Here is a 71,360-nt window from a genome sequence, read left to right on the forward strand (position 1 = left end):
CATGCAGGGCATTCTGGGAAGGGGTATAAAGAAGCATGAATAAGGTTCAGCTTTGCGGGATTAGGAAAGGTGTTCGTCTGCAGAAGACGCCACGCGTCTTCTTGGGAAAGGTCGAGTTGGATATGGGCGGGAGGGTATTTACGGCGGAAGAGGCTGTGATGGGTAGTAATTGCATTGTACGTGACTAGTCGGTCCCTGGCAGATCTGGCCCCGTGGTAGGGAACGTGACTGGCCCTGGCTCGGATCGTAAGCCCTCGAGCCGCATTGTGGGCAGCCGAGGCTGTGATGGGTAGTAATTGCATTGTACGTGACTAGTCGGTCCCTGGCAGATCTGGCCCCGTGGTAGGGAACGTGACTGGCCCTGGCTCGGATCGTAAGCCCTCGAGCCGCATTGTGGGCAGCCGAGGCTGTGATGGGTAGTAATTGCATTGTACGTGACTAGTCAGTCCCTGGAAAATCTGGCCCTGTGGTATGGAACGTGACTGGCCCTGGCTCGGATCGTAAGCCCTCGAGCCGCATTGTGGGCAGCCTCATTTCCCTCGAGACCAGCGTGTGCCGGAGTCAGATAAGCTCTACAGGGGAATTGGGTGGATTTTGTTGCGGAATTTTGGAGGCCAGCGTTGATATTAGGCTACAAGCGAAATTGTGAACGGCCGCTTTAGAATCAGAGATTATGATTGATGGGGTCGGCCTCATTGAGAGTGCTAACGCAATGGCCGCCTCCCCCGCCGTGGCTGGGTGGGGAGAGTGAACGGTCAGGGAGGTGAGTGGGGGGTTATCGGGGTGGGGGGTTACAGCGAAGGCGTAGGCATTGTAGTGCCTATGTACAGCAGCATCCACATACACTACATCGGGTCGTACCGGGATACGTTTTCGTAGAGCTCGTACCCTTTGTTCTCTACGGCCCACGTTGTGAATAGGATGCATGTTGCGAGGGATTGGCCTGATGATGAGATTGGAGTGAATGTCGCTAGAGAGGGGAGATTTTGCTTCAAGGTCGTCGAGAGTGGTTATTCGATGCCCAGTGGGAGTTTTCGATAGGTGGACCACCTGATTGGATAAATGGGCTTCGATGAGCTCCTCTGCAGTGCTATGTATCCCAAGTCCCTCGAGTCTGGCAGTATACGTATTAAGAGGGAGGTGAAGGGCAGCTTTGTATGCCCGGCGGATGAGGTGATTGACTTTCTCTAATTCACTTTTACTGGGGTTTACGTACGGGAGTAAGTTATCCTACTGATAACAAATGCCTGGTTCAGACGGATCCTCTCCGCCTCCATGAGCCCCTTGCGACGGTTAGAGATACGCCTAATGATCCCAATAGTTTGGTTGACATGCTGTTCCAATTTATGGAGAAATTCTGTATTGGCTCGATTTCGCTGAATTGTTATCCCCAATATTTTAAGTACAGGGACCTCTGGGATCGGCTTGTTCGCTATCTGAATTTTGATGTCCGGAGAAACTTCACAATTTCTTTTGGGGGGTAATAGGAGCGGTTCTTACTTATTGGAGGAGCAGGAAAGCCCTAAACGTCCAGCTTCTTCTACTACGACCTGAGCACCTGCCTGCAGAATCTCCTATATGTGCGAATCACTGCCGCCCCGTGACCGATAAGGTGATGTCATCGGCGTATAGACTGAACCTGAGGTCGGGAATTTGTTCTAATCGATTGTGAATGTTTAGTATGGCCAGGTTGAATAGTAGAGGAGAGAACACCGCTCCTTGAGGGGTTCCTTAGATGGAAGTTCAACCGTGTCAGAGGTAATGCCCCCAATTTGGATAATTGCAGTTCGACCGGACAGAAAGCCACGTATGTAGTTATACGTGCAGGTTCCCGGATTAATAGACTGCAGTCCGTTCATTATGGCTTCGTGGGATACATTGTCGAATGCCTTAGTTATATCTAAGGCAAGAATATCTGTCGTGTCCAGGTTAGTTCGTGGTGTTATTTCTCGTGAAATTTGGAGGAGGACAGGCCAGCCCGGAACCCTATCATGGAGTGTGGGAGAGACTGGGAGCGTCGAAAATTGGGAGACTAGCCACGTGAGGATAATATGTTCAAAGAGCTTCCCCAAACAGGATGTAAGGGAAATTGGTCGAAGATGTTCTAATGCCAATGGTTTTCCGGGTTTGGGAATAAAAGTAATTTTAGCGTGTTTCCACGATTGCGGTAGGGAGCCTTGTTGCAAATAATCGTTAAAGAATCCTGTGAGAAAGGTGATAGATCTGTCATCTAGATTCCTGAGCATTTTATTGGTTACCTGGTCTAAGCCTGGGGCTGACCGTGGCCGAAGCTTTAGTAGGGCTCCTCTGACCTCTGCCTCGGATATATCGCCGTCCATAGTAGTGTTAGCTAATCCTGCGTATGGGGGAAGGGGAATGCAAGCGCCTCGGGGCAGGTAAATATCCTTGACTTTGTCAATAAGGTCTAAGTTCCAACCTGGAAAATTTTGGATGATGCTAGTGAGGCGATGCACCAGTTCCATTTTTGAGTGGTTCAAGTTCAAATGATGCTTCAAAAGCTGCCAGGTGCGTCTCATGCCCAGGTTACCCCGCATCTGTTCGCAGATTTGGCCCCATTGATCCTGGGAAAGTCGGTGAGTGTAATTTTCAATTTTATGCTATAGACCTGACAGTTTACGGCCTAGTTTGTGCTTGTGTTTAGCTCTCCTCCATCGTTTTTGAATGCTTTTGTATGCCTCCCACAGGTGCTGTAGGTGCGGGTCTATGACTTCCGAAGGTATCTCTGGAATTGTTTTGGTTGCGGCTCGTGTGTCTGCAAGCAGCTGTTGAACCCAAGCATCGAGATTGGATAGGATTGGCTTATCTAATGTTTCACCATGCAGTACTCGGAAATTCCTGAACTCATCCAAGTTTATGAGATGCTGTTGTCGAAGATGTGCTTTGACGGAGTGAGTGAGGGTAATGTCTGTTTGAATAATGAAGTGATCACTCCCAAGGGAGGTGTCAGTAACCGTCCATTGAGTGTCCTTGACGTGAAGCATAAATGTGAGATCCGAGATGGAATCTCTCTGAACACTGTTACCGATCCTAGTAGGTGTGTTGGGTTCTGATTCTAACGTGAGATGATGAATTTGCACCTGGTCCCAGAGGTCCCGTCCCTTTTTTGTGCAGCTGAGGTAGCCCCACGCTGTGTGAGGTGCATTGAAATCACCTACCACTAAAGCACGTGGCCGGCCTCTTTCCGAGCAAGGGAGAATAAAAGGTTGAATTTATGGTTTTGCGCTTTGGGGTTAGTATATACGTTTAGAACAAAAAAGCTTGGAGGTTCCTTTTCTCGTGGGAAAAATCGTGATTAGGTCATGGGGAATTTGTACGCTTCCGAATTGGGTCCTTTGTGCTGGGATGTTACGTTGGATTAGTACGGCTGTTTTGGGCTCAGTATCTCCCTGCAGGGTTTTTGTATCAGGGAAGCTTAACGATTGTGCCCGTTTTCTGTAAGGCTATGACATCTGGGGGAGAGACAACCGACTGAATGAGTAGCTGCAGGTTGCTACGCTTTTTTTCGAAAGCCCCTGCAGTTCCACTGCCAGACCCTGACGGTCTTGGTATACTCTTATTGATGGGCAGGCTCATAGTGAGTAGTTACTGAGGGGTTATATCCCATTGGGTTACATTTATGCAGCTGAGGACGTCTTTCATGTAAGTGTGCATTTCGGTGCGGAGTTCCTCAATGCTTGATGCCAAGCTCGATTGACGGGTCGCTAAATTTGCCTGCAGCGCTTGATAGAGTCCTAGGTATTCGTTCTTTTGTTCTACTAGAGTTTGCCTGTAGGATACCGCATTCTGCTCGAGGGCGGCGAACTGTTGTCTATCTGCTCGTCCCGTGTGCTTTTCTCAGCTGCCGTTTCGGGAGCGTCGGGGGTTGCTCTGCGTTTGGGCGGAGGAGGATTCGGAGCGGGGACTTCGCGAGTACGGTTCTTGATATGAAGTTTGAGAGACCTGTTCTCTTGCCGCAAGGAGGCATTTTCTTGCCTGAACAGGGTGATTTCAGCCCTGATATTAGCTAGTTCCTTAAGTATATCCGGGGAGATAGATAGAGGGGGTTGTTGGGTTTGAGCCGAGCAGTGTGAATTGGTGCTGGGGCCCCTCACCTTTTTTTCCACCGCTTGGCGTAGTATTCTTCGGTGGTTGCATAGGTTGCTGCTTGTTTGACATCTGCCAGCCGGGTGGGGGCTTCTTCGTTCCGCCTTCAGTCTGGGTGGGTTTTCGGATGCTGGTGCCTGGATGTGCCTCTTGGCTGGCGCCCACGGTTTGGAGAGCCTGGGTTTCACTTTGGTCTTGTCCAGAAGCAGCTACCTGGGCGTAGGTTTGATGATGTTTGCGGGGTTGAAAGCGGCGTGGACAGTCTGACGAGCCCGTGAGGTGCGGGCCATCGCACACAATGCACTTGGAATTGCAGCAATGGGGTTTAGCGGGATTAGGGGTCCCGCATTTGGAGCATCTTGGGGTCGCATCCGCGGTAGGGCAAACATCCTAGCGATGTTCGGGTTGCCAGCATGACATGCAGGCTTCGGTCTTGCGGCGAAAGGGCTTGCAACGGTACGTTGCTGCCCTATATCGGATCCAGTAGGAGACTCGTGGGCCCAGGGGTTTATGCAGAATTTCGATTTGGGGGGGGGGGGTGTATAAATCTCTAGGCACGGTGCTTGTGGTTGTGGAATCTTTTTGGGGGGGTGTCGAAGTCCTTCTGGGGGGTGTTGGGTGGGTGTTAGGGGGGGAGGGGGTGTATACATCCCTGCGTGGGCCATCGAATAAGATTTGGGCCATGTTCGAGGTGCCAAGTCGTTTCGCCGAAAGGATGCGTACATCAGGGTTGTAGTCGATAATGCTGCGGTATATTTCATCGGGTGTGTCGCCTTCAGGTATGTTAAAGATGACTCCTGTAGCAGTATTAGCTGGAGCGGAGACGTGTGTGACGACTTCGTACAGGTGACCTTTCAGAGACAGGGACTGGATGGCAGAGTATTTTCGAGCCCGTTTTTCTGAGGGGGTGCTGATGAGCAGGAAGTTGGCCACATGCTGGACCCGTATTTGATCGGTCGGGTTTTAGGGGCGAAGCTCCTAAAGCCATGGGTCTGTCCATCCCTTGTGTCTCGTGGTACGTGACCGCCGCATGCTTTCGGAGATGTCGCAAAGTGGGCCGCGTTGCACGCGCAAGAACCGGCTGCAACCGGCAGCGCAAACTCGGCACCGGGAGCGCGAGCTTGTCTGTGTTCGCCAACGGAGGCGCGAGCGCACGTGCACTGCGAGGGGGAGATCACGCAAGAGATCACGCCACGAACGCAGGCGGTCATTCTCGGAGATCGAACGAGACGCAAGGACCTTTGCTCGTTTCCTCTCGTCTTGTTCGGGCACAAATTCGCCCTAAATAAAAGTTCTTTCTTTACCGTTGTGTCCCATCCTACGTGACAAATTGTGGTGGAGGTGCGGGGTAGTCCTCGATGGCGCGGGGTCTTTCACCAGGTCTGGGCCTGGGAGCATTGACTCCAAAAATAAAAGTTGATTTGTACAATGTACGCACACAGTCTTACGTCTTTCTTAATGATGTAATGGGCGAACTTTCACGGGAGAGTTACGGTTACCGATGATCTCCCCCTCTCGAGCTTCGCCCCACTTATCATCATTCATTTCGTGGATATGGCGTGATTTTTGTTGGATGTTGGCTTGTCGAAAAACAGCGTCTGCAAGGGAGGCCTGAGCCACTGACCTGAGATCGAGTCCTCCGCGTGGTCAGAGGACGACCTTGATATATCAGCTTCATGGAGTGGCGTAGCAGGTGGGCCGCGCCTAGTGTAGTGGCTGCGCTTGATTCGCTGCAGTTGGTTGCTCGTGGCTGGCGATGCTGAGAGGTTATTTGCACCGTTGAGAAATGTACGCTGCGGGTGACGTATAGTTGCCCATTCCGGTTTGTTAAGAACGTTCTGCGGAGTCGATGCTTTCTCCGGCTATGATCTCCATAGCTGGGAGGCTCAGTTCGTCTCGTGCATTGGCAGCGATCATAGGCGCGCGCCCAGAGCGCAGTGCAGCCAAGGCTATGCGGCCTGAGCAGGCCTAGCAAAGGGACCGAAATGGCGATTACAGGTGGCGATTACTGACCGCAGGGTAGGCCAATCCCTTCGATGTTGGTGCCGGATTGAACCGCTTGGCGTAGCGAATCGTACGGTACCGGTGTAGTCAGTCTGAGGTGGTAGTAACCGGTCAACTTCGCTTCCGAGTCGGGAGCCGGTGTGCAGTGCTTGTGCATGCCGTGGCCACCTGGCGGGAGTTCCCCAGCAGAGCAGAACGCTCTTGACCGAGAAGCGCTCGAGCTGCCAGAGAGGGCCACTGATTAGATGCATTCCGGGTAGCACTCGCTGGTCGTCATTGTCTTGGCTGCGATGCCACAAATTAAAAGCCCGTTCACATGCATGTGGAGACGTGACAATACTATAAATAGAGACCATTTGCGCGCTGTCCTCCGAAGACTTCCGTGAGCAATGTGGGGCCACAGTCATGTACCGATGGAGTCCATAAAAATATCTTAAACGAAAACGCATGAACGCCTAAATTATCACCCGCTTACTGTATACACCACATAATAACCGATAATTTCAAGTAGGCTCAATTTGCCTAACCCATAATCTCCAAACCTATAAACATTAAAGTCCGCTTTTGGTTACAGAATTGGTGAGGACACTTTTTATGATCAACGCTAAACCTGAGGTGATGAATAAATAGTAGTTATGAAAGCTTATAGGCCTCCTGCGCTGCCCAGGGGGCGCTGCGCAAGCGGCTTCCGGGCAGTACTTCCGGGTAGTACAAAGCTGCGTGGGTCCCATAGGATCCCGTGTTGAGAGAAGCAAAATGAGCTCGACGCTCCCGATTATTTTTCGACTTGGTCACCAGCTCATCCCCGACGCGTCCGATATATTTCAGCGATCAAGTTGGCATTAGGGGAAAAAGCTTTGCAGCGCTAAACACGTTTACAGCGCCGACGAAAGTGCCAGGACCGTGACGGCGTCTGCTACTCGCAGGTTCACCGATCGATGGTCGTACGAAGTGAAATTTTAAGTAAAATTTCTAGTTTAAACTACTCCTCTAGGTGACAAAGACTTCTCAAAAACAGCCGATCAAAAAAGAACAGTGACGCAATCGGCGATGATCGAGCCAGCGAGTCCGGCGGACCGCAGGCTCGCCTGCTGGGGTGCGCCGCTCTTTTTCGTACCTGCACACTATGCGTGCACTTTCATTAAACAGTGCTCGTTTGCGTCGCCGTTACGAATACATGGTGCAGCGTTAGATTGCCGTTTTGTTGCGTGTCTCAGTGACAAAATGCCGCGACCGTCAGAAGCGTGAAATCTGTTTTGCGATTCCGAAATTAGTGGCCGTAAAACAAAGTGGTCGGGCGAACTAAGAGGCCGCTCGCTTTCGTTGTTTGCGCTCACTTTACTTAATTATGCTCTTGCAGCATACATTCCCAGTTCGCACTTAATAGCCTAGAATGAGGGTCAGCAACGGCCGAGTTCCATGCAGCCGATACGGCGGAGGGCTGGACGGCAAATCAAGGGGGGGGGGGGGGGGGGGGAGGCGGAGGCGGAGGGGGGCTTTGAATGCAAAGAGAAAAAATTCTGCGAATTTCGAATAATATTTGACAATAATCTGGCGATGTGTGAAAATGGGGGTGGGGGGTGGGGGGGGCAATTCAGCTGGAGGACGCCAATTCTATGTTCTTGTCTCGCTGTCTAACTCCATTTGAAGTCAAAACTGTCGTGTCGGCGTTCAGATTCGACGACCCCTGCACTAGAAAACCAACACAGTCAGTGATGATCGTATGTAAATATTCGGGGCCCCGTGCCGTGTAAGCGGCTGTTATGCTGTGTTACGTGATGTTAGAGAAGTACATCTCTGCAGGCAGCGGGCGTGTGATTTGGTGCGTGTTTTGCGTCCTTTAATAGCGCTTAATTTGTTTATTTAATTGGCGCTATTGCCCCACCTACTCGCTATTATACATGTACCATATGCCGTTCGTAAATCGTGCGGCGTAAAACGTTACGCAAGAATCATTTAGTTTGCGAAAATACGAAACACAATTTCCACTCGTTTCAAAGGCGGTGCCAGGCCAGCAGTGTCAGCTGAGTCAGCTCCGGCGCTGCGCAATTCTTGCGTTCGCTTGCATGCTCCCGATGAAGCAACCTTTTGCAGTTACCTCAGGATGTAAGATGAGCAGCGTTCCGTGTTTATGCTACTCGTGAACTTTCCTTTGTCGACCGCACGCAAGAAGAAAAAAACTGTAAATGTCGTCAAACAGTTAAACCACCCGACCTGGCGATACTGACCACCGCGACAGCTCGCTCAAAAGAAAGCCGACAAATCGGCTTCTTTTAGCGGATATTATTTTGTTTAGCCTCTGCAGCTACTTTAAGGGCTATTTCATACAGTATGCCGTCATTTAAACACGCCACAAGGCGCCACAACCAATTTTCACTTTGGCTTGTAATTGAAAACACATGGTGGGCGGCGAGGGTCGTCTGCTTTTGTACTACCCAGAGGCGTCGGCCGCTAGGGGCGCTGCATGTCGCCAAAACTCCAGCGCAGGAGGCCTATTTTACTTGTAACGATGTGTTGGCGTGTGTGTGTGCTGCTTTATTGAAACAGCAAGGTGAACATGACCCAGCCGATAGGCGTCCTTCGGTTTAAGGATGCAGTCATGGCGATAGAAAGGGAGAAGAAGAGATAATGGATTGCAATCCACGCAGCACGCAGAGCACCGGCAGCATCATAGTCGGTCCGAGAGTGCTGTGTTCTTTAAAAGTTCAGCGCGGCACAGAACGCGTTTCTTCGCGATTTGATTCATTTGAAGCATGCATAACCGTCCTTGAACAGCATGCAGGTTCGGAGAGGCGCATGAAGGCAGTTCGAGTGTCCCGTACGTGAAGATAGTTTCTACCCTGCAAATTTTGCCGACCTTCTTACAGTACAAGTGTGAGTGTCTATTGCAGGACAGTGTGGGCAGGTAGGTGAACTATCGATGCCACGCCTGTGGCTTCTTTCTGCACAGCGGTGACAGCCGATACGCAGACGAAGTAGGAGAACCCGGTCAGCCCGGTGAGCTAAAATGCCGGGTGCAACTCGGTGGTTAAGGATGCATGGTTTTGATGCCCCTTGGGATAAGGTACCGCGCCACGTTTAGGGGCCTAATCGCCTCACTCATCTAAGTGCATGGGTTACGCGCTTTTTTTTGCCAGACGATCAACCTCCTCATTTCCCTTGATGCCTAGGTTAGCTGGGCGTAACTGCACACCGCGGCTGAGGCCTTTTGTGCTGAGGCTGTGCAGCTTGAAGGCGAGAAATTTCACGGCGAGACCGCTACGGTGGGCGCACGCCTAGCTGGGGTAGGGAAGATTGTAAATCTGAAAGTATAGCTACTTGCCATTAGACGAGATTTTCCCCAAAATCTTTATCGTATCCGCAGCCAAGCCAAGGCCCAGAATTTCGCCCGTTGTGGAGCTGCTGACCACGGGCAGGCGGCATTGCCTGACTGAAGGGTAGGCAGGCGCGACGTAGTTGTAGGTTCCTGTCCCTGGTAGTACGGATCCATAGGTAAATACCAGCGCGTGTCGATAAATATTCTCCAAGCAGGCTGCTGTTTCATGCCTTATTTCACACGGTGGAGTGATGCGTTTTAATACCACGTGAGGCAGGGTGCCAGATATGGTGACCTCAATTGTCACGTGGGGTAAAAGAGGCATGATGGGATCCATCGGAGCAACTGTTCACCGTTTGGAAATAATAAATAATCTTGCCCATTCGGAAGTGAGGTAGTTGAAGCAGCCGTGAGAGGAGGGCCGCGCGCCTCTATGTGGTGCCTTATGGAGGCGTTGGATGGTATTGAGGGCTTGCTGTAGGGCGCAAAGTGCTGGGGCTAGGCTCCGGGTCTAGCAACACTGCTTGCACATTGCAGCGAGCGTGCTAAGGCAACACGGGCCCGAAGTGCATTCCTGTGCTCGGTCTCCAGTTTCCTCAGCCGTGCTGGCTTCACGGTGAGAGGTACAATACGGCGGAAAAATGCGCGTTATAAAGATGTGTTGCAAGACACACACACACACACATTGATTTATGGGGAAGGGGGGAAGGTACTGCCATTGCCGCCATTTTACTTTTCATTACCTGACATTACTGCCATCAAAACGTCTGACGTGTTAATCAAACGCTTATTGCGCTGTAATTGAGCTGTAACGTCAAGCAATAAGTTTCTACTGTCACGCGCTATTTATTCTGGAAACGATTCCCTATTGCTGTTGCCAAGTATTTCTGTGAAAGCAACTGCGTTTCTACCGTAAGCAACGAGGTTACGTGGCGCAGCCCCTAAGCATTTTTAGGGGCGAGAGACAAGCCAAGAAGACCTGATAGGAAGAAGAGGCCACCTGAAAGGTTCTTCCTCTGTGATTTAATAGCTCAACGTGCTGCGAATGTCGTAATACACCGAAGGGCTCGCCGCGGAAGTGCGCGCCTGGGGATTACAAGGCGACTACTTGTGAGCTCGCCAAGGGTTTTACCGCTCGACATTGTTGCCCGAAACTTCAGAGTCCCCAGAAACCAGGAGTCCAAACAGACAACAACGGCGACCACACGTGTCCGGAATGGCCCATCTTCCTCGTGGAAGGCATAACCGTGGTTGAAGGATACATGGTCGAGCAGAAACTAGGCTTCAAGAGACACAAGAAGCAACACGGCTATCGTCCAGAGGTCACTGGTCGCACACGGCTGTCTGAGCGGGGGGACCAGCCAAGTGCTTCTTATGGATGGCACAGTCCAGAGCCTGCAGGAGGCGGTAATCCACATTGACGCGCCCTACTTTAGTGGAGGAATAACCGCTGCCTGCATGAACAAGCCTATTTACAGTCTAGTCCTCGGCAATATCCCAGGTGTGAGTGCGCCTCGGAATCAAAATTCATGCCGGGACGAGAGCGGCACCGGATTCAACAAGCCAGGGAAAGCTAAGGCTGCCCAACTATACACGTCTAAGACAACCCTTAGTTTCGGCCGTCGCCAAAGCGAAGAGCTACCTTGCGCATTCAAGAGTAACAGCAATAGGATGCTTCGACGTCTCCAAGGATCAACTCGCAAAGAAACAGTGCAAGCATGGCACCCTGAAATGTTGTTTCAGAAATATGAACACACTTTTCCTCGTGGAACTGCAATCGCTGCACTTTCTTTCACGACGCCAACATTGTGTTCCTGCAATATGAATTCACATTCCTCAGGGAATGGCAACCACTGGACTGTCTTTCATGACGCCAACATTTTGCACCGGCAATATGAATTCACGACCGGACGAACGGTCAAACTAGTTGTCCCTAAACCTTACCAGGATGACATCCTTATTGCGGCTCGTGAGAACGTCAGACACGGTCATCAAGGTGTTCGAAGAACAAGGTACCATGTTCTGGAGAACTTCTATTGGCCCGGTCCTCGAGGTGATGCAAAACGCTTTGCCAGGCCTTGGGAGGGCAGTCCACCAGTCAGGACCGACGAGAAAACGTCAGAGAGCACTTGGAGAAGTAGGATGCAAAGACACCCTACATCATGTTGCTCACGCTAGCCCCAGTTGACCGTGAGGCTGCAAACACTGTCACTGTTAGTGAAACTGTCCAGTTTTAATGAGCTAAAGCGTGTCAGTAACTTTGCAGTGAGCTTGATTATATAATCCGATGAGTTTCCTGTGGAACAAAGGAAAGTGACTGCGCAGAGTGCTGCCAGTTAGGTTAATTGAGTTTAGCCAGCTAGCCTTTCAAAACGCCTGTGCAAGAAAATGTTTCGATTTGTGTGTTGCGTTTGTTCACCTGTTGAGTGATAGAGTTCACGAGTGTCTGCCCTGTGACTTTCTCGATTTAGAGATTTAGAGACTTCTGTGCAGGACATTACTCTTTTTGCTATTTTAGTGCTCCCTCCTCTTCGAAATCATCAAGCAACAGACATCCAAATGCAAAGTATCACAAAAACAGTGACTAACAGCAACAGTGTCTCACTTGTAAACGCGATAACTCAATGTCCAATACCTCAGCCACAACACTTGTTTATCCTGCAGAGCAAAATCCAAGACAAATTTAATCATAAGTATGACAAAAACACATTGCCGCAATCAAAAGGTTATTGTTCACACATGCTTCTGAAGCAGTCGTCCATGCAGCGCAAGCTCGTTGCACAGAATGCCATTAACAATGCGGCATTCGGCACGTGTGGTTTGCAGGTACCTCTTTCGTAGGTCTCTAGGAAAAGGACTCACTGGCACAAATTGCTGTGTGGCAAAAATACTATTTGCTGATTGAAAGCTGCCATTTGCAAATTAAACTTCGCAAAAGCTGTGGCAACCTATAGAGAGGCCACTCTATTAGATAAATAACAGTGCTTCTTAGCTGGACTTACTGCCACTGAAAACACTTGTCACATACTGCACTTCACAGATTGGATTGGGAAAGTGCATTTCGATGAGAGTTATGCGCGGTGGAGCACCGGATGCACCGTTTCCATCAGAGGGGCCGACACCTCCATGAGTTACATATGACACGGCTTTGGATGCGTCGCCTGTATCAGGCAGGCAGATGTCAGAGCTTGTTGAGCATGACACAGCATTAGATGCATCGTTTGCAGCCAAGAAGCACACATTTGTATTGGTTAAGTTTGGCGTGACTTTGTAGGCATCGCTTACATCAGGCAGGCAGACATTTGTATCGTTTGAGTTCGACACAACTTGAGGTGCATTATTTACACTAGGGAGACCGGTGTTTGTGTCCATTACATGCGACACGGCATTAGATGGATCGTTAGCATCAGAGAGCAAAGTATCAGCATCCGTTTTGCATGACACAGCAGTGGATGTGTGGTACACATCAGGAAGGCTGACGTCGGCATCTGCTGAGCGTGGCACAGCATCGGACGCACAGTTTGCACCAGAGAGGCAGATTTCAGTGTCCATAACGTGTGACACGACATCAGACACATCGTTCGCAGGATCAGAGAGAGAAACACCAGAATCCGGTAAGTGAGACACAGCACAAGACTCGTCGTTCGCGTCAGAGAAACACATTTCAGTGTCGGTCAAGTGTGACGCAGCATTAGACGCATCGCTTGCATCAGAGACGCAGGAGTTGGAATCTGTCAAGCCTGACACGGCATCGAACGCCCAAGTGCCGTCTAAGCGCTTCAGGTTGGTTCGCAGCACCCTCCTCGGCCTCTTGATGGTTGGCGCAGACCTGCGACGCTTTTCCAAGGACGACGAGGCGCCGACTCGCAGAAACAAGTTGTACGCTGCGCTGCTAGTGTCCACTCCTTTGAGATCCGCGATGATCCTGTCCAGGAGGGTCAGGTATCCTGGGCAGTTCTTGGCTAGCTCGTGGGCCTTCCTCAGACGCGACGCAAAGACCCGATACTTTTTCTCCTGTGCCTGCAAGATAGACATGTTGCTAAAGTGCCAAGCATTCACAAGCTGTTATCACCAACACATAAACGTGCAACATAGCCACAAAGACACAATACCACTTCGTTTAATATGAAAAAACTGGCCTTCAGTATCCAACTCAGCTCCTTTTTAGCCACGAAAGATGTTTTGTTAGACCAAAACACACACGAAGTGCAGCAAAATTTTCAAATTTCACAGTACAGTGATGAACTGTATTTTCTGGTGTATAAGTCGCGGTTTTTTCCTGAAATTTTTGTTGTGCGTCTTATCCACCAGTGTGATTTATGTATGGAATAAATCCGGTACGAGGTGGCCATGCATGGTTCGTGCTTGAAAAGGTGCTGCGTGATGTCGGCGCACGTGAAAAGACGCAGCTCTATGGTCTAAATGAAAGAATTATTTGTTAGCGAGTCAGAGGACGAAGGCTTTGATGGGTTTGCCTGAATGCCGTCTGCAAGTACATGCCATCTGTGTGTATCAATAAACCATTTTGAGAGTTTACTTCTGTCTAGACTTCTGACAGTAGATGCACGTGTCTCGACTGCTTACCGGGGGATGCGTTCAGAGGCGGCGGCCGCCACAACTGTGTACTTTCTGCCGCACTTTCTAACGAACTGATCCTCTATGAGTGTACCCGATTAACAAGTGTGTTTTGTACACCAGCGTGTCTTACACACCGATGCGACTTATATGCGCTTTTTTTTTCCAGAAAATCTGTCGTTTTGAGGGGGGGTGCGACTTATACAAAAGTGCGACTTATAGACTGGAAAATACGGCAGTACGGGAAGGAGTGACATACTATGGGCCCGCACTAAAAGCATAGTTATCAGTGCATCAACGCACGTTACCATTTAAGTGATACAACCACAAGAGTCGGAAGGCGCCCCTACAATCGCCGGTCGGTTTAGGTGGACGGATGCCAATTGCACAAACAAGATCCTGTGACGTCACAGAGAAACAAGCTGAAAGAGGCTGGGGCGTTGGCACTGCTTCATGCGTTTTCTTTAACACAGTCCAACCCACTTATACTGGGTATAACAATATATTGGATATAACAACTAACTTTCATGGTGCCATGAACCTAAACAAACCGCTTATTACAATGGTCATTATTTCTTATTATTGGTTATAACAACTGAGCCTGACGGTATGAGCTTACGTTAGATATAGTATTGGGAGACCTGTGTGTGACCAGGCATGACCTTAGGCATTAAATAAGTTGTGGAATCACCCATCTTTCCAACACTAAGAAAAGGTTTGTGCCTTTTATGTAGCCATGCTATACCTGAAGAAAGCGGCCTCCTGAATCTTATCTCCTGCTGTCAGATGGCCCAGAAAATGAGAGAGGCGGGGAGCAGCTCTTCACCACTGTCCAGATTAAAATAAAGCCACAGCGGGGTAGAGGGGCTCCTCTAGTCTAAAGTTGATTACCAATGCTAGAAAGGCAGAAAGCAATGCCAAGTGACATGCAATTTGTCAATTGTTTAAAAAGGAAGAAAACAACGTCACGGATTTGATGCGGAGACATCTTCCTTTGGGAAAGACGGCGGTCTTTCCTGGGAACCCTGCGGAGACGACTGGCGCACACATGGCGAAGTCTGGGTGGTCAGCCGTGCAGTTTCATTTCTGTTTAGCAAGTACTAGTATTAGGTGAAAACCACTAAATTTTCTGCCCAACCCTGCTATAACAATTACTGGTTATACCAATGCCTTTTTTGTAGCACTTCAATTTTGTTATAAGTGGGCTAGACTGTATCTCGATTATTTGTTTGAAGTTTGCGGTAAAATTAGATACCAAAAAAGCAGTCTTTTAAAACAACCAAACTTGTATTTTGTCTTCATGGCTCCTTTAAACGGGCGCCAGGGGTCACATACCTTTTTGTGTTTTTAACTAAAAGCTCACGTGTTTTGCAAAAAGATGGTGGTCTTTCCTGCGGTTGCATTAATTCTGACAGTCACCCCCGCTGTGTAGCCTGCACAACCATCCAGCTACTTACAACAGCAGAACCTCAATTATACGACTTTCTCGGGACCGTGAAAAAGTGTCGTAAAATGCGGGCGTCGTAAACTCTGAACAACAATTACACCTACAAATGCAGTTTTGTGCGACGTATTTTCAAAAAACTTCAATGTGAACTACAAACTAATACTTTTCAGGTTTCCGAAACCTAAATTACTAAAAAAAAAGGTAAATGCGAGAACAATAATGAAGTACAGGTGCCAATCACGCAGTATTAAAAAAACCCTTCAACCACAGTCCACTGCCACAATTCCCGTCAGTCAGTCAACACGAATCATGGCACACGCGATCACGACAAACACGTGCGAAAGCATCAGCCTGTCGGCGTAAGCTCGTTGGCGATTCACTGCTGAGTAGGCGAAATGAACACCTGCTGCACACTGCCCCAACGACCGCTGTGCAACAAGAGGAAGACACCAGCCAGAAGACAGGAAAAGCGATTGTGCACAGCAATGTGTGGCTGGTGGAAGGAGGAGAGACGAAAGATGACACGAAGAAGAAAGCTATGCAGGACAGAGTCAACTAATTGAACTCAAGGTCCGCGAAACAGGCCCACGGCACTTTTATCTCGTCCGCCGGTGGGTCGCACACTTCCCACGGGTCATCGGATAATGCAGGACAGGCCTAAATCACGTCAAACAACCTAGGTTTTTAACGCATTGTTTCTACGGGGACTTTACCGGGACTTGACTAGTACGTCGTAAACCCGGGGCTATCATAAAACCTGGGGACATATAACTGGGGTTCCACTGTATTTTACCAGCGGAATTGTTGTATTAGCCACAAGTTCACCGTTGCAGCAAAAAATACCAAGAAAATGCTGAGCACTCGTGAGCATGTGCTCGCGGTGACCACTGAGCATCTCCGCCACACGCAGTGGCTTCAGCAAGAAAAAAACTGGTAAAAACTCCGAGGAGCGAGAAAATGGTGAGTGCTAGTGAGCGCGTGCCGCGCAGTAACTACCGAGTCCCCGGTTCGCGCAGCGGCTTTAACAAAAAAAAAAAAAAAAAAGAAACTCCACTGGTGTTGTCAAAAGCTACCACGCATGTAAAAAAAAAAAAAAAACTACAGCGCTAATGCTTAAGGAAACGACACCCACACAACATTACTTTCTTCTTAAACGCAGCATCGTGGTGAACCCGCTGTGTCTTCGCAGTGGGAAATTCCATAGCGGAAAGAACAGAGGAACGCAAAAAAAGACTACGCAGACAATCAAAGGCAAACATGCACTGAATACGAAGCGGTGGCTACGCGATCAGTAGTCAAGTGACCTTCTTGAAACGTCAATGGCGATACGGCGTCACAGTTTTGAGTCGTACTCGATTGTAACGCGCATGTGATTTTGGGACCTGTTTTTCCGGAAAAAAGGTGCCCATTAGATTCGAGAAAATACGGTAATTCAGTATAAAAATGCCCTGAAAGGCGCACACAACGTTTTTGAGGAGGTCCTCTGCAAAAAGGAAGACGGAAGATTCCCTCACTGTCGCCTCAATAAGATGATCAATAAACATCGAAAGCCCGGCCAGCCGTACAACTGCGACTGCTTCCACTCGATGAAAGCCAGAAAAGCCCCTCACCTCAAGAACCGGGTTACCCCCTTGTAGGCGGTGGCCCGAACTCTCTTTCACCTCCGGCATCTGAGCATCACTGACACAAGAGCGACCGCCGTGGTCACCGCAATTGTCCGCATTCCCATCGGCAGCACCAGCGGCAGCAACCTTCCCCACAGCATCTGTCCTGTTGGGACTCTGTGCCACGGAGGACATCAGAAAAAACGTCGGCGGCAGAGACTTCTCCCCCAAGGCAAGCTTGGCCACAAGCTGACAGTCCCTGAGAGTGAGCTCCGGAGCTCGGGGGAAGTGGTCGCCTCCAAAGTCCTTGAGCACCGTGATCTGGTGCTGGCAAAAGGCACCCTGGCTGCCTGACCAACAGGTGCAGAAACCGAGCTCGGGATGCACCTCACACTCGGTCCTGCCGTACCTGTTCCTGAAGCTGAAGGCCCTCTCGCTCTCCAGCGGCAGAATGCTGCCCCCCCGACACAGCGCGCCACACACCTCGCCTCCCCTCAACAGCTTCTCGTAGGTGGTCTCGCACATCGCCTCGCGGGGATCGATGTGCCGCAGCAGCCTCGCCTCAAGGTACGTCTCCAACTCCGTGATGACGAAGTCGATGAGCACCACGGCATTCCACGCCACCACCTGGCCGAGGAGAATGTCCTTGAGCACTCTCACGGAAGCTTCCGAGTAGTCGATCGACGCCTGATCCAGTGTTGTCACACCAGCGTGGCATGCCAGCGACCAGTCTTCCTCAGACGTGACGAAGTCGTTGATTCGTTCCATGTACGCGTCGTGCACATCGCACTCTGCCTCTTCCGTAGCCCGTGCAAGCTCCTCCTCTCCCCTGGCCTTCAGGATCTGAAAGGAAGGAAAGAACGAGATAGAGTAGTACCTTTGCAAAGTAATCATCATCAGCAGCAGCAGCAGCGTATCTGCGTCCACTTCAGGGCAAAGACCTTTCCCACAGACCTCCAACTATCCCGGTCCTGTGCTAACTGCGACCAATTTACCCCCGCAAACTTCTTGCCCTCATCTGCCCATCTAACTTTCTGCCGCCCCCGGCCACGCTTGCCTTCTCTAGGGATCCACTCTGTTATCCTTAAGGGGACGCTGAAGTGAATTTGTCAAGCTCTAGTTTTTGCTTGGGCTGCGTAGACTGGCTCAAATGAACACACTTTTCATCGTTTATCCAGGCGATAAGGCGGTATTTATTTTATAAAGCCTGGAAGAAAAAAAGCTACCATGCGCGGTTTGTGGCGGCTGCGCCAACTAACCGCAGTGACGTCAGGTGATTGGACGATGTCCAAGATTAGCACTCAAACAAGTTTCGGTTTCAGTTCTGTGAAACAACATGCTTGGCATCCGACGTTATCATTGGATGGGCATTCTCGATATCTCAGTAATCGCCATACTACGCTTCTGTCATGTTGTCGTCTGTAAAATGCCTGAGATGAGCCTAGCAGGACGGCTTGGAATCGTAGCAATCACTAGCCGAGGCCTACGCAGTGGACGAACGCCCTTCATGTCACCACAGACGCTCACATTCCATGCGCTTTTCCCCCATCTTTGGAGCTTGCCTCACGCATGCCTGTATCGTAAGAAGCATGTTCGCAACCAGGCCAAAGGTCTGCTGATTCTGGCCTGTGTTCACTGCCTGCAAGCAGTCGGTATTTATGGCCACAGCACGCCAACGAGAACTCGCTAGTGCGCCAGGGTCAGTCTGTGCGCGTTCTGCAAACTCACTCGACCAGCAGTGAACGTTACGGCCGAAAAATGGTCAATTCAATATAGAAAACAGCAGCCGAAAACAAAGAAATCAACATACAAAAAGAAAAGTATGTACCCTCGGGGATTCGAACTTGTGACTTGCAAAATAACATACCTAGCGCTCCAGACCACTCGGCCACGAGTCAACGCTGCCGGGTGTTGGAAATATAAGGTATATAATGTATAACCAGTTTACATTTTTATTTAGTTTTAGCATTACAAGCAGGTTAGATGACTGTTTCGCACCCGTGGAGTAAGCGTCCCCCAAATTTCCAGAATGTCTTATGTCTAGCAATTGCATTTCTTAGACGGAAAAGCGTTCGCAGATGTGTGGTCGTGCTGCTGACCGCTGTGTTTGTTCACCCAGCGCAAAGAAGTGCTTCCTGCTGCCTAGTTTACGCAGTACGGTAAAATTTTCAGTTGATTTTATTTCCTTAGCACCTATATTGACTTCGCTGACTCTTCTCCCGCCTTCAAATGGCCTTAGATTTTCCTACTGGCGTACCAGTCAGCGAAGCGCCGCATGTGCGCTTGTGCAGCGCTTGTGCGGAGCGACCTTGTCTTGGCGCTTGATACAATGTACAAACTAACAAACTAAATAAAGGCCCGCTCTTCCATTCACAAACGTGTTGTAGCTTAGTTTCAACAGAGAGAACTAATTGCGACGACTCGTTGGCGGCCGGCGGACTAAACGCTGGGCCGAATGACTCTGTCGGAAGGCCGGCGAGCCGTGCAGTAAAGCAGTCAAGCCAAGTCATCTCCTGACGTCACGCAAAAATGCCACAGAAAATGGGCGAGGATTCAGAGAAGAGGACAGCATTTTCGAATTGATTTTTCTACTAAATAAATTCGCGTAAACGCGCTCAGAGTGGTTGAGACATGGCCTATGGACTCCAGAATACAATTTGCGCTAGTAATCCCGCAAATATTTGCAAATCACTTCAGTCTCCCTTAAAATGACATTACATGCCCTGCCCACATCCATTTCTTCTTCTCAATTTCTACTAATATGTCCTTAACACGCGTTTGTTCCCTGACCCACTCCGCTCTCTTCTTGTCCCTTAATGCTACACCTATCATCTTCCATTCCATTGCTCGCTGAGTCGTCCTCAATTTAAGTTGAAGCCTCTCAGTGAGCCTCCAAGTTTCTGCCCCGTAGGTGAGCACCGGTGAGATGCAGCTGTGATACACTTTCTCTTTCAGGGACAATGGTAGGCTGCCATTCATTACCTGAGAATGCCTGCCCAATGCACTCCACCCCATTCTTGGCCTTCTAATTATCTCTGCCTCATGGTTGGGATCTGGGGTCAGAGCTTGGCCCCCACAACGTGGCCTCAGCTAAACGAAACCTCAGCCAACTGAGTTCCTCTTCAGAGGTCAGCCCTGCAAGAAGTGAGCTGGTACTAGAGGGAAAATGCTTTTGGGAGATTTCCCCAACATTCCTGTTATTATACATATCTGCTTGTTATCTTTCTTTATGACGTTCACTCACAGCCATGAATTTCAAGAATGACCACACCACTTTAGGACTGTTGGGACACTCCTTGAGCTAACAAAATCACCTTGGGAGAAGGAATCTCTGCGCAGGGGTCATAAATCTCCTCCTAATTTCGCTCCACGCATCCCTGCCTCTCATACGGAGGATCACAATCCTATTCCTCAACAGTGAGGATGGTGTACCACATTGGGGAGGTGCGGGATCGCCCCAATCATTCAGCTCCTCAACCACATGACAACCACAACAATTCGCCAGCCTTTTACAAGGAGCGAGGTCGTCATTCCCCTCATCATTCTGCTACCAAAGTCAGTCGGCAGTCACCATTTTTCACTTACTAGTGCAAGGCAAGCCATGCTGATGGTGATGATACACTGTAATGTGCGTACGTACATACGAAGAGCTTTTTTTTTCTCAAAGCCAGTTGCAGGTCATGGGTTCGATTCCCGGCCGCCGCCGCCGCTTTTCTGATGGAGGCGAAAAGTTAAAACGCCCGTGTGTACGAGATTTCGGCGCAGGTTTGAGATCCCCAGGTGTTCGGAATGAATCAGGAGCCCTACACTACAGTGCACCTCATCGCCTGCGTTGCGTCGGTCGTTAGACCCCACAATCAACCAATGAAAGCCAGTTGCACATCACATTTTATGATCAAAGGCTGCCATCTGCATGGAAATTTCGCACCAGTTATCACATAGTTGCTCGCACCCGGTTAGCATGAACCTCTGTAAAAAGCTGTCCGGGCATTTTAATTGACCATAAAATGTTTCAGGATGGCTCACAATGAACACAGCACAACGAGACACCCAGTTCCTGGCATAAAGCTGTTGGACAAAAAGGAGTGCAGTGAGCGGCAACACAACAGACCAGGACAGGTGACTGAGCGTGTGACACGATGAAGCTAAAAAGGAGTGCCACAATGTGTGATGGGTACTTCTGTACCCAAAGGGTGCAACAAGGAACCCATCGACAAAAGCCCTGAAGTTCAGGCTGCACTTTCATAGGTGGCTGCTGTCAAACTCCCTATCTCAGGGTTTGCTTACAGTCCCTACACTACCTTACTGTGCTGAAGGGGAAACACTTTCAAGGCGTGTTGAAGTTCAAAGATGCAAACAAACACTTGTTTTGAAGAACCTGGACATGCAAAATTGAGCCCCATCGAAAACGCGAAATAGGCAAATTTGCAATGAGTTGGGACTTGTTCGGTTCTGGATGTGTCCCACTTTGAGCACTTGCAATCAAATGGTGCAAAAATGCACCGGCTTCCTCCCTTAGTGGCGACGCGCTTTTCTGCAATGCATTGGTGATGTGCCTCTCATCAGCATGAAGGGGCTTGTGGAGCACATCTCCTGCCCTCGGCATTCAATGGGCAAGTGCTCCTCTTCTCGCATCCTGATAACACGACTGCACTCCCCGATCACCACTATCTATATTAGACATCTTAGCTGTGCATTCATGCCGAATTTTCTAGAAAAAAAGTGGGTTCATTACGTGAGTAAATATGGCATATATAATTGCATTTTTAATGATTGTGATACAGTGTAGACCACTTATAACGTATGTCGTAGGAGCCGCAAAAATCCGCACTATAGGCGGTACCGCACTATAACCAAAACATGCGCGAATTCAACCAAATCGCCACCTACCTCTCAAGTCACCCTACATTTTTTATCACCCAAATGCACAGCACCTAAAAACAAAGGCAGGGTCTTTATTTCGTATTATTTTTAACATCAGCCGCTGCTGCAGGGTCTCACATTGCAAAAGCGCGGTCTTACAAACGGCGAGTGCGGCTTTAACTTCCGTTGTGTTTGTGTTTTGAAAGACCATGGCTGCGTTTTTTGCGTCTACGAAGATGCCGCAGGACATGATAAGAAAGGACAGCGGGATTTTTTTTTTTCACCCCACCTTGTGTTCACAATGCCGAAGGCGGCTGCTTATCAGCGCAACGTACTGGTGGTGGAAACCTTCGCGCGGCTCGCTTGTTCGGAAAGAGCGGTGGCTTATCTGCACAATGTTCTAAAGTGTGAACCGCATGGAGCGATTTCTCGCGAAAACGTGCAGTGCACGCCGCAGGCGCGGCGACGCCGGCGCGGATACAACTGGCGTAATGTGTGCGGCGCAGTAAGAGGCGGCAACATGGCGTCGGCACTGGCCGTAGAGCGGTGCAGGCAGCTCCAGCGACAACTTCTAACCGCTCGCTGAAATGCTGCACGAGGCGCAAGCGAAGATGCTCATGCAAGAAAAGAGCTGATAATGTGACCGCAAAGTGGAATATAAACTGCCATCCACGCTGCTTGTGAAAGCGCCCATCAAAAAATACCGCGGTGGTAAGCCTAAACTAAAGTCCCTTCATCTGATCGAGGGACTTTAGCCTAAACACCTCTGTCTCTGGCGCGGCTAGCCGGCTCGGGGCGCTTCGAATCTCCCGCCATTAGGTGCACGTCTTTCCATTGGTGCAAGTCGTCAGGCTCCTCCCACTGCCACGCGAAGAAGCCACCGCGTGCGCGGAATCGTAGACGCAAGCATGAAAAAAACGCACGCGCAACGCCGATGTGCACAATTCGTGTGCGAAAACGGGCCATGCGGTTCACGATTAATAGAAACAACTTGCCACGCGTGGACGGGGAGTCGGTCGCTATCTCCCGAGGTGCATCAAGCAAGGACAGCTGCGGTTATCACGTACGCGCTAAACTAAAGGGTCCCTATTTTTTTCTTCTGTGTCGAAGTTAGAGGAGAGCAAGGGGTGCACGCTGCGTCAGATGGCCGATTTCATCATTTCTTTTTTTCTTTTGCTACCCTAAAATGATGCCCCAGCTGCGCCGGTCGATCAGCAGACCCGCCGAAAAACCGCACTATAAACGGTATTGTGGTTCGGCCAACCGCATCTTAAGCGGTATGCTTATGCATTGAGTTCTATGGGAGGCAAACCGGTGGTCACAAAAACCCGCGTTATATCCGGTCCCGCACTATAAGCGGTTACGTTATAAATGGTCTACACTGTACTATTATAGTTTTCCCATCAAATAACGTACAACCGTTAACTTTTTTTCAAGCTGTAATCTTTTTCTATATTTTCTATATACGACAGAAAAAAATGACAAGCCCGTCTAGTTTCACACTACTAGACACCGAGATAAAGCTTCGTTGACATGAAGGAGCTGACACTATGGCACTGGCAAAACTAGTTTGCCCAGTGTTCATGTTTATTATCGTAAACTTGCGTTAATTTTAGTCTCAACTGCTTTAAACATTTATATCGGGCATGAAATGCCCTTTGTGGAACCTGCATTTAAAATTGTTGTTGGCATGAGGATTCCTGTGGCATAAACAGTCCCTTTTAAATAAAATTCGTTGATTTTTAGTACTGGGAAAACAACCCGCGAGCAGAAGGTTGCCGGGTGACGATGGTAACGCCAAGCCATGAGGGCATACCTGCAAAGTTTTACAAATCAGGCCACTGCTTCGTGCCTTGCGTTGCCCCACCCGACAAGTTTCCTTGATAGAACTCACATGAACATCCGCGAGACTGCCGTTAACATTTTCGTTTCCCCAAAAAAATTGTACCAACTGCAGCACGACAGAATATATAGTTGCATCCACATTACTCTAATAAGAAATCAAGATGGACTGCTACCATGAATGCCAAGAAGACTGCTACCATAATCGCCCAAACAGCGTCTGCCGACTGGCTAGCGGGAATCGCTGCAGCGGGGGCGAGATCGAGTGCAGAAACCTCCTCTTTCACCTGTCGCCACTGGACAGCAACCTCCAAAGCTTGTTCCGCTCGCCTGCCATAACCACGAGCCCCCGGTTCACTCTCCTTTTATAAATACCCCTCTCAAAGTGGCTTGTATGGCATGCGCAACAGCGGTCCACTCCCTTCCAACGCCGTGCTCAGCTGCCCTTACTCCGGGCACTCCTCTGGCCGTTCTCCGACCGTTCTCCTTTCCCGGAATGCAATCCCCATCTCCCATTCCGGTTTTCTGTACCTCACAACGCACGTGCTTGAAGCGCAGAGATGCGAGGCTCTCGCTCCAAAAGTGGGGGGGCAATGCCGCACGCACCTTCTGGAAGGCGGAGAGGCAGTGGGGGCGCCTGCCCTTGGGCACCCCGTTCTGGGCGTCCGTGAGCCAGCGCCACTCGGACTGCAGCGCCCGCACGTGGCACAGCAGCTGCCTGGCACAGGGCCACACGTGGGACAGCGCCCGCTTCTCCAGCCGTGAGGGAGACGTCACGAAGGCCGCGGGGAACTGGACAAAGGCAGGAGGAGAATCACACGTGCCTAATCACCACTTTGTTTATAAGGGCCATAAGGACACCACAACATCAGTTTGGCTTATTAGGAGGACTGCTTTGTCCTGATAACAATGATACAAATTTTTATGAAACTTCAATCAAACGATGGAGACAATAAAGGGGAGAGATGAAGCAGTGACAACTCCCCAGCCACTTTTAAGCCATTGCTCTGCGATGCCACGGAATATAATTTGTGCGACAGGAGGCCCGAGCCACCTCCAGGAAACATTACGGGGCCCCTAGTTGCGTTTGATCCACGGTGCAAGAATTGTTTAGGTGATGACACTCCGCCGTCCCGTCAGCAGCCAGCGCGACCAGAACGTGCTTGGAGGTAGTGGCCGCCTGTGCAATTGTGGAGGGTGCGGTGGCATGGGGGCCCACCCGAGCGGCGAGCACGGCTGGGCACAGCGGTTGGTGCTGTGTAGCACTGTCGTGCTGCTGTGGCCGCTGTTAGCAGCGTGACATGTTAAATTGAGCTGTGCAATCGAATAGTCTCAGCAATGGGAAAGCAGTGCATTGCTCCGAACTGAAATTGTGGCAACCGAAGCTATGAAGTGCCAGTGCCGCTCTTCACACGTTCTTCTTTTCAATACACACTCGACACACATTCAGCCCAAAGAAAGCGGCATTATTATGTAAGCATGCAATTGAGGCAGCATTGTCAGCATGCCAACATGGCTTTGAAGAAACGGTCACAGAAGGAGGAGCAAATGACGTATGCGAAGAAGTCCAGCGTAGGTCAGCACTGTGTAAGGTAGCATTCAAGGTTTAGTTATATGAGCACCACATTTTTGCAAATCCTCTCAGCACAGATTTGCAACTGCTTTTTGCTTTTTTGCTTGATGATAATAGTATTGTTTGTTGAGTTTTTCAGCAGGCGCTTGGCTGTTGCTATTTTTTTGCAAGTGCTTTGAATAAAGGTGGTGTTTGCACATACAACGTTTTACTGACATTGTAGCAGGCGCATCACAAAATATTTCGAGCCGTATACCGTATTTACTCGCATAATGAACCCACTCGCGTAATAAACCCTCCCCCACTTTTTTTCTTGACAATTTACTTTTTTGTCACATTGAATAAAAAATGCAGTGGGAATGTTTTTATCGCAGCATGGTTGCTGAAGCCATAAACGATCGCAGTAACTTGATATCACGATACAGTACATGCAGACATGCTAAAAACGCATTCCAACAAAAAGAAATCTCAACAGTAGCCGGAGACGTGAGCGTGAATCCCGTGGCTTACAATTTAAAAATTGCGCGCTTGCAGAGCGCCACCTGCTGAACGCAAAGCAAACCTTGCGCCATAGAAACGTTGCGGAGTACGAACAAAGCGCAAAACGTGCTCCACACTTTTTCCTTGCTCTTCGCTGTTCCGGCTGGTTTTGGCGGCGTGCAAACGCAGCACTAACCCTACTCCGCACTCCTCTGCTCTTGCTGTTCTGCGACGTCGCCATTACGCCCCGTGGTTTTGTTGTTCAGCTTTGTGGTGATCTTTTTTTGTGCTCCTGGTGCGCGCCGTGCGGTGGGCCAGTACATGAGCTACATAGCCGGTTTTAAACTGAAGGTGGTGGAGCATGCGTTGATGCACATGGAAACCGCGCGGCCGGGCGGCACTTCAGTGTTGACCCAGTGCAAAACGGTACGGGTGAAAACAAGAGGTTTTTGGGTGGTGAACATGGATCGCCGTGTGTTTCGTGGGCCCAAAAAAGGGAAGTTTCCAGGTTGTGGGGATCCGCTTGATCCCCTTTCCTCCTCCCGCGAGCGCGATGTTCGAACGAGCGCGCTTTCCCGCGCACGTGACGTCAACCTCGCGGGCCGACGCGCCGGCGGGCCCCGACTGTCCCGCCGCCGCTGTCGCTCCTCCTCGCCCGGGAACCTGCCTCCTCTCCTCAGCACCTTAAAACCGGACGCGCCCGTTTCGGAGCTCTCTCTCTCTGGTCTCGGTCGGATCTCTCGCGAGCTCTCTGGATGTCTCCCTGGCTCCAGGGACTCGGGAGGGAGATGGAGGATAGAGTATAGGGAACGCGAGGGGTCGCGGATCGTATCGCACCCTCGCCGCCCACGTCCAGGAGATGGGAGTCGGATACCGGGGCGCTCCTTGCCCCCGGCTGGCTCGTCTCCTCCCCGCCGCGCCGGCCGGTCGGGCGCTGTTTGGCCCAGATCGGACGCGCGTCGGTACAGTGTAGTTCTTAACCCGGCCTTGGCGTTATTATGCACTGTACAACTGGGCCAATAAACCCCCTTGGTTCGTCCCGGCCCCTTGGAGCCTGTCGTCGCCTGTGTCGGTGAGTCGAACCCGTCGCGGCGTCTCCCTTGTGGACGCCGCGTACCTCTCTGGGGCATTTTGGATGGGTCATTTCCGGGCGTCGAGCTGACATCGTCGCTCAACGTCTCTAACGAGGCTAGCCGGGGTCGTTGGTTGTCCCGTAGCCAGACCCAATAGGCCCACAAGGTGTGAGAAAAGAAGTTTTGGAGTGCCTTGACGGCACGGAAGACGGTGCGTGGTGGGCCGACTACGAATGTGAAGCCGCTAGCGATTTCAGTGAGGAGGACACCTGCATACGACTAGCACGTCTTTTTGCGAAAATGGTAATGCTCTGACAGCACTTCCCTTAGCACCTTTATTCTATGAAATTTCAACTTTTAAAAATCTCTTGCAATTTTTCCCCTCATAATGAACCCTGTCACGTTTGCCACCGTCCTCGTCTTTTTTGCGCTAAACCTTCCATTTAAGTATGTACCAACTCGCCCAACAGCACGTTCTGTTAAAAAAACCTCCCCCCAAATTCATGCCGAATTTTCTAGAAAAAAAGTGGGTTCATTACGCGAGTAAATATGGTATATAATTGCATTTTTAATGATTGTGATGCCCTAATATAGTATGCAGATAAAGATATGGCCCTAGAACACACACACACGCAATATTGTGTATCACAGTTGTATAACTACCCTCTTTCAGATTCCACAGTATACCCAGCACGTCTCTTTATGAGCTGCCCTAGTAAGCCAATATTATTTATTATTTATTGTCTCTCAGGGTAAAAAACATGTTGTGGGAGAGGCAGCAACCTCACAGAACTAAATTACACAAGCACAAAACGTGACACTATAAGTAAAGATAGTAGTAATCAGATTACCTTAAACTTAGTGCACAGATGAAACCGGAATAACAATAGCCCTAACAGCCACTTGTGTTCCTTGATGTTATACAACATACGTAAGTCAAGCACCACAAGGGAAAAAAAAAAATTTTATGAAATGTATTTCTCTCCCCCAACATGCAAAATATAATTATCGACACCCCCGAACCGCACAACATATGAGTATGCAATTCATTGAAAACTGCGACTATGAAGTGTGCTTATTTCGGACCATATTTCTGGCCTATGTTAAGTAGAATTGATTAGGCCAACATCTTTGGGGCGTACAGCTATTTGGATGTTTCGAAGCCCGCAGTACCCATGATGCCTAACCACTTCGGAATCGACCATGCCCTTGCACGACGCATGAGATGAGCCATGAGAATGTCTCCAAGGCGTCTACGAGCAGTAAATAAAGTAATAGAACGGTACAACAAAGCTATGACAGGTGACTCGCTCTTAACATCACACATCATCTATGGTAGCCCAGTGTATCATTTGGGTTAACTGCGCTTAGAGCAGCGAGTAAATTTTAAACGGACCGGCAAGATTTTTACACTTAAGCCAATAAAGCTGTGTGCTGCGATTAAGACGCCCGTAGGCTCCCCCTACATGTTCAGACAAACCATGCGCAAGCTGGCACAACTTCTGCAGCAGCGTGGTAGGGCTGCTGTACACTAGCGCCATCTACCGGCGTGAGCGAAATATGCCGGAGCACCGAACAAGACGTAGTCGCCTTGTCGGGCGCAGTGTCAACACCTAAACTATTTCTTACACTGTGGTTTGATCGAATCGCATGAATGCTAACATGCAGTTAACACACCGATATCCATTTTCAAGTCCTGGCTTATATCACACCGCTCCTTCCCATATTAATTAAGTCAATCAAGTGCGAAATGTAAAAGTTTTTCAATATTTCTTGTTTTTTCGGTTAAAATAAACATCGTCCGTGGCTGGAATGGAGCTGAGTCAGTTGCCAAGGGCTAGTTCTGTCAAATTGAGCAAAGTTGTATTTTTTTTGTCTTGGCTTCTATAAAGATCCCAAACTGGTGCTGCAAGATTTCCAGATTTCGCTACATTTACAATTTATTTTTAAAGACGACAGGGGGCCTATCACACAAAAATCCTACCTCCAATGCAAACAGTCCAACTCAAATCACTTCAGTATTTACCGAACGCTTCTGCGTTACATTTTGCAGCAAATCAGCAAATTCAGGTTCTTCCCTACAACAGGCAACAACCATCGACACAAAATTACCATCACGCCTAGTGTCATAGGCGGCACTGAAATAGGGCATTTCACAGCACAGCCCACTTTGCTAAAGTCGCGGGCTTGATGGAAACCAGTCTCATTTGGATGAAACACATTGCAATAGAAATGACAGACACCGGCCAAAAGAAACTGCTAAAACTTTAAAAGCAAACAATGAAAAAAGCCATTGTGAACAAGGCTTCCGTAATGAAGCCGGAACCTCTCCTGCTTGTTTGCTTGTTAAAGTTCTAGAAGTTTCTTTTGGTCCGTGTCCGTCATTTGCAAAAAGTCACTTTGCTAGCATGCAGGAAAAGCATTCGCACCTCGCGGCCTCCGAAGCACAGTGGATGGCTGCTCCTGAGCAGGTCAAAGGCCATCTGATAACCCTCCGAGCTTTGCTCGTTGTGGATGAGAACAGCGATGGGCACAGCGCCAGCCCTGGAGGGTGCCAGCAGGCATGTGACCGTGCTCTTGGTCTCGTCGCAGGACAACACGGAGTCCACAAAGACGAGCTCCCGGGCCGACTGGAGCTGCTGGGCACGTCGCATGATGGACGTCACCACCAGCACCGCCCACCTGTCCCCCGTGCCACACGTGTGGACGTCCGTTCCTATGGGCGATAACAACACAAGACTTGCATCAGGGGAACTCGACTAAAAGCCCGTCGGAATGGCACCACCCTCCTGGAATAGTGGGCAACATAGATAAAAAGCACAGCACCAAAGCCTTATCACAGCAACGAATGCACATCTGTACAAATAAGGACAAAATGTGCTAGTGCTTCCGCAGCACCCCCAGTTAAGTGCTCACCTCGTCCACTTTTTCTCATAAAGCTGACTTCACAGACATAACCCGGCTTGTGCACTTCGAACAGACTACCCCTTGCCCCCATAACTGTGACCATCGCGCACACGGCACACGAAAGTTGGAGGAGTAGCCCACAAACATTTCAAGTTAAAAAAAATGAAGGAAGTGCCCACTAGCACATGACTTTAAGGTAGTGAAACTGTATGCAACCTTCACAACCATCACGATGGTTTAGGTCCACGATTGCAGTCGAGTTGCTTCTTCATTGCTGCCGCAATGACCTTTATTCCATCATTGCTGATATAAGTGTGAGCTTCTTTGAAGTCTTTCTCGTTCCAAGCAGGTGTTGCCACGATTACAGGAAACACTAGAGGGCTTTTGTTTTTTGCTTTTGCCACTCTTTTTTCGGCCAATCCCCCTAAGCGGGTAGCTTGTCTTGACAAACGTCCGCCGGTTATGCTGGGTGATCCTCGCAAGGCACGCACACACGAGCACTTGGCATTTTCTTGTTTCTTTCTTAATTTTTTTTTTATTGCTGGCCGGTCACTGCAAGGCACGCACTCGCGCGCTCGACATTTTCTTGGTATTTTTAACTGCGGACACCAAACTTAACCGATTTGCTGGAAGCTTCAACGTTAAAAATACGATCATGCGGATCTCACAGCGTGTTTTCTACAGCAAGAGGCCGATGGCCATCCCATAACAAGTTACGAGCCATCATAACCTGACACCCAACCAACTTGCGAGCCGAGCAGATGACACCACATTATGCATGCCGCAACGGAATGCATTACGTCTTGGTAGCTAAAGATGCCAACATGACGCAAAAGTATCTGCAAACCAATGCGAAAGTGACATCCCATGAGGTACACTGTTTCGTTGACCTTCTAGAGACTCCACACTTGGCATGCCTTCAGACATTCCAACGTACTATTTGAGCGTGTGGGGCCTTTTCTTTCGGAAAAACCAAGCCAAGAAAATGGTTACGCTTCTGGGGCCAGAAAAGCTTTGTTTCAAATCAAACTGAATACAGTAAACCCTGGAGGTAACAAACCTCTCTATAACGAACTCCTGGATTTAACAAAGTTTTTCAATTCCCCATATCCAGCCCCATTGAAACCCATGTGTTCGCGACCTCTATGCAACGAAGGCATTGCGACGGTAAAACCTTGATGTAGTGAACTCACTATGCTTTTTTTTTTTGCACATTTACCAAAAAAAATCGGCTGGAGAAACATACTAATTTAGCGAATTTCCCCCTCACCCCGAACTGCCGTGCGTTTCCACGTGCATGACTGCTATCTGTGCTGTCAGTTCATCGGCGATAATTTCTGCTGGCAGAAAATGAAAAGTTTTTGTCTTTCCAAGACAAGTTCCCAATTTTAAATGCTGCCTCCGCCGGCGAGAAAGAACGTGGCCACCCAGTACAGTATCCCAGCCAGTACAACTCTCACCAATTGTGAGTTCGGAAAAGAGCATCAAGTTCACAAAGAGGAGTCCTTTCAGCCTAAGTTTGGTCCTTCAAACGCGCTAAGACACTTGAAAGCGCCAAAAGCGAAAGTGATACTTAAGTTGCGTCTGTGAATACGGGGGTAAAGGACCTCGCTCATTTGGAGTGTCGTGCAGTGACTAAGCTCGTGGGAAAGCAGCAGACAGAAATCGCACAGTCTGTCACTGTTAAATAAATTCTTGAAAGGCGAGTTCACCGTCACTGATGTCTGGCATTTTGGTTTCGTTCCTAGTTTATTCACGCGAGCCTAAACTCGAAACCTGCACGCAAAGAAAACCTGCATGTAATGAAGAATTGCGATTTTTTGTCAGCTTCGTTATATCCAGGTTTAACTGTAGGAAGGAGAGTCGGGACAGGCGTGTTCTCTGCTTACCGGATGCCGCGAAGGAGCCCGCCCTTTCCTGCAGCTTGGGCAGAGGGTTTTCCCGCAGCCCGTACTTGGCTCTCCGCCACTGCCTGTGCCACGTGTACACCGCGGAGTCCCTGGGGTTGGACCCTCCGTGCACGGCGGGACTCTGGCCACCGGCCTCCGCCGCCAGCAGGGTCTTGTTGTGGTGGATGGCCTAGAAGGGGTCGGGGTGGTGTCAGCACTGCCACTGCTGGAGCCACTAACAGAGTACCTCCCTGTAAGCAACGCAGAAAACTCTAGCCTCCTCAGATAACGAAGCCAACGTTCTAACATAACGACACTAAAACCCAGCCTCGTACAAAGCGAACCAAATAGCAATTACAATGCAAGCAAAAGAACAACAACTAGACTATTACGTACAGTTCAGCACAAAAATAGACAGAGACTAGGAAAGGCACAACACAAGAGCATGTTGACTCGTTTCTTGTCCCTGTCTTAGGTCGTGCCCTTTTTGTTGTGTCTTTTCTAGTCCCTGTCTTGTGTTGTTGTCTCTTGGGTCGTGTCTTTTCTAGTCCCTGTCAATTTTTGCGCTGAACTGTACACAATGGAATACCAACAAGGCCAGTCACTGAAGTTACTAAAACAAATAGACTGTTGAAGGGGCACTGAAGGACGCTCTATAGAACTAATTATTGCAGCTGCATTGTGTGAACCAAAACAATCTTTACTTATATATTCGATGGTAGTCTAAACCCCTACTTTCTTGCATGGGTAAGAAAGAAGAAAACATTAAACACCATTCGTGGCCACCTAAAATACCCTGCAGCGAATTGTAATAATGCTCGGACGCAGTTGTTTAAAAAATTTCCCGCGTTTTGCGTTCACCACTGCTTTTTTGTTAGTTCATGCATAGTTAGTTAAACTTGCCGACAAATTGTTCAATTTTTAATTGCATGTGTGTCGAAACACGCAATGTCACCAAATCCACAAGGACAAATGTGCAAGCAAAACAAAACTTTCAAACACCGTTTTCTTTGAGAAAAAAAAATGCATTTAACTTTTTGGAAAAAACTCATACAGGAGTAAGATAACTAGAATACCTTTATAACTCTCTTAATCATTGTTGTAATCCAGGACAAGGCTGCTCTGAATTTCTTCAGCTGTTCCTATTTAGCGATGCTTTAGTTTATTCTTTGCCCCAAATTTTTTCCATTTCATCCTTCCATAGAGTTCATTGTTCTCCCCTGCTTCTAATATATGTCCAGCCCAAGCCCACACCTTCCCTTTTATTTTGGCTGTGATGCCTTCCACCAAAGTTTGTTTCCTTCATAGTCTAACAAGTAAAACGCCATCCATGGTCCCCTGTGCAAGTCAAGAAGTCCCATTATTACCCCTGTCACACGGCAAACCTCACGTCATTTAAAGTGAATGACATTAGCTGCAAATGATATGCAATCTGGCCATGCTGGTCTACAGGGCAAAATAAATTCCACTTGGTAATGATAACAGTGGCTATTAGGAAACTTGCACAATTGCAAGGCTCTAATGTTAATACACCTTTTAATCTTCACGAACTTAATGAAATAACTTTTCCAATAAAAAATGTTTAGCTCCTTTTTGGGTTCCTCCTTTTTAAGTTTAGCTCCTTTTTAGACACTCACATCACAAACTGAAACAAGCAAGCAACAAATGTGTATCTCAGTAGCGGCAGACATGGCGGAGCTTTGCAAAGGTGGTGTTCCTTTTTTTTATTATTATAAACACGACACAGGGGAAAATATAGTTTTACTGATACATGTTTTAAGCACAGCACCCCACAGTTTATTGCAAAACTTCCTTGTTTACTTACAGACCATTACTATCGAGGCTATGCTCATTTAGTTCAGAAGCTGCTGCAAATGTGTTCCCTGAATTCATTCAATCACCAAATGCCATTAGCGTTACTGTCATTCAGTACTATCATGTAGAGCCAAACTAATGGCATTCACAGCTAATGTCATTCACTCTAAATGTCATTATATTTGCCGTGCGACAGGGGTACAACCCATGGAGGAAAGGAAACTTAGAACTCTGAGGCCCCGGAGGCTACCGGCGCATTGGAAGAAGCGTGGAGGAAGTCGCATAGTTTTTTCATGCTCACAGGCGGCCACTAGCAACAGCCACGACAGCCGACCCACCAAGGTGCTACATCACTGCTCGGCCCAGCCAGTAACCAATGGTCGGTACGCGGAGAAGCAGACAGTAGTGGGTTGATTGATTGATTGATGGTAGGGTTTAACGCGCCGATGCACTGCAGGCGATAACGCGCGCCGTAGTGGAGGGCTCCAGATTAATTTCAACCACCTGGCCATCTTTAACGTGCGCCGAAATCTCGTACACACGGGCGTTCTTGCTTTTCGCCGCCATCAGAAAAGCGGCCGCCGTGGTCGGGAATCGGACCCGCGACCTCGTGCTCAGCAGACAGTAGTGGGGCGAGCGAAAGTGGCGCATGTGCGCAAAATACAAGCAAACAAGGAAGACTTCCGAAAATGGCACAGCAGCTTTACGAAGCACGACGTCAATGCTTCTCCTAACTTAGCTTTTCTTTCCTCCGTGGGAAACAATGGCCTCGTATCAGCTCTTTTTGATGCAAATGTTGACGAAAGACGATAGTTGACTGGAGGCGCTGCCAAGTAAATGCCTCCATTCTCTTTCCCGCTCACCTCTCATGCTGTTCCTCTCCTGCCTCGTTCCTCCCAAGATAACACGCTTGAGTTCGCTCAAGTCAATTTAAATTTACCGCGTTCCACTCCTCCACGTCGGGTGCCTCAATGTCAGCGCTGCCGTAGGGCAGAGACGCGCGGGAATCGAGGCACCCTACTTCAACGTTTGTAGAACCGCGTGGCCCTACTCCGCGAGCGTTCCAAGCGGAACGTGGAAACTATCTAGTGGAACCTTTCGTTGCTGTTGCCGTATAATTTCTTAAATTCCGCCAGGAGTGCGGGCAACAGCAGGTGACGGCTTTCTGCAGTTGATGTAGTACTTCATTTGGTATCGTAAAAACCAAGCAGCCATTAATTTTTTTAATAAAAGAAAACTGCAAATATCACTTAGGTATTGATTTTCTGCCTTATGTTTGCGTAATGTCTTGTTCTTGTTCAACAATGTTGACAAGTATGAACATTGCCATTGCACTTGGACGTTCGGATCTGGCTGTGGGTATATAAGAGTATTGCGCAGCTTGTGTTTCCCTTTGGCCGGGTGACTGAATCGAGTCACAGAAAGACAGACAGACGAAAATTTCTGCGTTTAAGCAGCCCAAGAAAGACTACCGTCTTTAAGGGGGCAGTTGGGTCTTTGGAGCCGAAAAACTGTAAAAAAAAACGTTTTCGGGAAAATGGCATTTTCAGCCTCCACGGCCATTTTTCTATCAGTCTGTAAATTTCCTCATCAAAAGGCGCCATATTTTGTTGTTATTATATTATAATAGCATTTTAAAGTGCACTCTACAGCTCAGTTACCGCAGAATTCGATGGTGAAACGGCCCTTTTCTTGCAATGCAAAGCTAGCATTTCGTCCTCCGATATCTCGGCACCCAGAGCAGGTACAACTACAACTCTTTTTGCTTCTGATACCGAAATGTGTGGAGAATACAATGTTGGAAACAAATTTTTCAAATGGAGGCTTTGGAAAATAATTATTGTGTTCAAGTGGCACCACCTGCGATCCATTTCTGGCACAGCGGCAAAGTTCACTGTGTTGTGAAACAACCAAAAATAGCTTAATCAAAAAAGTTCTTCCTATGTTGTATTCTTTAGTCATTTGTCTGCCTAGCCACGTGGTAATTGCCATTCTGTATGGAGTGGTTATTTTGTAACTGCGACCCAAAATAATGGCAATTAATCATTAATTAACTCAAAATATAATCAACTTACAAAAAATCGAATGGCAGACGTGAAATCAGCACAAAAAACTCTATAATGCAGTGCAGTTTAATTAAAATTGGTTGGTAAATAAAAAAATAGCTCTAAGACCAGTCTGCCCCCTTAATAACCTAATATTAAATAATTAGGTTAATTTTCTGTCCCTTTAATAAAGGGACAGAAAAACGTGGAAATAACGTTGCCTCTATTCTAGCTGCTTTTCCGGGTAACGCTCAAAGCATAGCTGACGATTTCAACAACTTTTTTTCCCCGAGTTTCTGCTGTTGCAAGGCCAGATGCGCAGAGCTGCACGCTATCAAACAGTTTGTTGCAATCTGCTTATCTGCCTTTCATCACAGAACAAGAGCTTCAGTCACTTTTAGCTAGCATCCACCCTAACAAACGCCCAGGCATAGATAAAATTTCGATTTAGGAACTGCGCCGGAATTTCGACGTCATAAAAAATGTGCTGCTGTCACTTTTGAACAACATTATTGCTACGTGCAACATACCAACTGGTATGCAAGCAGCGACAGTTACTCCTCTTCACAAAGGTGGGGATCGTAGCAAAATAGAAAACTATAGGCCGATATCTATTCTATCTTGCCTCGCCAAGATACTCGAAAAATACCTGTTTCAAATTACAGTCTAATCCCGCTACAACGAAGTCCGCTTCAACGAAATTTCCGCTTCAACGAAATATTTCCAAGTCCCCGTCAGCTAGCCATAGAAGTCAATGCAACGAAGTCCTCGCCACTACGAACGATTTGTCTGGCTTGCTTTCGCTTCAACGAAATTTTTGATGATTTGGGCTGGGTGTGAACAATTATTTTACAATAAAATAAGCATAGCGCCAGCTATCTGTGTCTTTTTATCCATTCAGGACACTTAGTTTCACCGAAAACATGCGCGGTGCGCCCCCACAGTGCGCCCACACCGTTATGTTTTTTTTTACCAGCTCTTCAGGTGCTGGTAAAAGAAAAACAGATAACAATTGGTATGTTTGTTATCTGACTAAACACGACGTTACTGCGCATCACTCTTTTTTCTAAACATTGTATTATGCTGCCAATGATTGGGAAATATACCGTGCTATTTTTATTGCCCTTCCGTGCTGTGTTGGGGCAGATTTCGCTTCAACGAATTTTCGCTTCAACGAAATTTTTTGCACGTCCCGTCAGTTTCATTGTAGCGGGATTCGACTGTATGACAGACTTTTTACACACTCACAATGTTATTTCACCTCACCAATATGGGTTTGTTCCAGGAAGAGGCACTCAAACTCTGCTCGAAAACGTTTCCGACTGGTTAAATATATACCTTTCGAGCATAACCAAGTTGCCTGTGCTCTGTTTTTAGATATAAAAAAAGCTTTTGACAGTGTACCCCACAGTCTTCTGTTATGTAAACTTTCCTTGCTTGGATTTAGAGGACCATTCTTGCAGTTGCTTCAAAATTTCTTGCATGGCCGGCGTCAATGTGTCTCCCTAGGAGAGTCTCGTAGCAGCTTTTCACCGATCAAATCTGGAGTACCTCAAGGTTCGATACTAAGCCCCCTGCTCTTTAATATTTTTGTTAATGATCTTTGTAATGCAGTTTCCACTCCATTATTTCAATACGCTGATGACACTTTGATAGTTTCCTACGCTTCACACGTTCATCAGGCCATCGCATCGTTGCAGACTGCAGCAACTCATGCAATGGACTGGTTCGCTACTAATTTAATTACGGTTAATACTATTAAAACGCAGCTTGTGTGCTTCCACAATCCGTTAAAAAATGTAGTGCTTAATGACCCCTTAATTTTGCATACGTCTTCATGTTCTACTTGTGCGTGCAAACCGGTGAAGTATGTTTCATCTGTAAAATATCTCGGAGTAATTTTTGACAATGACCTGACATGGAACTCTCATCTAGCATACGTCTGTAAAAAGCTGCGCGCGCTTTCGTGTATTATGTACAACTTGCGTTACTTTATGCTGTTATCAGTGCGGAAGATTGTTTTGCATGCGCTGGGCTACAGTGTTCTTCGTTACGGCATTACAGTGTACGGTCACTGCGCAGCTCGATGGCAACAGAGGCTGAATTCCATTCTAAGCTCCCTTAAAAAATGTAGCCTATAATGTATACCTCCCCGGAAGTGCAAATATTTTCACAGAGTTCAATTGCCCAATTTTACTATGTTGTTAATGAAAACAATAGTGTTAAAACATTTTTGGACGAGTGACTACAAAGAAAAATACATTCTTACGGGTAGCCTTAGACCAAGAGATCTGTATCGGGTACCACGGTGTCTTACAAGGTATGGTAGAGTAATGCGGCGCTACTATGTTCCGTCGTCCTTCAATAAATTGCCACCCAGTGTACTTGAAGCGAGCAGTCGTTGTAAGCTGAAAAATCACCTTCATGCATTTTGCTGTGAAGTTGCCCAACTCTGCTTGCTGCTGATGCCCACCTCTGTTGGCTTGTGTGCTCAGTTTCCCGTCACTCTGTGGAAGAGTGCAGCCTGTAACGATTTTACAGTTCACAATGTTTTGTATTCGAACTCAGGTTTATATTGTATCATCTTGAATAGCCTATTCTGTTACTCTTATGTTCGGCTATGTGCATGGATTTCCACTGCCAGCCAGGCGGTGCCCTTCAAGCCTACTGTGGCTTTGGCAGGCCTGTGACTTCGTACAGTTTTCCTGTTCCGTGTAATAAAAGTATTATTATTATTATTATTATCTGTCTACTACCGTCGCCATCACCGCCACCCCACCCGTCAGACAAACGCGTATCCACCTCACCTGGGCTGGAGTCATGCCCGACTCAAAGTAGCCCTCAAAGCGGGCGCGGGCCTCCGCGGTGGGACGCAAGGACCGGGGCGCGTCCGGACACCCGACGGGGTGGTTGTGCTCCCGAATGAGCCGGATGACGGCCGGCAGGGGGGGGTCCTGGCGCAAGAAGCGGTCATTCCTCCGCGACGCAAAGGTCACCATCTTGACCTTGATGTCCAGTCGTGCGGGGCAGGACGGCTGCAGCCCCTTCCTGGTCTTGTTCCGGTGGCTCAGGTGGCAGTCCCACACCTTGTGGTACACCATCCTGGAAGATAGCGGACGCGGAGGGGTTTGGGTGGATCCCCGTAACTAGAGTTGGTCTCAATGCATCACGGACGTCCAATTACTTGCTCCATCCAAGCTCCTTGTGGTCGTGGTGTTATTAGGTAACTAGTGGCTCCAGCAGCCAGCCCATGCTGTGGCATTGCACTGACATTGCCGAGAATGATACAGTAAAAGCTCATTAATTCGAACTCAATTAATTAGAACTTACATTAATTCAAATGACGCCCTCGCACAGCTTTGTATATTTTCAATGGGGGAAAACTTCCAATAATTCAAATGCGTCGGTATCCACAACGGTTAATTCGAACTGGGATTCCCCTGGCTTCCACCGCTCTTCCAAGAAGAAGACGACCCAGAAGTCGGCCCAAAAGTAAAAGTAATCGGCCGATTACTTCCAATTTTGATTGCCTCGACTCTGCCATGTAAATATAAATGCATTTTCGAGCACAAAAGCGTCATTCTTTCCACATTATGGCTCGCTTCTCACATGAATGCATGTCGGTGCCTGTTTCTGTGCTGTATCACTGGCTTGATTAATTAAGGGGGGACACTGGTCTTGAGGACCGAAAATTTGCCAAAAAATCAATTTTCTGTATTAACTTTATTTGCAGTCTACAGGTCCCACAGAATGTGCCTGCAAAATATCATAGCTGTATCATAAGTATTCGCAAAGCTGTCGCCCTTTGACGTCACCTAAATGACCATTTTTTGCCTATGTTTGCAAACTTCGTGCCCTGTTTTCTCAGAACCAATTTTTTTCCCACATGGTCAGCTGTTGGGTACAATATCTTGGGATGTACTGGTTCAATTTACATCATTTTTGCTGCATTCGAAAGCTTCACAACAGTACAGAATTTCTTTTTGGTGGCACGAGACTTTATGCAGTTAGTTTTACAAAAACACTGTAAATTGATGACCTGACATTTACAAATTTTACAGCATTTGCAGATACCATGCTAAAATTACTGCAGTGGCATGTTGCACTCCCTGGTCCTTCTAGAGAACAAAGGGATAAAAGCTATTTGAGTATTTCATAGGTACATAATGAAAAAATTGCCCGAAACTGAGTGACATAACAGGTTGCACAACTCTAAACTTACACCCCATAAACGAAAACTGACTGCATATTTGTGCTCAGGATGTTGAAATACACTCAATGTGTAAATCTCAAGCACATAGGTTAACAAATAACAGTGTCCCCCCCTTAATTTCATTTCGCTGTTTGAGCTCCACTAACATTACTTACGAAATCACCTGCGAAAACCGTGTAGTAACGCCTGATTGGCTATAACGAGTCCAGAGGTGGCTTTTTTGTGTTCTGCCCACACAGTGTGGCGCTATGCCCATTCATTCTAGTGGCCGCCCGCTAATTCGAACTCCACTTAATTCGAACAATTTCATGCTCCCCTTCAAGTCCAAATTAACGAGCGTTTACTGTATCACCCATTGCACTGCTGGCATCCCATCCTGCCACGGAGTATCAACGATAACGCAACGAGCACTTGGCCAGGGTTAAGCTAGCAGCATCTGTCGCGACAAAAGAAACCGCGTAGCCACCGCAATCGGAATTTCAATGCATGGCCACAGAATGAATTCTTGCTGCCACCCTCTCCTCGCGTTCTTTCAAGTCCACCTTTAAAAAAATCCACGCAGACAGTGGCAGAGGCTCAAGAAAAGCCACTCACTGATCTAAAAAACCTGATCCGCCTGTAATTTTTCAAGTCCTTCACGTCACCTTTCTTATGGATTTACGTCTTCTAAGATTCCAGAATCTTTTAAGATGATAGGTGTAACTTTACAGGAGCACTGACACGAAAATTTTATGTTACACTTTTATTGCTTTTATCAATGCTTAATGGCCTGGAGAACCTCAAATAGCATTTCAAATACTTCAGCGCGCAATAGTTAATTACACGGAACGGCCGGAAAATCGTTTGTTTCAAATTCCCGCGCTTTCATCCCGAACGGCGCATATGACAGACTCCCTGCCTGACCTCACTGCTTTGTGCGGACATCACTGGCGCCCGCTTGAGAGGGTGTTGCGCCCGCTCGCCACTCGTGGGGCCGGGCGCATGAGGTGACGTCACGAGCTTTTGACGAGCGCTGCCGCGTCACTTCTTTTAGCTCTCCTGGAGTGATGTCATGCTGATGTCTATTTGCTGAGTGCCGCTCCGCGCGCTGCTCCGTCGGCGCGATAAATGAGATCCAATTAAACTATGTTCTTCGCGTCGCAGGCCACTCATATTTCACCCAGGGTATTCTGTTGAGTGAAGGAAGCGAACTGTACAATAATATTACTGCCAAAAAATTGGTGTCAGTGCTCCTTTAAGGGAGAAGAAGAGAGCGGAGTGGGTCAGGGAACAAACGCACATTAAGGACATATTAGTAGAAATTAAGAAGGGCTTGGGCAGGGCATGTAATGAAAAGGCAAGTTAACCGTTGGTCACTAAGGATAACAGAGTGTATCCCTAGAGAAGGCAAGCATGGCAGGGGGTGGCAGAAAGTGAGATGGGCAGATGAGATCATGGAGTTTGCGGGGATAAATTGGTCGCAGTTAGCACAGGACCGGAATAAGTGGAGTGGAGATCCATTAGAGAGTGCACCAACTAAGCTGAAATTGAGTGTATTGGTAGCACTGTTATCTCCCAGTAGTTTTTACAGGCACAAAAAATAGTCACCAATCCCCGCAGGATATTGGAGTTTTTCTTGCGCAAAGAAAGGCAAAATATCAAGATGTACATTGCTTTTGAGGTTAAAAGGGGCCACGCAGACAAAACGCAAGTTTGGTTCATTCGAAAGATCACCTCGTTAGCATCATGGTGACACCACTTTTAACGCACACTTCTCTCAAATAAGCCATATAATTTGGAAAAAAGGGAATGGCCATGCGACCCACTAGCTCATTTCCCGCAACAGAACCTACGATGTCATACCAGCCAGCTCTGCGATTGGCTGAGGCCAGCAAAAGCAAATTAGGCAGGGCTTATAAGCTTGCTGAAAGAGGTGTTTGCGCTTAAATGTAATGCCTATTCATTTTACGGCAGTAAGAATGTTGGGGTAAACAATGAAAGTTACGAAAATACCAATACCGATATGCACTGCCGTTGGTATTGGGCGCACTACACTTGTTTTAGCTGCCCCACAGCAGTCCTCCGCTTTGAACTTGTCATACACCGCACTGGTTGACTGGCATAAGCGATGTCTTACGTGGCCCCGTTTGTCGCGCATACCCCAAGTTTCACGAAACGACTACTTTCTGCAGTAACAAAAGCAAGCCAGGTGGTAATACAGTCAAAAACGAAGCAACAGTGGGAAACGGTTTGCGGCTGAGTGTGGCAGCGCTGTCTGGGAGGACTGACGGCAAGCAAGGCTGTAGAGCCGAATGATGTACTGGAAGTTAGTTCGTTTGAATACCCTCCCTTGTGACCTTTGTGCAGATGTCACGAAAACACACGATTTGGCGGCAGAAGAAAAACTTTAACCTAAATTGATTAATATCTCAGTGAATACGGCATCGTTCGCTGCCAGACAAGCGCTCGGGGCACTAAAAAACACGAAATCTTTCGAATAGAACAAACTTATACTTTGTCTGCATGGCCTCTTTAATGTAATCTTGAATTCACAGCGCAAGCAAGAAACGAGGACGATAGGGAGCACGAGCTGGGTGCGAGCCTATCTTCAGTAGTACCGCAATATTGTGTAGAAATAAGCATAAACTGACGAGAGAAATTATTCAGGCTCATAAGATAGCAAAAAGGGAAGAAAAGTGTGTAAGTGTCCCTTCTGTCGCGCTATCACCAGAAGAAATCAACTATCTAGACGGTTTGTAAGCACATGGTGGTAGTGATTTCGTGGCGGAATTATGTTTTATTTTCACATGTTATGTGTCGATTTCTTTGTTGCCTTGATTTCTGTTGTATTTATATGCCAGACGTCACAGCAATAAACTTCAGTTGTTAGTCAGTGCCTGTGTGTCGTGCTCCTTATCATCCTCGTTTGTTGATTGTGGTGTGATGTGAATTCAAGATTATGGAACACCAACTCGCCCAAGCATCAACTTTAACCAGTTATACCTCCTTAATGTGTTTTCATGGTTTAATGACCACTGCAAGTGTGTCTCGCTACACCAGTGTTCATTCTGCCTGCAAAACCTTCCGGTAAACCTGGTAAAAGTACACTACAATGAAAAGTGAAAAGTGTGTGCCGAACAGCAGCTGGCCCTCACTCCAAAAAGTTTGGTAAGCAGTTTGATTACGGTACTACTATTCAACAGAACTGAACATTTATTCTAGCCTCTCACTGTAGTTAAGGAGTAGCAATAGAGGCAGCATCACAATCCCACTACACACTTAAATTCCGCTCTCCGTTCAGAATGGTAGTCCACATGACGTCACAACCTAATCTCAGACAAGTACCACAACCCCATTCTGTCAGGGCAAAATAGTGTATGCAAAAGAATGATGTGGAAGTCTGGCCAAAGCCGCTCCAGCACCACCACCTTCCTTCCATGCCCGCACCTTGCCCCAAAAATCATTGCGCACAAAACCCCCGCAGCTTTCTTCTACACAAGTGATAGAATCGCAGGCACCTGGCACACACCTATACTCCAGTAACTGTTCTCTCGGGACAGCATTGATTTTGCAATCGCCTCCTAAACCTGCTCCTATCCACTGAGTTTTTTGGTGCACACAAGACCAGTCGGCGTTTTCAATGTTTGTAATTGAGCCATATGCAGTACGCTGGCTACTTCCACTGGACTCGGCAGCCCTGCTTACCGTCACCAGTCAAGATATGCGTGTGTGTCCGCGCGAATTTACGATCAGGCCCTTACAAACCTAGTGCACATGCTGTTAACGAAATTGACGATCCACGACGTGCACGACTCGTCGCCGTACTTCTTGAACCATTCCTCCGCGTCTTCAGCAGTGTAGAGGTTCGCCCGCAGTATCTTCATGTCCGGTGTAGATCCGTCGGTGTCCTCGACGATCACGTTGCCTACCGCCGCAGAAGACATCGATTCGCCGTGCGAGCGGCGGTCGCCTACAGAGCTACAGAAACGCAAACGAGCACCGACGAATCACGCTTTCAAAGCGCTGCTGTGGGGCCGTGACTTCACCTTCGACGATGCATGGGCACAAGCGCCTCCCGAACGTCTTTTACAACCAACCGTAACATGGAAGCAAAACACACGCCGTTCCAGGACATCCGCGGGAACACACACAGATGAAAACTTCGAGCCGTGTGGGCAAAGAGCTGGTGTCCACGGCACTGCTTACAATTACACGTCGAATTCTGGCCGCGTCGTAATGCTAGCAATAATGTTTCACGCTTAGGTGACTGCACATCACTCTAATTTTGCATATTTTGCCGCCGCAGCCGTGGTAGCCTCCATTACAACTTCACCAGCGGAGGGGAGGGGAGATCATGGGGGAGGGGGAAATCGGAGTCGGCCCTAATCGATTGTATTTTTGAAATAACTAGCAGCAACTTGAAAGCTAATATTTTTATGAGTAAAAAAAGTTCCGAATTCTTCACGCTTATTCGTTACTGATGCAACCATAAAAGTCTATAGGTCTCTTCGATTTGGCCTGCACTTTCTGCATGAGTTCAGGATGAGTTCAGCCAGTTCAGCGCAGGCGCCGCCACTGCAGAACCGGTCCTGCACTTTTGTCGTCTGCTTCTGCACCTCCTCCCTGGGAGGTGCAGGGAAAGCGTGAACTCATCCTGCACTCTCTGCACCGTCGGTAAATCGAAGAGAAAAGTGCAGGCGCCGCGCGCTGCACTCGAAAATCGAAGAGAAGAGTGCTGCACTACCTGAATGAGTGCAGCGAGTGCAGTAAAATCGAAGAGACCTTATCTTAGTGAAAGCGCGCGACTTTCAATTTCATCGAAATGAAAACGGGTGCTTCTTCGCGTGCAGGGGCTCCACGTGAAATACTTCACGATGAACTGCAGCCCCAACAGCCCCTCCAAAGACCGCAAGAGCGGCTAATAAAGCTTTGCCTTGAAATGACCGCAGCGCATTCGATATGCGACTGCACTCACCTTCCACAGCTTTCCGTCAGAGCGCGCTCATCTCGAGATCTCGAGCGAGTCGGCCGCGTAGACGCAGGACAACCGTCTACGTGTTCTTTAGCGCCACAAACATTTGTCCCGTTTCGAACGTGCGGTCATACATTCGGCAAGAAGTTTAGCCCAGAACGTTACCGGAAAATTTAGGTTTGACTTTCGAGGTGAAGACAAAATACAGTTAGGGTCATTTTGTCCTGCTACCAACGACACCAATTTTATCGGAAATTTCAAACAAATTATCGAGCTATTAATGAAGACAAGAAGCAGTGGCGATTTCTGTATGGATACACAGAATCTTAATTGCTGGCGCGGTTGGCGGCCGCTGCAGCCGCCGACCTAGCTAAATCACCGCCAAGAAACATATGACTGCGATTGTATACCTCTTCAATCGTATCACTGAATGCCAACGTGCAATATTGGCTATGTTTTATGGAAGCCAACCGTATATGGTTTAGGGTTGGCCAACGTTACGTCGTTCCTGACAATATTACGTCACTGTAGTGTGGAAAAATGTCAAAATTTGGCTATAGTAATTCTTGCGTTTGTTTTTATCTTTCGTGGCTGTAACGGAGTTGAATGTGTTACCAAAGGCTAGTTACTTCATATTGAGCAAGGTTGTATTTTGTCTTTACGGCCCCCGCCACGGTGGCAAAGTGGCTATATATATAAGGCGCTGTGGTGTTGAACGCCGGGACCCGGCCGCGGGTTCGATTCCCGGCCGCGGCGGCCGCATTTCTGATTGAGGCCTCGAAAAGCAAAAACGTCCGTGTGTGCGAGATTTCGGCGCACGTTAAAGATCCCGAAGTGGTCGAAATTAATCCGGAGCCCTCCACTACGGCGCGCCTCATCGCCTCTGTTGCGTAGGGGCGTTAACCAATATATGGTCCCTTTAAAGGGTGCTCCTCAGCATGCCAAGTTGCATTGCAGTGAAGCTACGACACAAAATGGAGTCAACGGTTGCAAGTAGGGTAGTGTTCTCAGAAAAAAAAATTAGCAGTAGCTTAGCTCGGCTATGTCAGGATATACGCATAGCCTGAGTTAAGATTCAGTTGGTTATTCTTAGCTTTCCTGGTTGCCTAAGATTAGCTTGATCATCATGCTCAATATGCTGTTTCAATGACACACGTACACGGTATACGCATTATGTGACACATGTATATTTATCAAGCGGCTCCGGCGCAGCGTCGCCAATCGCCCCAGAGCTAAGCTGGTTCCACAGGCGTACGCCGTGGTGTTACTGCGACGCACGAGCCACCGGTTCTACGTACACCCGGCCACCCCTCGTATGATCATCAAGTGGACCGGGCTGCCACGTGCAGCACTTGCACAGCACGGCTCTCCAGGAGCAACGCGAAACTGCTCAACCTCGGCCAGTGTAACTCACGCTACAAAAAAAAAAAAAAAAAAAAGGAAAGGAAACTCTGCGTTACACAGCTAATGTACTGAAACGTTTTGTTCACGAATACCACAATTAAACGTTCACTCTTGTTGCGCAGGTGTAGACTGCGATTGCGGGTGGTGGTGTCGAATCACTGCCCGTTCCGCAGCAGTGTCCCCAGTCACTTTTTTACGAAAGTTCGGTAAAGGTGCCGTGGTCTGGTAAACGAAGCTTGTGTGGTAGGTAAGGTTGCATGTATTTTTGTCATGCCTGCAAACAAGAACTCCCGTCTCCACATGCCTCTGGAGCGCGAGGCATTGGAGAACGAACGTCCCGGCGTGTGCAATTAGCACGCGGTCATTATACCAGAGTCGCGGGCCATTAAAAACATGGCTTGAATCTCTAACTTGTACGGCTCATCACTTGGATATGCATCTTCAGTAGATTTTTTAATAATAGGCACCATTCGGAAGATAAAAAAACCAAAATAAAAATGCGTGTATGTGTCCGGCAACTCTCAAGAGCAATAAAATTTGCTCATGCCTTTCACCTAAGCTCTGCGTCCCATTAACGTCGTGCGCTAAAAAAACCATCCATAGAGTGGAATGACCCAGGATTTTTTTTACGAATCAGCGTTGTTCTTTTTCAGGCAAAGCTAGCATATCGTTGCTGTCACGTTCCTCCTCTAAATCTTAAATAAAGGAACCCTTGGTCAGCTGCTACCAGTGGCGTAGCCAGATTTATTTGGAAAGTGTTACACGCCGCCAACAAAATAAGAAAAATAAAAAATAGAGAGTATACCCAGGCGAAAATATTTTTTTTTCCAGCCAGAAATTTCTTCTAGCTAGAAATTCTATAGGCAGAATTTCTAGCTTGAAATTCAGTTTCTAGCTTGATTGAGATTTTCTTCCGGCTGGCAGCTGGCATTTGTCAGTCCAGCTGGAAGAAAAAAAAAACTGCAAGCTGGAAATAATCGTCTTTAGCTAGACTAAGAATTTTTCTTAAAGGAGTACTGACACGAAATTTCAAAGCTGAGATAACTATGTAAAACGCTTCCTTTTTATCAGGAGATATCTCCAAGCAAGTTTCAACAGCAACCGTTCAGCGAAACATATTTAAAAGCCATTTTAATCTTCGCCCGCACGAGAAAGCCCAGAGCAGGCCGACGTGACATCATCTGCTACGTGCCCCAAACTGCCGACGTCGGCACGTCGGGGCTCCCGTGACGAAGCCGACGCGCTGGCTGTGGTTGGCGCGCTCTGCTCGGGCGTGTGTACACGTCATGGTTTTGGGACTGACGTCATGCTGCCCGGGCCTGTGGGGACGGCGAAAACCTCGGCCGGTCTGGGCGCGCGCGTGCGCTCGCTCGCGCGCGCTTCCAGAGAGGCAGCGATACGGCAAGAATGGTGACGTCATGTTATACATGCTGTCATGGCGGCCGCTCGGCGTTTTTCAGTCGAAACCGAAACTGGCACGAATAAACGACGCCGTAAATGAATGTTTACGCTGCGCTCGACCGTCTAATCTGTCATTCTATGATTAGTGGGCTGGTAGGCACGCATAGCAGCGAAAAAAACGTAACATAAAAATTTTGTGTCAGTACTCCTTTATCGTTCCAACTATATATAAAATATATAGTCACAAATGAAGCTGGAAATTATAATGTCTTGCTGGAATGGCTTTCATTTAATTTCTCGGTTGTACATGAGCAATATATGTCATTTTTCTGCACGTATAAATTCCTGGGGCATTCTGACACCGAAACGCTTACGCCCCTGGTTCAGTACGTGGGCGCGAAAGCGTTCATGATCGATTCGTGCTGGTAGTGCGTGCAGGAATAGAGCGATGTGGAAAACTAACCTAAGCCGCTCAAAATGTTGACATACTCAAAATCCATGAGGACGAATTAATCTTTCGATCGGTCAGAATTAAGGGCATTGCGACAACGTCGCCGCGTCTCCTACCAACTTTCACCAGAACCTTTATATCTTGCTCCGTGACCAGAACAACCATCGGGTCACATGACAAAATCTCTTGCTTGTTTGGCGGAGACTGAAGCTTTCGAACCATTAGACTCAGTTCTTGAATAGGACGCCCTGGCATCTTTACGGAAAATGGGTGTGTTTTAACTTTCCCGATCACAGAACACCATCACTTGTCCTCGAAATGCTGCTTTGAAAACAATGGTCGCCGCTTGGATGCAATTGCAAATGTCGACGAAAAGCACTTGTCCTCGAAATGCTGCTTTGAAAACAATGGTCGCCTCTTTGATTGCTTGGATGCAAATTGCAAATGTCGACGAAAAACAATAATCTTCTGCAATCCGTGCATAGAGGAAAGAAAAGGTTCCATGAATCCGTGGATTGATTGACTGATTGCGTAACAACACAGTTTTAAAATATCTGGAATTGGTGGGCCCGACTAACGTTTACAAACGTTGCGCCCGTCTGGAATGAGGAAGCAGCAGTTTGATGGGGTACAGAAGAGCTTTGAACAGTACCAAGTCCGGATAAACGGCAAAGTTCCCGCCCCGGCGGCCGCAAGACTCACCAACGTGCGACTTTTCTGCAAGTTATTTATGCAAGCCCGAATGCTGCGGAAAGGGTTGTTTGTCCTTGTGTGCCTTACCAATGCAAGATATTGAACTCGTGTCAACCCTGCTGTCGGTCACCCGATTGAAAACAGAGACAAGCAAAACTCGACTGTAAAAAAAAAAAAAAAAGGAAAATGAAGAAAGGCTTAATGGCGCCGTCCTTTAATCGCTTCAGGGGGCAACAACTTCATGAGATCCTCCATTAAAGCTTCCGGTTGCTTCTCGCGGTAGAGTGAACTAGTTATCTCTATGACTAGTTCACTCTATCGCGGGCGTGGACGTGTTTACGTTTCGAAATCACCCGAGCCACTGGTCGGAGTATCCTGAAAGAATTAGCCGCCACCGTGAAAACAGTACGATGTCATCGCCTCGCGATGCGTTATTATACTCGTCGCGTCGCTCTACTAGCCATCGCCACCGCGGCAGTTTTTGCCCTCCTGTTTTTGGTCAAGCGCAGCATCCGCACGGACCGTCTGTCCGCCTCCGCGCGGAATTGGTGGGCCGGCGACATCGTGGACTTCGGCAGTGCGGACAACGTGACGGGCTTCAAGCACGTCATTGTGCCCAACGTCGTGCACTTCGTGCGCCTCGGTAACGCGTCGCTGACGTTCGTCGAAGCCGTGTGCATCCGCGCAGCGTGGATCCAGCAGCGGCCCGTGTCGCTGGTGGTCCACTGCGACAGCTGCGACGAGTCGACCCGGTCGAGTCCGCACTGGCCGCTCGTGTCCGCCATCCCCGGCCTGAGGCTGGAGACGATCAAGAGGCCCCGGTACGTGTTCGGCAAGCGGCTCAGCTCCATCTACCACGCGTCCGACATAGCGCGGCTGCGGATACTGCGCAAGTACGGAGGCATCTTCCTCGACGGCGACTCGTACCTCGTCCGCTCCCTTGACCCTTTCCGGCACTTCGAGATGGCTGTGGGCTGGTACCCGAATCAGGCTCTCGGCACGCAGGTGAGAATGCGGTGCCTCTTTGCGCAGAGGTGTACCGGTGCATAAAGATCTCGTCATAAGCGTCACAGTTGGGGACATTTGCGCGGTATGTGCTTGGGAACCAGGCGCGGCTGAGGTCGATGGGGAATAGTTCACCGGCAGGCGCCTCGCAGGCGTCGTGAATCCATCCCCCCCCCTCCCCCCCCTTTCCTCCTCCCGCGACTCCGTTACGTTGCTGTGGCGTAGTGGCACCTTTTAGAAAAACTTCATGGCAAACCAACCTGGAAGTGTTGGCGCAGTGAAGCACTATGCTTGCAGTTGAGAGGTACTCAAAAGGTATTTAATCTAAACAGAGGACTGATGACGGTATTCTTTTTTTTTTTGTGCCACAAGGGCTAACTACATAAAATAATTTTTGTGATGCAGCAACCTAATGCAACGGAATAAGAATCACTGCCACCTGTCTTGTCGTTCGCCAATTCAGCCACGTTGCTGCGAGTGCTTCTCTGGTCAACTTGCGCTGTTTCCCTTTAGAGGATGCTGCAGTTCCATGCACACACATAAACAGGAGTTGCATGTCTGGTGGATTTGGCGAGGACACTTTTCTGATGGAGGCGAAGAGCAAAAACGCGCGTGTGTACGAGATTTCAGCGCACATTAAAGATCTCCAAATGGTCAAAATTAATCTGGAGCCCTCTACTACGGTGAGCGTTATTGCCTGCATTGTGTTGACACGTTAAGCTATACCATCAGAAATCTGCATCGGCGAGGACACGCACGTTTTTCTTTGTCCCACGCATGTCCATTCAAAGTCGATCGTATCAGTCAATGCTCAACATCTCACAATACCGCTTCATCACAGCAGCATGAAAGCAGTGGTCTCGTCCTGTGTGCCTCACCTTTGTTAGTCCCTGTTTCTTGCTGCCCTGTAGTATTAAAACAGTGGTCGCAATTCTGACCAGGGCTCCACAGAGCAAATGAAAGCAAGCAGAACATGCACTGGCCATGGACATTGCTATGAGTAAACCACATAGGCCACACAGTGCTTACTTCTATAGGCCCTTGCTCCTACCATTTCTTGGTGACCAGGGAAGTTTTTGTCTGGCTTGAATTGAACAACGCTGCAAAAGTCAGTGACAGAGGTGGCTGAGCGACAACCCAATCTAGTTGCTTGTCGCTCTCACTGGTTGCATCGCGTACCAAATTCTCCGTGTGGTTATGCCTTTAGAGCGCTGCTGAGTTGAATATGCAAGATTACAGTTAGGGGAACTACACAGGTTCACCTACACCAGGTGTCGCATGTCTTCACTCGCAAAGAAGGACACGACAAACAGAGGAAGGCTGAACAACGCTTATTTATCTCTCGTGAGGCGAACCCCCAAACAAATAAAACAGCAAACAATGAACAAAATGGCACAAACTAAATAAAAGAAACTTGTTACCCAAAATGACTAAATAACCCTGAAGCAAACAAAGTTGCCATTTGCTAAAGCCTGTATGAAGTGATAAGGCGAAGGTTTTTAACTACAAGTGCCAGTCATTGCAGTTATAACTACAGTCATAACTACAGCGCCAGTCACTGGCACTGGCATGTCCAAGATGTGGCATGAATGTGACGAGTTAGTGGCACCGTAGTGAAGTTGTGATGGGTTGCAGCCGGAAGAGTTCTCGTACTTGTGGAAGTCGGACCTGGACGGCTATTCTGGGGGTGGCTGTAGACTGCAGAAGGCACCAGCAGAACCCCGAGTGCCACCATGAGGGCTGTCAAAGCGACATTGACGGTGTGATGGCGCAGCGCAAAGACAGTCAACTGTTGCCGCTGGGGCCCACAAGTTGCCGGAGCGACACGAAGGCTATAAATGATGTGCCGTCAATTTGCTCCCTCCCAAACTTGCATTGCGACATCGATGCCCTGGTCACCCCTGGCTTGCTTCTCCATGACGTTAGCACCTCCTCGTGCTGCTCCTTCCTGCTGCATGTCTCCACTGTGGGTGTCCTGCTCCAATTCCTATCTCTGGTCAGCGGGCATTTTATGATTGAGTGCTCTTGACATCGCCTAATGCGTCCCTCCTCTATTCAATGCTGCTGTCCATTTTTCAGCAGTGCACTCCTTGATTGGGCTCCTTCATGGGGTGAAGCTTGTTCTTCCTCTTCGGCACTCGTCTTTGTACCAGGGTTGCTTTTTGTCCACCATCCTCTTCGGGGATAGCCCCGAATAGTGACACTAGCCAGCAAACTGGTGCACTGCCTCACCAGCCTAGGTCTCGGCTGCTGTGAAGTGGTATCTGGCCCGAACCTTTTAAAATTCGATGACAAAGCCCGTGGCTTTTGTTTCAATGTGGGTTTTGGTATAGAACACTGGACTTCAGTTATACGGGTTTTACTGGGTTTGTTATAACATAGGAAGAGATAGCGAATACAAGCGACTTATCATGATGTTTGTGCCCTGTTGGCCACTTCACTTTCTCTTCTCTTCCAAGTAGTCGCTTGTATTCGTTATCGCTTTCTACGTTATAACAAACCCAATTATCCCAGTATAGCCAAAGTCTAGTGTTCTATACCAGAACACACAACGAAACAGTTTTGAGTTCGCAGCAGTCGTATACCGGAACAAGGCAGGGGTCAGAGCTAAATGCTGCGTAGCAAAAAGTGCTAAGAATCCTCCAGTTTGATCAACCCGCTTCCAGAATTTCAACCTGGACAACGTTTAGGAATAGAACTCTGCCGAGGGATGGCAGCTCGTGTGTACTATTAGATGAGCATTTGGCTATAGGCAGGGTTAATATCATTATGCTCAGCAATAGTAAGTGGGCTGGAGCACCTCTGAATGTATTTGATTTTCAGCATACCTGACTTTATTCTCATGTATGTTGGAGAGAATGCTTGCAGTATAAGTAACGAGTTTGCAGCAGTTGAAATCATGCTTAAAGGGGCCATGCAGACAAAACACAAGTTTGGTTCATTGGAAAGATTGCCCAGTTAGAATGATACTGAAACCACTTTTAACGTAAACTTTACTCAAGTAAGATATATAATTAGGGAAAAAAAAGAATGGCCATGCGACCCACTGGCTCATTTCCTGCAATAGAACTTATGACGGCATATGCACAGTTATGCAGTTGGCTGAGGCTGTCAAAAGTGAACACAAGTTACACAGGGCTCATAAGCTTGCAGAACGAGATAGTGTCGCTTAAATGTAATGCTTATTCATTTTATAGCAGTAAGAATTGTGGGGTAAACAATGGAAGTTATGAAAGTATACGTAAAGTTATAAAAGTATACAAAAGTATACATTGGTACTGTGTGCACTATACTGGTTATAGCTGCACAGCAGTACGGTGCTTTGTGGTTGTCTCACACGACACTGGACGACTGGCGTAAGCGACATTGTCTTATGTGACTCTGTTTGCCGAACGTACCCGATGTTTTTTGAAACGATTACTACCTACCATAACAAAAACAAATACTGTCGAAAACAAAGGAAAGGTAAACAGCGGTGTGGAGCAGTATGGTGGCGCCATCTAGGATGACTGGCAGTAAACAAGGCTCCGCAGTCTGCTGCAGACTGAACGGATCACTTGAATTTCGCTTGAAGATCCTCTCTTGTGGCGACATGCAGACGTCATGAAATACGATTTGGTGGAAGAATAAAAATTTTAACCTAAATTCTTTAATTTCTCAGTGAATAAAGCATCACTTGCTGCTGGAAAAGTGCTGATGGCACTATAAAACAACAAATCTTTTGAATAAAACAAACTTGTATTTTGCCTGTATCTTGCACACCAAAGTTCGCCGTCGCCTCGTGCCAGCAACCTTTCTGGGCATTTAAGAATGCAACCTATTCTTGCAGAAAAAAGACCTTATGGGTCACGCTACTGAACATTTTCTTGGTGGAAAATGTTCAGTAGCATGAGAAAAAAAAACATGTTCATATTCAGTAGCAATTCAGAAAAAAAACATGTTTGTTAGGAAATTTGTTTCGATAAATCTGACGAGTAAGACTGCTGCCCGTGCCATGTACCAGAAGGGCAGTGAAGCTGGTTTTCTTCATTAGGGCCTGTCTTCTTTTCACCTTCTGTGTTGGTACTGACACTTCTAGCTACACTTCCCTCTTTTCCTTTTGCAGCCCCTGGCATTTGTGTCTCATTTCTTTCGCCTTCTTGACAAGTTTTGTGGTGTTTACGACCGACAGAATTGTTTCTTTGCTTCTTATAACCGTGTGACCGCTTTTGGCTTGAAAGCTACAGTTTTGAGTAAATAATTTTCGTTGAATGACAAAAACAAAAAAAGGAAATCTAGAGGCATGCAGTAGAGTCCTATGTGTGAAGAGTAGGGGGTCAGCGAATGTTTTAAACTTTCGATTATTGGAGCGAATAACACAGCATTCAATTCAACTACGAATTGAACAGCGCTTTTATAAAATTTTGACTAAATTTTTAAAGTATTTTGAAGTTTGAAAACATGCACTGGTGTTTACTGCTAGCAGCGATGGGCTTTGCCGCACTGCTCTGGTGACGTGCGGCCAAGCGACAAGAGGAGGTGCTTTCGGGGCGCACCTCTTATCTCTCTGACTCGGTTCAAAAATATCCGTCTCTTCGATTTGAAAATATTTGCTTCGATTTGTAGTGATTCAAATAAAATAGTTACCTGCATTGAAACAAAGAACCGCTATTTGCGCACTTGTAGCACACAAAAGGGTACAACATTAATTTCTGATGCTGATTCAGGACAGTATACCGTCTCGGAAGGGGAACTTGGTAATGTTTCCTCGACCGTTCCTACGTTGGGCTCACTAGGCATCTGGGCGACCTCTGGTAAAGGCATGGGGTGTTATAAACTACAGGCACGGTAACTTGCATAACCTCACCAATGGCATCCTGATCTGGGCAGGCATCAATTGCATTCGAAGGCCTGGGAAAAGAAGGCCCTGCATTTCTTACTTCCCAAGCTTTATGCAAAGCAATCTTGGTGCTATCATGAACCACCTGATTCTTCTGGCATCTGCCGCACCCGTGCGTGGGGCTGGTGTTCATCTCCTGGTCCTTTTTTATGAAGGAGTGCTGGGTACCTGGGAAACATTGAAGAAACAGCATGCAGCTGTAGTCATGGAAGTTTCAGGCCCTTGCTGTAATCACTGTTCAGGAACTGAAGGCTGCTAATTTTACTGCGGTCACTCGGAATTCATGGCTTTTTCCCGGGGCCTGGAACTTTTGTAAAACTTGCGCCACAACAGAATGTCACATGCGTGCATTAGCTACGAGAAATACGCAACATTAGGGAGCTGTTCAGCTTAGTTGAAATTTGTTTAATGAAAAAGCTTTCCATCTACATTCCAAGATGTCCTCTTCAGTCACAGCTGGCCTACCAAAATTACAAGAAACTCATGAAACAAAACTCTCTTTGCCATGCGGGTGCTGGTCTTGGACAGCGAGACATAAACTTTCACACAAGATAATAGATTGATTGATTGATTGATTGATCGTGGGCTTTAACGCGCCGACGCAAAGCAGGCGATGAGGCACGCCGTCGTGGAGGCCTCCGGATTAATTTTGGCCACCTGGGGATCTTTAATGTGCGCCGAAATCTCGAGCATACGGGCGTTTTTGCTTTCCGCCTCCATCGGAAGAGCCGCCGCGGCAGCCGTAAATCGAGCCCGCGACCTCGTGCTCAGCAGCACAACGCCTTAGCCACTGAGCCACCGCAGCGGGTCACAAGATAATAGACTGCTGAAACTACGGTGCAAAAAATTCAGTTGACAGCATATGTACACAGGTGGGATGGCTAATCAACAAAGACTACTAGTTGCAACGACTCGGTAAACATAATAAAATAACAACAATGGCAGACCGAGCAGGTGTGCATATAGCAGATGAATAGCAGACAAGAAAGGGTGGCCAACTTTATAAGCGACAGCCAAATGCAGTACATGCCAGTGCAGCGGTGCTGGAGAGAACTGAAAAAAAAAAAAAAAAAAAAAGCCAAACAAGCAAAAATAAATTGCTGAACATGGGCAAGTCACCATCTATAAAGCCGCTCGTGGTAAAGAGATTTTGTTCTAGGGGAGGTATAAGTGAGTAGAGGTGTTTCAGATGCTCGAGGCTTCCACGCTGAACATCTTTTCAAAGGATCTTCACAAAAGTTATGGAGCATCTGCAGAGGAACAGCATAGGGGTGGGTTTGAAGCTAGACATGAGGGCGTGTGAAGTAATCTAAAAAGGCCATACAGAGGATCTGCCCCAAAACGTGAGTAATCAAATAATGAGAACGAATAGATGCGCATGATTCCCTTGGATTGCACTGTATACAGTGCTAGGTCTGAATGCAAGAAAGAAAGTGGGCGAAGCATCCTACCAGATGGCCCAAGTGAGTCTTTTGAAAGAGATGACATTAGCAACATCTTTCCTCTCATTCCACTCCTCATTGATCCCCCTTTGTCTTTGATGAAGGAGGATAATCGAAGTCATTACTCCACTTGCTGGCTAACATGCACAGCAGGTCATACCTAGGTGAATAAGCAGCATCTTTCATGACGACGGCAATGTGTCGTGATGTACATGCTCACCTATGAATGGACAAATGTTTGCTTAGAGCCCCGGCAGGCATCGTTACACTAAAACGACTCTTATACAGGGTCCCTTTCAAGCAACACTTTAGTGTGGCAAACAGCATACGTCACCTTTACCAATTGAAATGGGAGTGGATGCGTTCGGTGCTTCACTCGTGGCGTAGATACTTGGGCCTCACGATGCACCTTTAGAGAAAGGCTTGAAAGGACCCTGCAACACTTCCGGCAAACGCTTCCCCTCTTTTCTTTGTGCAAGGATCCACCACAAAAGCTATTATCGCAGCACAAAGCGGCACTGCGTTATTTGCTCGTCTTAGCAGATGAGCCTTGCAGTTCCTGCCTTGATTTTGTTGTGATTTCCTTCAAAGTGGCCATCAAATGCGCTATTTGCTGCACCCAGAAGGAAGACAGCCAATACTAGCGACATCACTCAAGCAACGTCATTCCACTACTCAAGCCAAGACCAGAGAAGAGAGAGAAATGTTTGTTTCGTGGGAGCAGAGGAGTAATTTTCGGCTGGAGTACTATGTGGCCCCTAGTAAAAGTAGATGCACTTGTAGAAGGCACTTGTTGACCAATGTCCTGAAAGCATTTGAGATTTAGAAAGAAGTTGAAAAAGCGTTGCACGGTACCAAAGTAGGGTGAGTGGTGCACGTAGTGAAAGGTCGGTGCACGTTAATGAATCCGGAGCCCTCCACTACGGCACGCCTCATCGCCTGCGTTGCGTTGGCACGTTAAACCCCACAATCAACCTAGTGAAAGGAAACTTAAGCATTCAGGATTTGGGAACATATTTAGGTTTAGGTCGTTTGAGTTCAAATAAAGTGAAAGCGGCAGTAGCCTGAGTAGCAGAACAGAGATGAATTGGACGAAAAATGAGGACATGCAGAGGCTGGTCGAATCAGATTTGAAAATTTGGCGGTAGACCTGCATCAGTTGATTGGTAAATCCATTTTGTTGCCTGTATTACCCTTTGGAAAGCCGTTCAAGGGCATCGGGTGCTCTTTCAAGGGGAGGGTAGACAATATGGCTCAAACATTCTCTTCTAAAGAAATTTCAGGGCGCAGTTTTCGTTGGCTTACTTTTTCTTAGTACAGCAAATTATGCACTTTTCCAGCTGTCTTAAAAAATACCTAAAGCCATTCCACTCAACGTGAAAGCTGACGGAAGTGCAGAGAAAGTGATTCACCATAATGGGCTGTGGCGTCATTATCTGCTCACTGCTACCACCCAATGCATTTCAAATTTCCCGCCTCCATAGTGCTCACGCACTCCGTGCCTGAAACAGTGCTAGCGGGAGTTTTGTTCTTTTTGTGCTTGCTTTTCCTCTCGCACGTGCCGGCGGTGCACTGCCACTTTTTTTTTCTCTTATTATCGCAAAATCCAACCCAATGAGCATTCCGAACTCAAATGAACGTGGGTGCGGCTGGTTAATTACGTGTATTTTGCGTCAAATGTACCTGCTGGTTTTTTGCGCTAAACAATGGGGCGATGTATGACAAGCGCCAGCGTTTCACGAGTTTTGAACAATTATGACTATTAAACCGTTAGGTTATCGAAACCTGTGCGGGATGCCCTACAATGGAACGCCGGGCTCTACTTGGGTCCGTTATCTCGTGGCACCGCCTGATTCCGGCAGTCGTTTGTCATCGACCGTTACAGCGAGCTACGACGACAAAGCGAGCCCCAAAAGTGCTGTGAACTTGAAAAAATAATTTTGTAAAAACATGGAGGCCCTAGGGCCTTCGTCTTCTTTGATAAGACCGCTTATATGGTGCTTGAAATATCTTCCGAGCAATGTATCTGTGTGTTGTAGTGAAGCCAACTTTAAAAAGCTCGCAATACCGCCGAGCAGCTGACGCATTTATCCGATATTGGCCAGTTGAAAAGAAGTTTCTGCAAATCTTTAAATTTCAAACTTATCTCCTTCAAGGTGACTTGGCACTCAATGTTCCTTTTTCTCCCGTGTCCCAGGTGCTGGTGGCCCACAAGAACGCCCGGTTCCTCAAGCTGTGGTACAACTCGTACCGGTACTACCGGGCCGAGCTCTGGTACTGGAACGCCGGCCGGCTGCCCACCGAGATGATCCTCGTGCCTCATCCGCACCTGGTCCACCGCGTGCCTTACGACTTTGGCGTGCACAACGTGGCGCACCTCCTGTACGGCGTCTGCAAGCCCGACTGGCGGCGCTACTTCGCCATCCACCTGCTGTTCCGCCACCGGGAATACCTCGTCGCCTCCGACACCTTCGGTCCGCTGACCGTTTCCAGTGTGGGTCGCTACAACCGGACTTTTGGCCAGATGGCCAGGCTGGCCCTGTTTGCAACCACGGGAATGGGCAACGGCACCGTGAGGGACCCCGAGTGGTTTTTGGAGAACGAACTTGAATACGTGACTGATGCGTGCTGATTTCGATATTTTTCTTTCTAAGATAGGTACAAGCCTGGTACTTTCAGTGCGATGCAGAAGGTTAATTAAATGTAATGATATGTAAAGTATTGACCCCGGATCCCAACCATGAAGCAGAGATAATTGGAAGGATAAGAATAGGGTGGAGTGCATTCGGCAGGCATTCTCAAATAATGAATGGCAGCCTACCATTGTCTCTGAAGAAGAAAGCTTATGACAGCTGCATGTTACCGGTGCTCACCTACGGGGCAGAAAGTTGGAGGCTCACTAAGAGGGTTCAACCTAAATTGAGGACATCTCAGCGGGCAGCGGAGTGGAAGATGATAGGTGTAACGTTAAGGGACAAGAAGAAAGCGGATTGGATCAGAGAACAAATGCGTGAATTAAGAACATATTAGTAGAAATTCAGAAGAAATGGGCGTGGGCAGAGCATGTAAGGCGAAGGCACGATAACCGTTGGTCATTAAGGGCAACAGAGTGGATCCCTAGAGAAGGCAAGCGCAGCAGGGGGTGGCAGAAAGTCAGGTGTGCAGATGAGATCAAGAAGTTTGCGGGAGTAAATTGGTCGCAGTTAGCACAGGACCGGGACTATTCGAGATCCATGAGAGAGGCCTTTGTCCTGCAGTGGGTGTAGATAGGCTGCTGCTGATGATGATGATGTTGATGACTGTTAAAATGACCTAACAGAGAAGTATGTACACTCACATGTACCCACGTCTACAGCCCATCACCTTATTGACACACGTGCGAGGAAGAAGATACAAGCAGCTCAACAAAACCGTATCTAAATCTGTTCTCTAGAAAAGTTAATTACTTCTCATGTGGTGCCACTTATGCAGGGCTGACACAACTGCCCCCATTTTTCTGTATGTAGAAGGCCTTTATGCCAGGATAAGATACATAAGTGATGTAACACTAGCTTGAACATGGCTTGATAGTGGGTCCCTCACTGCATCTATGGGTGCGATCTTCGATGTTCCTGGAGCCGAACGTTAACGCACCTGCCAGGTTGGCCAAGGTGTATGGGGTTGCGTGGAAAACGCGCGACCGCAAACAAAAATCAGTTGCTGCATGTCAGTGCTGTCATGTCCCTTTCTTTTCTCAAACGTCTGTGTCTTTTTGCACATACCTGCGATGAAGTGAAACCTGCTAGCCCAACTGTCGATTCTGTTAAATGGTTGTAGCTTGAGTGGAAACGCTTTCCATCAACCCTTGAAAATGAAGAGGGTTGTAAACACTGCCAAATTGCCTTACAAGATGAATATTTAGGCCACGTTTCAACTTTTTTCAGCTGATATACATACGGTTTTTAATAAAAAAAATTCCATTGTAGTGTGTTCTATTTTTTTCTTTCGTACCATAGTCTCTGCTGACTCACTCAAGCCGTCTAAGACCGCACATTGGCAAGTTCACAAGATGAAATTTAGCGGATTGCTAGCATGCTAGCAAAATGCGAAATTTGTGTGTTAAAGAACGAGAATTCAATATTGACCATAAAATGTGCAAAAATCAATTGATGGCTCCGACTGCGCTAAACGACAGTGCAATATATGCCTCTCTGATACCATTACTTGGTATTATCTCTGCCCATAAGAGACAAACAAACCTTCTAGACTTTTGCTGTGGAGTCAGATAATAGTATACGTAAGTTAAACAGCAGAATAAAGCTGCAATTCAGCGTCCCTGTGATTCAGTGGGATATACGAGAAGTGCTGCTGCAAGTGTGTGCGCTGAAAGCATATGGTCCCCCCCCCCCCCCCGCACTCTCCACCCCACACACACTTTTTTTTCATCATATGCTGTTGTCACTGACTCAAGCAAACGAACGCTGCTAGAATGCTTTCCTAAATTGTGTGAATTGGGCTGAAACAGAGATGTAAAACACTAATCTGTGATTTAATCATTTAAGATATACTGAAGTACAGCCCACATTAATTTCTTAACGGGCTTTGGTGCGCACCATTCAAAATCTCTTCATCAGACATTATTTTCAGTCTGTGGAAAAAGCCGTGGAAAAGTGCTAGTCGAACAAATTTAGCACCAGAGCTTTCCCTGACTGTTCATGCGATATTAGCTTGCAGGAAGGTGGGCGGAGCGATTTGATGACCCATGGTCACCCGCAGAAATTTATGCATGGGGGGGGGGGGGGGGGGGGGGGGGGGGGGAATGACCAAGGCGCGACAGGGCACGTAAATTTGACAAACAAAAACTATTCTATAGAAGGCTACTTCCGAACAAAACGTGCTGTCAGTTAGCGTGCGCTTTAATCCATTTCTCTAATCTTACCATAGAAAGTATGTACAGCTCTTTACAGATTCGACAGCTATTCGCGGAGGGGTTTAAAGTCGGTTTGGAGCAACCACAGAAACACCTAGCTCGCACCGGTTTAATTTTAACTTGAAATTTACACTCTTATTTGTGTACTGCTTTGTTCAGCAGTAGAGAAGAAAAAACCGCTCAGAATATTTCGTCAAACTGCAGAAATCCTGCAGCGGGGCAAATTTTTGCCAGGTTGGGCACACACTACGTGCATTGGAAACGAAACCGAAACGTAGTGTAAATTAAGTAACAAAGTTGTGTTCCGCCCACTGACGCAGATGAGATTAAGAAAAAAAGGCATGTTTTGTTTACTTGTGGCAGTAAAACAGCACCGTAACGGCTGATGGACAAACGCAGCTTCATGACACGCATGACTGCACATCAGAGATGCTTATGGCCGTACGAACGTACCATCAGCCATCCGATATCCAGCCGCAGCCGAAAAGTCGCGGCACTCGCTGTTCGCCTCGCAGCATCAAGTTCACGTGCCGGAGTTGTTTTGTCAACAGCGGATTTCATAATCCCAGTTTTAAGTTTGGTACGCAGTCTTCAGTGGGTTCTGCGTGGAGTCAACAACTGGACAAGCAAGCGGTAAACTCCAGCTGCCATTTGTCTCAGCAAACTTCATCGAGGCAGCATGTTGTCGCTCGACAAGGAGCGGCAACAGGTTAGATTAGGGGTCAGGTGAATGCCGCAGTAAGCGTTGACAGGCAGTTGTACTGAAGAACGCTTATCTTGAAACAGATTATTTTCCAATTTGACAAAAGCATGACAGCGCAAATTACACGTCGCAGCAGCGAGTGGTTACGTGCGTCTCGGCTTGGTGCGTTGACAGGCTGAAGAACGCTTGTCTTGAAACATTATTTTCCAGATTATTTTCCAATTTGACAAAAGCATGACAGCGCAAATTACACGTCGCAGCAGCGAGTGGTCACGTGCGTCTCGGCTTGGCGGTCGTAAGTGCTCTTTCCGCTGGACGCTACTCCGTACGGCGCATGATAGTTTTTTAAAGACGATAGTCTTTCTTGGGCTACTTAAACCCAGAAATTTTGGTCTGTCTGTCTGTCTGTCTGTGACTCGAGAGTCTGTCTGTCTGTGACTCGATTCAGCCACCCGGCCAAAGTAAAATTGATATTGCGCAATAGTCTTATATACTCACAGCCACATGTAAACGTGTGAGCCCGGTTTATATGTTCATACTTGTCAACTTTGTTGAACAAGAACAAGACATTACGCAAATATAAGACGGGAAATTAGTACACAAGGGATATTTACAGTGTTCCTTTATTAAAAAATTCATAGATGCTTGGCTTTTCGATAGCAAATGATATTCTACATCTACTGCAGAAAACCACCGCCTCCTGGCGGCATATGAAAAATCACGCGCCAACAGCAACGAAAGGTTCCACTAGCTAGGTTCCACGGTCTGCTTCGAACGCACGTGGAGCACGGCTACGCGGCTCTATAAACCTTCTAGTCGGCCGCCTCCATTCACGCGCGTCTCCGCCGTACTGCAGCGCTGGCATCGAGGAACCCGGCCTGTAGCAGGGGAACGCGGTAAATTCAAATCGCCTTGCGCAAACCTTTAGTGTGTTTACCTTGGAATGAGCGCGACGGTACAGGAACAGCACGAGAGGTGAGCGGGAAAGCAAAGGGGGGCATTTCTTTGGCAACTGTCTACAAAGACTATCGTCTTTTGACGACATTTGCAACGAAAGGAGCAGATACGCGGCCAATTTTTATTTTTCAAGCTTGATTACGCAGATCACGTGAGTCATCGTTGCTAGGGGCCACTAAATAAGCTACGCTTTTATTTGTACAAGAGCCCTTATTCAGTGATACTAGTAGCGCAGCAAAAATCAATCCACCCTGTTGCCGAACTCGGGAGGTGTTGAGTCGCAACCACGGCATTTGTTGGGCGTACAGTGGTGATCTCCCTAAGGGTGAACACGGGAGCGCGTGGCCGCCGGTACTATCAGAGCAGCCTACCGTGCTCAGCGCGAACCATCACGCATGCGCTGTGCGTGCCGAGCGAGACTATTCTTTCAGCACGCGCACAGCGTCATCGGAGCGTCTCTGCGTCGTCTGCTATGTTTATCGCGCGTGTAGCGGTGGATCTATCAGCCACTGTATGGATCAGTGGAAACTACAATCCAGATGAAAAATGTTTCCGTGTGAGTGGTAATTCGTTCATTACCTCCAATACAGTGGTTTCGGCACAGCAGCGTAACTCGCCCACATGTTTCAAACAGACTCAATACATCACGCAGATTTCAACAGCACTTTATTTTTGCAAGTGCTTACAAAAAGTCTTTTAAAGGGACACTGAAGTGATTTGTAAACATTGCGGGATTACTAGCGCAAATTGTAGTTCGGAGTCCGTAGGCATTGTTTCGACCACTCTGGCCGCGTTTACGCGAATTTATTTAGTAGAAAAATCAATTCGAAAATGCTGTCCTCCTCTCTTTACGCTCGCCCATTTTCTGTGGCGTTTTCGTGTGACGTCAGCAGGAGATGAGCTGGAAAATGGCTGCGCTACTGCACGGTTCGCCGACCAGCCGACCTACCGATCGAGTCAGTCGGCCCAGCGTTTCGTCCGCCGGCCGCCGACGGGTCGTCGCTATTCGCTCGCTCAATTGAAACTAAGCCACAACACCTTTGTGAATGAAAGAATGTGCCTTTCCTTACTTTGTTAGTTTGTACACTGTGTCAAACTCACAGTCCGGGTCGCTCCACACAAGCGCTGCACAAGTGCACATGCGACGCTTCGCTGACTTTTACGCTAGTAGGAAAATCTAAGGCCAATTGAAGGCGGGAGAAGAGTCAGCGAAGTCAATATAGGTACTAAGAAAATAAAATCACCTGAAACTTTTACCGTACAGCGCAAAACTAGGGAGCAGGAAGCACTTTTTTGCGCTGGGTAAACAAGCACAGCGGTCAGCAGCACGACCGCACATCTGCGAACGCTTTTCCGTCAAAGAAATGCAATTGCTAGACGTGAGATATTGAGGAAGTTTGGGGGACACTTACTGCAGGAGTGATATACAACAAATAGTCACATAAAGTACTTAAAATGCTTAAAATAAATAAAAGTGTAAACTGGTCATACATTATAAACCTTATATATCCAAGTCGGCCAGCGCCGGCTCGTAGCCTAGCGGTCTGAGGCGCTGGAATTTGTTTTGAAAGTCGCAAGTTCGAATCCCCGAGGGTACATGTATATTTTTTTTTGTAAGTTGATTTTTTCGTATGCGGCCGATGTTTTCTGAACTGAGTTCACCATTTTTGGGCCGTAACGTTCACTGCTCCACGAGCGAGATCGCAGAACGCGCGCATACTGACAATGACGCGCTAGCGGGTTCTCGTTGGCGTGCTGTTGCCACAAGCACCGACTGCTTGCGGGCAGTGGGCCCAGGCCTGAATCAGCACACCCTTGGCCTGGTGCGAACTAGCTTTTTACGAACAGACATGAGTGAGGCAAGCTCCGAATATGCGGGAAAAGCGCATGGCATTTGAGAGTCTGCGGTGACGCGGAGGACGTTCATCCACTGCGTAGGCCTCGTCTAGTGATTTCTACGATTCCAAGCCGCCCTGGGAGAGGCCGCGCTTCTGCCGACAACATGGCAGAAGCGCGGTACGGCGATAATTGAGAAATCGAGAATGCCCATCCAACAACGCCATCAGATGTCAAGCATGTTGTTTTACAGAACCGAAACCGAAACCGAAACTTTTGATTGCTAACCTTGGGCATCGTCCAATCACGGTGCCCCCCCCTCCTGACGTCACAGCCTTTAGTTGGTGCGGCCGCCGCAAACCGCGCATAGTAGTTTTTCTTCTTTCGCGCTTTGTAAAATAATTACCGATTTGTCAACCGGATAAACGATGAATAGTGTGTTAATTTGAGCCAGTCTACACAGTGCAAGCAAAAACGGGAGCTTGACAAATTCACTTCAGTGTCCCTTTAAATGCATATAGTAGCACGCAATTCAAGGCTTCGACGGTGGTCACTCAAAGGTGGCGCAGGCGCTACGACCTTCATTCAATATGCAGGAGAAAACTATCATCCTTTACATTTTTATATTTGGGCGTTTTCATGCAAGAATCCAGGCATCGCGGATCAAAACAAGCTACCATTAGCCGACGAGACGCAACACAGCAGACGACGAGCAGACGCTCCGACGACGGGATGTGCGTGCTGAAAGCGAAATATCACTCGGGACGCACAGCGCATGCGTGATGTTTCGCGCTGCGCACGGTAGGCTGCTCTGATAGTACCGGTAGCCACGCGCTCCTGTGTTCACCCTTAGCGAGATCACCACTGTACGAGTTAGAACCCTCGGCCAGCGCCTCATCCACCGTGACTTGCACTTCGCACAGCCCGGGTTGCTCTGGCGCACGCCGCAGCTTCGCTGCCACGGCTTCCTCATACGCTGCAGAAACAAAGCGTTATGTAATTCTGCCCTCATTCTCCCCGGGTTCGCGCTTGTTTAAGTTGGCAGGAAGGGAGATACCAAAAAGCTTTCCCGTTATAGAAAAAAAAAGTGCACGTTGCCAAGTACCGTGCGCGCTTTATTACACGGGGGAAATATTGCACCAAGCGCATTTGCTTCTAGAGTTTTATGACGTGTAGCATGAAGTGCAGGGGACTTGCGCTAGAAAGAGGCCACACAGGGGATGTCATCTTGCCAGTTCGGGCTCGGTTTGCATTAAAACACGCCCTGTATATATGAAGCCTACACTGGCTGACGCATAATTGGCACTTTACTGTACGCGGCTAGCATCATACTGCGGTTGGAACAATGTTGTCACGGACATTCGAAATATTTGTGTGTTCCGCACCACCTATTTGCACAAAGATTTTGTGCAAAAAATGCATTTGTGGCCTTTTATTTTTTAAATTATAGTCGTGAGAATACTTCGCTGCTTAATCGGGAATTAAATAGACCACATTTTACATTCGCCGGGTTAGCTTTTCTTGCTGGGTGTAGAATCGCTACCCCAGAAAATGCCTTCATCTCTGTAGGTGACCACAGATGCTTTTTTGCTGCAGCAGTGGAAAGATTGCCGTGGAAGACTTTCATAAGAGTTTGGTGATAGTGGCAATGTGGCGGGATGTTCTCACTACTTCCTCCTGTCTGCATGTGGGGAAAAAACACATTAACAGATCAAATTGGGCTTGCAGTATCTCCTCAGGCACTGTCTCAACAATGTTTGAAGGCACTTATACAGTCGAAGATGCATATATCGCACTCCAAGGGGATCGTGAAAAGGTTCGATATGTCGATAATTCGAAATGTAAAATAATTTTGTCCAGTCTAAAGCTTATCTGAAATCTCTGCACATCACAGAGCTCTTCGAAGTCGCGACAAGCGGTAACTTGCGGCGCAGCGTTTGACATATCGAATGTGCCCGTGATCAGGAGCTCGATACACGCGTACAACAGCGCTATATTTTTGCGTGGGATTTCCAAGGAGACATTCAGACTGTTCGATACAGACAATAATTCGATATATGCGTGTTCAGCATATCTGTGTTCGACTGTAAGAGGAAATTGAAGATGCCCCATGTGTCTTTAAAATTGCGGTCTCTGGTATGAGGTTTCTTGGCATCCTCCACTGGTCATAACATTCCATAATAAATTCAGTTCAGTTGCATGAGAAAGTCTGGAGTAAAGATTGCAGTGTGAAGATATTACCACAGTTGCCACCGCAGCATCATTTAGCTTGTGCCCCTAAAGGGATGCAACTTGGAATGTGGCTTTGTATGGGCTCAGGGCCTTAGCAAATCTGAACAGAAAATGTCTCTCACAGCAGCTTGAAGTAGAAGACACTTGGGCACTGCCTGCGTATAACCATTCTTGCAAGGGGAACACATTTTCGATTTTGTGATGTGTTCTCTGGTGCATAAGTGGTGTTCAGACTTGACGTTGGGCTGGCGTTTCGATGATAGGCTGAGCAGATAGATGCAAGTTCACTGCTCCTGCAATCTGAACTCGTCAACCCAGAGTGAAGTTCTTTTTTGTTTTTTGAGACATCTTTTCGTTCTCTTCTTTACATTATCTTTGGGCAACTTTTTGCTTTTAGTGCGGAATAATTTCTCCTCAACCCGAAATTAGCCCCCACAGGGTGAAATGGCACTTTCTTCTTTGCCTTTTTGTGTGCAGCACACAGGACGAGCCACCCTGTGCCAGAGTTCAGTTTTCAAGTGACGTCGACGCTTTCCCAGTGCTTCCAGGCCACATGCAACGGTGGCACCAATGGGACTTTGCAGCGCTGGCACGCTTTGGGCCGCAATGTAAGCTGTTACTTTTGTATTTTACCTCCTTTATTCTCCTTTCGTATTCCCCATGACGATTCACTTAATGCCTAAGAAGCTATTTTGGTGACCACTGCGTGTGCTGATGCGTGGGTGGAATGTCGCTTCTTTTGAGTTTGCTGGGTTGCGTGAGGAGGAATACACATTTGTTTGTGGTCAGCCTCGCATGTTCAGGAGGCCGTGAGCGTTCATTGAATCCAGGGCTCGCGTTACCAGGGCTTGTTTCAGCTTAGCTGGTCAACACAGACTCCCTCTGCCCGTGGGTTTTTTGAGCAGCAGACGAGATGGTGTGTTGTGACAGGTGGTGTGCAGTGTGGGCAGTTAGGTGAAAAGAGGGATCCTGGGGTGTGTGAGAGGACGGGGGGGGGGGGGTTGTGCAAGGTTTCGGTTGGCAGGCTGCAGAGTATGTGTGCTTGACAGCTTGGCAGTGAGGGATGTGGGGCAGGATATGTTCTGGTGTGCCTAGTGAGGGAGTATAGAGTTGTGAATAGGGTCAATGGGAGCGGGGGGTTCTGTGCCACTCAGGCTTTGTTGTGTTGAAGTTGGGGATGCCCGGAATTGAAGTTGGCGGGCAGTGGCATGTGCTGCATTGTTCAAAGGGCCTGTGGCCCAGAATGTGAGAATTTCGATGTCTTCTCCTTGGAAGATTTTGGAGGATGGGTAGAGCCTTGGGTGGTGCTAATCCAGCTTGGTATATAGGCAACGGGTGTATTAGAGTGTGACTTTTGTGTGGTATGGTTGATCGCAGTGGTGCAAGCTATGGCCATTGCCTCTGCAGGTTTAACAGATAGGTTTAACAAGTATGAAGTTGCTGTGCAATGTCTTCTTTTGCTGTGAGCACAGCTAGAGTTTTTGGGGTCTTAACGATTCTGTGTGATGTATAGAGGCCGGATTTTTTTTGGCATTAAAAAAGCACGTTTTAGGCGTCTAAAATCGGCAGGCAAAACTACGTTTTAGGCCTCCAACGTTGTCAATATAGGCATCAAACATTTTACATAAATGGAAATAATTTCTACCGACGACGTCTACAACGTGTATCTACGACAGGGAAACCAATAATGTTATTCTTTATGATGGCACACAGATGCCAACAGTTAAACGTACCCATTGAATTGTCCCATACAACTGCTGGACTACAACAATCCATTGGTCGAATTCTACAAGCACACTGCTCACATTCATGTTCAGTAGCCTCTCTCTCTTGCTCAAGCATCGCATATACAGAAAAAGACATAAAAAAGAATACCTGAGGGCTGTAAACACTGATTAAAAGAATGAAGGAATCTCGCACTAACACGTAAGACTTGAAGGTAGCGAAGCTATTTTCAACCTTCACGATCATCACGACGGTTTAATAAGCCCACGATTGTAGCTTATTTGCTTCTTCTTCGCTGCCGCAACGACCTTCACTGCATCACAGTTTCCTTCTTTTTTTTTTGGAAGTGGTAATCCTTTGACATCACCTTGGCATGGCGTACGCTATGATGACGTGTCCTTCTCGTTCTAGGAAGTTTGGCCAACATTACAGCGAATGCTTGGTTTCTTGTTTCGCCAATCTTGGCCAATCTCCCCAAGTGGGTCTGGTCGGCATTTTCTTGGTATTCTTAACTGCAGGAATGAAAAAAAAATTACGATTTGACAAACAGCTTCACCATCAAAAAGAGCTACTTATGTCTGCCTGACGCAATTTAAGTGTGACACAACAAAAACAGACACAAAGATAAAACTTGAGAGACGGCGATTTATGAAAACTTGACGTGCTCCTACATGAAACTGTTAAAGGGACTAAATATTCCACTTTCAACGAGCCCACTATACAACAAACGTTTATTGCTCCAAAAACGCCCTGCCAGCCTGAGCACTTGCTTGCGAGCAGGCCACCATGCCTGCTTTTTTGGGGCACCAGACCGGAAATAGACCTGTCCACGTTGCGGGGAAAAGGACGAAAGTCCCCGGCCTGTGACATATCGAAGGCCGCCGAACAGAACGCTGCACGCCGCCCCCCTCTCCGGGAGAGAGCGCGCAGCTTTCGTCGCGTTGTCTGCAGTTGTGTTGAGAGGGAACATTTATGCGCGATTTTTCATCGCGCGTAGTTTCGGTGATAGTGAACAGATTTTCAGAATTCTTGCGGGAGGAGATTGCTGGGACAATAGACTTTATCCCAAAATACATTCCGAGTAGTCGATGGTAAGTGTTGCAGGATCCCTTTAAGTACAACAGGTACAACTCTAGCAATTTTCTCATATACATTGATGTTATCCGAATTGCTCAGGCAAGACGTCCCAACATGGCCCAATAAATACATTTCAACGTGTGTTTAAAGAGAATTTTCAAACAGTGTAGAGCAGCCAAACTGTTTTTTGATGGAAAAGCGTGTCTTCGAGCCCGTCAGTGGTGTGAATGTTTAGCTGTAAGGAAATGCAGCTGTGCAGTGCTGTCTCGCCGTTGGCTTTTCAATACAGGAATAGGGACGTCACTGCTTTTGAAGCAACGTAGCATTGTACAGTTGGTTGTGGCCGGCTGTACGTTGCTTGAGGTGACAATGCAATAAATCATTGGCTGCATGCTGTGGGAACTTTAGCTTTGCCATGCAGACAAACTTCATGAAACGCTTCCATGTTCCAAATGTGTGTAGTGACCTGGACGATGCTCCAAGCATTGTGTTAGTCGTGCAGTGGTCTGGTGGGCTACTTTAAACTATTCAAGAAAGCGAGTTATTGCAAAGATACTAAGATTTAATGAAAAAGTGTGGAAAAGTGAACAAAAAGAAGGTAAAAAGGGAAGCAGAGTGTAAAGAGTGGCAACACGCAGATGACAGGATGGAGGAAGCGATAAGGGACAGTGGGAGTGACTGCCAAAGGAGACTGGCAGGTTATCATTGGCGGCAGCCAATGGCATTCTTCTGTAAAAGGGGGGTAACGCGGGCCAGTTGATACATAATGCTTAAAGAGAAAAACAGCGCTAAACACAGAAGAAAGGGGAGACTAGACACACACACAGCGCTGACTGCCAACTGAAGTTTTATTGAAAAGAAAGGAGGCTTTTGAACACTTTTTTTCAGAAGGAGATGTGGGGGCCAAGCCCCTGAAATCGGGGAGAGGAGGCGCTAGCAACGTCCTCCTCCTTGGTGGGGCGAGGGCTATCATCGCGCGCCTCCCTCCTCTCCCTACGAGGCAACGGGGGATGCGCGCAGGAGTCTCCCCGGAGAGAGACCGCCCTTGAAACGCACAGCGATCGCACGGTACGTAAATGCCTTTCGGCCACTTTTGGCCGTTTCTTGCATTGGCCGTTGTTTCCCACTTCCGTGGGTCACGGCACCCACCATGTCGATTTGCACATGCCTTGATTTGCGTCGGTGCGTTTATCTAGGATGTCCGGCGAGCCTCCGCGGGCATATTCCACTCGTTGGTGGGTTGCCCCCGCGTACGCGATGTGAGACGGCTTGCACCGTCTAGGGTCAGCGGACGAGCGCCGATGCTGCCTGGTCGAGTCCAGTGGCTTGAAATGTGTAGCGGCCACAGAGAGCCCCCTTCCCTTACGTCAGCGAGCGTTGCGGCCAGCCAACGCCGGCGGACGCTAACTGCTGCCCGACTACGGGCTGGGCACACGCTGACGGCTGTATGCCCCAGGGGCTAGGTGCGTAGTGCAGTGTAGTGTTTGTATCGTGGTTGTCCGCGTAATAAACCCCCGTACTATGGAAGGTATCGCTTCCCTGTGAAGTGACTGACAGCGTACACTCGTGGCGAGAGTCATGAACATATGCAAAAAATAGATATAACAGTACTGGCAGTTATGAAGTGAGATACCTAATCCCCTTGTCCATTTTAAATCCAACGAAGGACTGCCGATGCGATCTTTTCCCCTTTGGTGTATGACTGGTGCTTTGAATATCTTGCGTGCGTTGTTCTTAGTATCGCCTTAGTATGGCAACTTTCAACGGCCGGCATGCACCCACTGCACTTTGAACAGTGCGAAGCAAGGTGCCCGTGCCCTGTTTTAGGCAGTACGCGTGCTCCCTTAGGCGATCTTTGATGCACCGTCCTGTCTGGCCGACATAGGACCGGCCGCTTGACGGTTCGATTTCATACACCACACCTACGCTGCAGTTGGCGTAATGT

At 47.9% G+C, this 71,360-nt stretch overlaps 2 protein-coding genes and 1 long non-coding RNA gene across 4 annotated transcripts; 2 read left to right on the plus strand and 1 right to left on the minus strand.

Moving 5' to 3' along the window:
• Positions 1-11,635: 11,635 nt before the first annotated feature.
• On the minus strand, positions 11,636-44,064 carry LOC144175822 (uncharacterized). Of its 2 annotated transcripts, none has more exons than XM_077704832.1 (7): positions 43,495-44,064; positions 38,345-38,639; positions 31,678-31,867; positions 29,311-29,597; positions 24,362-24,547; positions 17,534-17,893; positions 11,636-13,444 (listed from the first exon to the last, which is right to left on the minus strand). In XM_077704832.1, exons 1-7 carry the CDS (start codon positions 43,671-43,673, stop codon positions 12,413-12,415), a joined length of 2,529 nt encoding a protein of 842 aa, XP_077560958.1. In that variant the 5' UTR covers positions 43,674-44,064; the 3' UTR covers positions 11,636-12,412. The 2 variants fall into 2 exon arrangements, with proteins under 2 accessions (XP_077560958.1, XP_077560957.1); XM_077704831.1 differs by having other exon boundaries at positions 11,641-13,444; positions 17,057-17,893.
• A 4,910-nt stretch (positions 44,065-48,974) lies between these two features.
• Positions 48,975-59,934, plus strand: LOC144175823 (uncharacterized). The gene is made up of 2 exons (XM_077704833.1): positions 48,975-49,655; positions 58,174-59,934. Exons 1-2 carry the CDS (start codon positions 49,077-49,079, stop codon positions 58,606-58,608), a joined length of 1,014 nt encoding a protein of 337 aa, XP_077560959.1. The 5' UTR covers positions 48,975-49,076; the 3' UTR covers positions 58,609-59,934.
• Positions 59,935-61,371: 1,437 nt separating this feature from the next.
• LOC144173577 (uncharacterized) lies at positions 61,372-70,477 on the plus strand. Its single transcript, XR_013323325.1, has 3 exons — positions 61,372-61,518; positions 67,091-67,221; positions 70,304-70,477. It is a non-coding gene; the product is annotated as an uncharacterized LOC144173577 (long non-coding RNA).
• Positions 70,478-71,360: the final 883 nt, after the last annotated feature.

The sequence above is a fragment of the Haemaphysalis longicornis genome, unplaced genomic scaffold (genome assembly GCF_048455015.1).
Source record: "Haemaphysalis longicornis isolate Haplotype H1 unplaced genomic scaffold, Haemaphysalis longicornis Haplotype H1 scaffold_3, whole genome shotgun sequence".
In the NCBI taxonomy this organism is placed as follows: domain Eukaryota; kingdom Metazoa; phylum Arthropoda; class Arachnida; order Ixodida; family Ixodidae; genus Haemaphysalis; species Haemaphysalis longicornis.

Coding starts and splice junctions, on each gene's coding strand:
- LOC144175823 (XM_077704833.1), top strand. CDS start 49,077: ATGCGTTATTATACTCGTCGCGTCGCTCTACTAGCCATCGCCACCGCG. Junction 49,656..58,173: donor ATCAGGCTCTCGGCACGCAG/GTGAGAATGCGG, acceptor CCCGTGTCCCAG/GTGCTGGTGGCCCACAAGAA.
- LOC144175822 (XM_077704831.1), bottom strand. CDS start 43,673: ATGTCTTCTGCGGCGGTAGGCAACGTGATCGTCGAGGACACCGACGGA. Junction 38,640..43,494: donor GTTAACAGCATGTGCACTAG/GTTTGTAAGGGC, acceptor GCTATCTTCCAG/GATGGTGTACCACAAGGTGT. Junction 17,894..24,361: donor GCCTCTCCGCCTTCCAGAAG/GTGCGTGCGGCA, acceptor CCTTCCTTTCAG/ATCCTGAAGGCCAGGGGAGA.